We start from the raw sequence: 64,448 nt of genomic DNA on the forward strand, positions 1-64,448 counted from the left end.
CAGGAACATCTCTTTTGGCAAAACAAGCTTAAACTTCGCATTGAAATTTTCTTTACTAAACATTTGTTTTTTTTAAGGCCGGTCTGCCACAAAAATTTCAGTTTTAAACCGTTTCGCATTGCAAAAAAGGTTGCCGACCCCTGGTATAGGGGTTGCACAAACAATATGCATTCGGTAAATCACGCGTGTACGTTACAGAAACACATGGCGCGTCCTGGTAAGGCTTACCTAAATTAATCGGCCTAATCAAAATTTCCGTGCGAGCAATGCTAGGCTGGAAAACAAGCCTGCAAAGAGGTTTGAGCTAACGACCTCCGGATTGCTTATACGTAGGCTCAGTGGAAGCTGGTCGAGAAACCAACATAGCGCCTTTTCAAGCTGCATCCTATTCGTACATTTAACCTCATTTCAAGGAGATTAACAAACCGTATCAGCAAATTGAAAAAATCATACACACAGTGTGTGTAATCTGTGATCAAGCCCCTCTGGAGTCGTACTGACCAACGATAACGGCTCACATAATTTAGTACACATGATGCCTCCTGAAAAGGATTACCTAAATCACTCGCCGTAATAAGGATTTCCGTGCAAGCAATGCTAGGCTAGAAAAACAACTAGCCTGCGATGAGGTTCGAACCAACGACCTCCGGCAAGCTTATACGTAGGTCAGTTGTAGCTGGTAGAGAAACGACGTACATTTAACCCCGTTTGAAGGGAATTAACAGCTCGTATCAGAAACTGAAAAAATTACTTTTTTGCCCCTGCATGCTATTCGTACATGCATATAACCTCATTTGAAGGGGATGAATAACTATTAAAAAGTTACCCTTTATACATCCTAGTCCTACGGGGGATACACAACCTCACATGCTCTTGGATATGATGGTGGGAAAACGTTCCAATGCGGTGTGGCTGTTGCTCCACTAGCTGACTGGAGGTGGTATGGTAAGCAACTTGAATATTTTATATTTTAAAAGTAGTTATGTCAGCAAAAATCAATGTGTCAAAGTAAATCTCGTTGCAAGCTGTGAGATAACATTTACAATATGAAAACAATTATCCAGGACTTGCGATAGCAGGTCAAACAAATGCAGGAAATAAAGATAGAGGGAAGAACCAAAGTTTTGCGTCGAACTTTTCTGACTTTATAATAATAATTTTTAAACAAGTAAACATAAACAAAAATTTAACGAACAATCATAACAAATATTTAATGAAAGGTCGTTAAATTTATTTGTTGAGTTCCACCACGGATGTTTGGTTAAATCCTTATACCTTTTTATTCAGATGCGATGTATGCAGAAAGGTATATGACTTTGCCAGAAAAAAATTTGGATGGTTACAAGGTAATGCTTTCTGGTGGTTAGAGAACCGTTGACACTAAAGCCGATAGCTTTCGAATAACATGTTGTTAATATCACTTTTGCATATTTATGTTAATTTTTCTGGTAAAACTTATCACAGTTAGCTTCGATCATAGAAGGCCACGACCTGACCAATTTCAAGAACGTGCAGTATTCGCTAATTCACGGAACCGCCGACGATAATGTACATTTCCAGAGCGCCGCTGAGATGGAGAAAGCGCTTGTTGCTGCAGATGTAGACTTTGATGACTTCGTAAGTTTTGCAACTGCTGATAATAGTAGTGAGACAGTAGAGGTATGTCGAGATAACAGGAAATGTTTGGCACATATTGGTTTTGCTTGCAAACACAAGGCGATCGCAATTATAACACGCAATATGTAGACTTGACCCATAAATCTAAGTAAAATATATACTACTTAAAAATATCTCTAGTGAATAAGTATAATATTTAAAACAACCCACTGACACTGACAAATAACACATGCAAAACTAATCTAGAAATAAACTCTCTTATAAAATATGCAACAACCGTAGCTTGGGCAAGTACTGTTATGCAACCCGACGTTTGGAAAACGTTGGCTCGAACTAAATGTTTTCTTTTATATTTACAGTTCTACGCAGACCAAGATCATTCCATCAATGTGGGAAACGCCAACAAACACGTTTACCGTCAAATCGACCACAGACTATCCTATTGTCTTGGAAGAGTCAGCGCTCCCTACCCCTAATTGAAACGCCGCATTTGATGGTTTCACAGCTAATTCGTGATGGCACCCAAATGTTATTTCAATTTTTTAATTAACATGCTTGTGCAAATGTCGAAGCATACGTTTTATTGAGTGTTGCATTGGAAATGGATGCCATGGAGCGGTTTCGTTTAACTGCTGACGTATTATTCTTTGCACGAGACGTGATTTTACTGATTGTATTCTAAAAATCTTACAAAACATATCCAAACTAGCTTTTTTGCTGTCTTGGTAAATATGTGATGACAGAACCTTTTTCCAAAGTTTCCAAGAACTTAGTTAGAAGCTAACTCGAACCTCAAAATAGCATGATCTTTGTGGTTGTTTGAGTGTTGTAAAATGTAAACAAATCTTTTGAAATCAGGCTTAAGTACAGTTTTTTTCAAAAGTAGCAATTTAAATCCCAATCCAAGTCATGTTACTCAAGTTCTTTCTAAACGACAAAACTGTTTCGGCTTTAGGGTGTGAAAAACATTAGGAACCTCATTTAACCGAAAATTGAATTTAAACCTTTAATATCAAGTCGTGTTGTCAAGCGACATTGACTTTAGTGAGTGTTTATAATTTTTCCTCAACAAAAACTACAGTTTAACAAGATCTTACCCACACTTGAAATATCATAGTGCTGGCAAATATCTTAACAGAATTTATACTTTGGTTGGCCAAATAAAATGTCTAAAGAGGCAACATAAAAAAGAAAATAACACTATGTGCGTAAAAATATAACGTTTGTGGTCAGCAGTAATATGAAATTATGTTTAAAAAAAAATTATCGGGAAAAATGCGCTTTGTATACAATAGTAGTGAGGCGCCAACATAGTTTATTTTTGGAATGCGGGAAACTCAATTGGAGAGGTATTAATGTTACACTAAAGTTTCAGGATACCTACTTTACGGCCTGTCGTATGCCAAGCGCTACACGTGTCGTAAACTGTATTAATATAAGAAGACGTAAATAAAACAATATGACTGAAAACAATAATAGCGGCCAACGTCTGAAAAGGTGACGGAAACGTCAGTTATAAAGCTTTCCCAATGTTTTCCAAACTCGCCCAAAACCCGACTGCCCACATTGGTTTTTGGGTACGCGAATGACAACAATTAGGGAAAAAATGGTGTAAGTGTCAAATGTAACTAATTATTGGGTGCCAACGGAAAACGTGATAAGATAAGAAATAAACCGCGAAAGGTGAGGTGCAAAAGTAAAAAAGCGATGTAAGTGAGCGAGAAAGAAAGAGTGAAAAGAACAACAAGAATACGAACGATAAAGCAAAGAAACAATACCACACGCAAACAATAACATAAACGGTGCAACATCCCCCCTTCACAATTTCGATGCCTACCTGGACAACATTGTTAATGGAAGGTTTCAATAGGGGTAAAAGCGTGTCGTTTTTCTTGAGCGTCTCGGTTTGGTGGCAGGACTGGTGCCATTGGGCATCAGACCGGGGCTTATGTTGTTGTTCACGTTATTCGCAAGTTTGGTGAACGTGGTGTTGCAGTCATTCTGAGGCAAAATCCAATGTTGGTTGGGTGCTCCGTCGTTTGTTCTTCGGGGTTGTGTTCTTCGTCTTCTTCCTGTTGATTTTCCAATTTCCACGGCTGCGCTTCAAACAATTTCGACGGATGTTCTATTGTACTACGTCGACCGCTTCTATTAAATAATTAACCGGTGGTCGAACAGTGATGAGCCTGTACGGGCCTGAAAATGAAATTTTCGGTTTGAACCTGCATGGACTACGTTATTCCTTAGTAAAACCGAGTCGCCGACGTTAAATGTGGTGTCATCTGCGTTTCTGTTGAAATGCGCTTCCATTCGCTGGCGCTGCTTAACGATAGTAGTCCGAACAACGTCTTCGGCACGAACAAGTCGGTCGTGAAGGCTCTTGATGTTGTCGTTTATGAAATGCGACTCTTCTGAGCCTGCTCCGACCAAGTCCGCAGGTAGCCGCAATTGTCGACCTGTTAAAAAGAAATGTGGTTAAAATCCCGTACTTTCGTGCGTACTCGCATTGTACGACGCCACAACAGCAGACAGTGCTTCATCCCAGGAGCGCTCATCATTTTGAACATAATTTCGAATCATCGAAATTATTGTCCTGTTGTTCCGTTCAACACCTCCGTTGCTGGCGGGATGGTAACTAGTCGTGCGTGACTTAACACAACCCATCAGCTTAAGCAACTCTTTAAACACCTTGCTTACAAAATTCCCGCCGCGATCTGAATGGATGATGTCGGAAACTCCGTGAATAGTCATCCAGCGGTTGTACAATCTGTTTCGGCAATAGGGTGTGTCTTTATAGTGTTTCGGATGCTGTTTGCGTACGCAGGGGCCAAGCTCGGACATATTTGGCAAACACATCACAGGCTATACAAGGACATCTATTTGTACCCATGGCGTGTTAAATGTAGTAGCCCTATGAAGTCGAATTCTACCCTTTCTAAAGGGCCTTCTTCGCAAGATTATACCAAGGGGACTTTTGGTGTTTTTGAGGGTTTCTTATTCAATACGCAATCAAGACATTCCATGCAATACCGTTCGGTCTCTTTGCGTCAGCCTGGCCAGAAGTGTCGTTCCGCGACCTTAGCTTTTCATCGTGAAGTAAAGCAAGGATTTTGTGCCCTTGTTCATGCGGAGTACAAGTCTTAAAAGTGTTTTATCCTGGTCGTAGAAATGAATTAAACCGTCTCTAAGTTTCAATTGGCCAAAGTGACTCCATGTTATAGCCACTTAAGAACAGCGTGGTCAGTGCGCAAAGCAAAAGCTTGACCTTACGGAGGTAGCAGCGAAATAACTTGGTGGCATGAACGATCGCTAATAATTCTTTGCGAGTGGTGGAATAATTTTGATCTGTTTTAGTTAAAGTCCTGCTGCCATAGGCTATAACGTGTTCTTTTCCCTCCTGCCACTGCGCATCCAAAAGAAAAATCCGACGCGTTGGTGTCTAATCCAAAAGGCTTCAAATCAGGGTAGCGAAGGACGGGTGATCTTATCAAAGAAGATTTTAGTTTTGGAAAGCTTGTCTAACACTGGTCGGTCCGACCACGTGAAATGGCCTTATCGCTAAATATGACCCAATCATTGCCACATATTCATCCATTATCTTGGGTCTCCTTTTTTAAATCAACCGCCACTTATTCTACTTGGCCTACAATTAGATAGAAAATCAGTTAGCGTGCAGCCGTCTGGAAAGTCCATTGGAACAATCGCTGCTCCGGTCGTACCGCGCATAAATTTGTTTTTTGTCTTACTTCATGTATTTTATTTTCAGGGCCAACGGAAAATAAACATTATTTACTTACTTAATCTAGTAACAAAAATCAAGCGTGAAGAATACAAAGAGCCGAACCGGACCCAAACCAGTTTCGGGCCAATTTTTGTCAAACCGCAACCGAACCTGTTTTTTGCAAAATTAGAAGGAGCCGAATCGGAACTGAAGTGAATATTTTGAAAGAACCAAAACTCTAACCGAAACCGAAACTTTCAAACCAGCAGTTCACTCCCGGATGACGTCACGTACTTACATTATCGCATTTCATATTATATCTGAACCGGGTTTGAAAACAAATTTAGTCGAACTGGAACTTTTAATTGCCCCGAACCGAAACCAGAAATAAATCGGATTCAGAAAAAAATTGTTGAACCCGAACCGAACCTAAACCAGAAAAGACAAACGGTTCGACTCCCTGGAAAAATGTGCTTTATTTAAATTGGCAAACGCCTAAAAAGTTTGCCCTATATAGGACATTGTCTCAGTCGGGACATCGCGATTGCGTCGACCTATACCAGGGGCGGGCAACTTCTCCAGTCGGCAGGCCTGATATGGGAAACTGAAGTACTTGGCGGGCCGGATTCCTGATCGATATATTAATTGTACTGCCATGGCCTACATGTTTTGTCGCATAATGGCGGCTAATGTTCTGCTCTTTAAACACGGCAACACTTTCATTGCCATATAAATAACTGATTTTTTATTGCCGACTTGAAAAAGTACTTCGGCATCCATTCTTTGTTAAACTTTACATTTCTCGCCAAAATCCAAGGAATAATATAGATGAGAACTCTAAATCTAAATTTGGAACACACAATAAGATCTAAAAATCAACAATACCTAAAGCAGAAAAATCAATAATACCATGGTATTAAAATCAACGACATAATAAAGCCAAACACGTAGTAATATCTACGACAAAATAATAACTACATCGTCTAAATAAGACACCATATGTCGAAACAAGTCCTAAATTCTTTGGAATCAGGCCTCTATGACCAAAATCACGCCTGAAACTGTTGGAAGAAGGTATGGGACGATGGGGGCCATGGCATTGGCCGCTTTGGTTTTAAATTTTGGGCGCCCTGGTTTGAAGCCCCTGTTTTGGCCCCTGATTTTCTGGCCCTGTTTGGGGTTATTGGTGGCTGGTGGGTAATGAGTGGGGTTAGAAAATGGTTTAGGGTTGAAATTATTAGTGGAATTTTAGTGATGTACTTGGGGGCGAGGTTTGGGGTTAGGTAAAGTGTTTTATAGGCCTGATTCTGGTCATTTAGGTCTTATTCCGGCGGGTTTATGACTTATTCCGATTTAGACGGTTATACGACTCTTTGATATTAGTCCTAATTTGGTCTTATTCCGTACCGGTACTGTGTGTTAGTTTTATTTCCGAACTGTGTGATATTGATGTTGTTCTTATTTCGATGTTATGGCTGGAGTCCTCTAATTTCCAAAACAAAAACTAAAGAATAACTAACAAAACTGTTCCGGATCCGGCCCGCGGGCCGTATGTTGCCCGACCCTGACCTATAGGTAGCGCCAATTCCTAATTATTATTTGAAGCACCCCATAGACATGGTAGACATCATTTTAGCTCAACAACATTTTGGTACGCGGTCGGCATTTTTACAACATAACAATCTAAACAAAATAGGGAAGTTTTCTTGCTAGTTTTATCTTTATATCTATTTGTCGTATATGTTAAAGTGGTATAAAATTCATTTTTTTACTTATGAGTAATTTGCCAGGCTTACTTACAAGTACGTTTTGTGTATTATCTTGTACCTTAAACATCCAGTACATCTTCTTTACATGATGATGAAGGCTGCGTAAGATGGACAGGCAGTCTCCGTCTAAAGAACTATTTGTTGTAGCCTGCATTTTTGGCTATTGTGACGATTTAGGGATTAGCTTTTAGTTACACTTTTATTACTACTTCATTTGGTGTTAACACAACATATTGAAGCTGGTTTAATTTTCTGTAATAGGAGCTACATAGTTCATTGGAAAAATGTTGGAAACCCGGGTTATTGGGATAAAACCAAAATATTCAATTAAAGGGTTTTACAAAATAATGCTAAATGAAACAGATTACACAATATTAACAAGTAGGTAACTGGTGCAGACGAAAAGGGAAGAAGCTAACATTTTTTGTTATAGTTTACAAATTTTCAACTAGCAAACTTTAATATAGTTAGTTTAAACTTCAAAGTGTTTACGTATTACGTATAAGCTTTTTATTTTACCTAACCATCGAATAAGTTCAGATATACAGCCGGTTAAAATGGATCACAGTATCAACATTTTAGTAAGAAACATTTAGAATGCTCTTAAAACTTTACTAAACAAAAACACATATTCTAAATAAAACAAAATTAATGTTCAGTTGGAGTTAGAATTAGGGTTAGAGTTAAACTTAGAGTTAGAGTGAGCTGAACCCTAAAAAGTCTAACCCTAACTAACTCTAACCTAAAAATGTGCACACAATATTAAAGGTAGTTCAAAATGTGCGCACATTGTCAAAAAAAGTGCGCACATTTTTCAAAACAGTTCAAAATGTGCGCACATTTTTTGCACATTTTGGCGTGCACATTTTTGCGCAAAAAAATGTTCGCATCCCCGTCTCCCATCGGTTGAGAAACACTGGCATAGCAATTCAATTTAATTGCTTTGCAAAATTACTGTTAAACTGCCAAAAGAATAGTCAACTCATTTGATTGCAAATAATATTTTCGTAAAACCATGTCAAAAATAAACATAAAACAGAGAACGGTTCTGCAATTAGAGGGAAATCTGCCGTTATATTGAATTGTTAAAAACCTAAATGATTAAATCTTTTCCAATCGTTTAACCAAATGACCTGAGTCAAGTTATCCAAACGACCAGACGTAGTGGCACCAAGAGCGGCCAAAATATATATTTTTTAAATCTAAAAAACTTTAAATTAAAAATTAGACTTTTTGCGTTAAAAGAAAGGGCATATAGGTTACAATTAATTATGTGTATTTTACGTCATTTTAAAAATTAAAATATTGGCGATTATTCTAAAAAAAAATACAAAATTATATAGAACAAAGGCCAATATTAGTTCCATTTTATTCGTTAAAATGTTTATAATAGCTATTATTTCGCCATTCACTTAACTAACGCCATTTAAATTTTTTTTTTCAGTAACGAAGTCGAACTTTTTTTGGCACTTGTATTTTAAAATTTGTAATAAAAACACACAGGCCTCAAATGTTTTACAATCAGCTATATTGACTACAGTTTCTTTGATTTAGGCGCCCTTACAACAACAATTTTTGAATCAATAGTATTTCCGAATTCATAGTTTAGTGCATTTTGCTTATCTTATTTCAACAAAATGTAATTTGTTTTAGCATACAGTACTAACTTCCTGTGTTACGTCACAAGTGAAACTAAACAATGGGAGTTTGGCAATTAAACATTTATTGGAAATTTTGGTATTGTTTTAATGCTTCTTGTTTTTACACATATATTTGAAGAGAATTATAGCAGCGAAAAGATGAGATTTTGTTTTACGCTGGGCGACAATTCGTTCGCCCCGTTTAAGGTTTTCGGTTTACAAGGTCCACCTGAACCCAAAATCGAAAATAAGTTTAATGAGTTAAAAAAATGTCTCGTTGGCACAGTTCCGTTATCAGTGGAAGAATTCTTGGCCGATTTATCATTCAACGTAACGATGATGTTATTCATCGTGATAATGCTAGTCGCCCTTTGCAAAACTGGGCACACATTGGTAAACAGGTAAGCAAACTATTTTATTATTTGGTTCCTTTAATTTTTTAAACACCCTAATTTAAAAAGAAATATATGATTTATTTTTAATCATATTGTCAAAAAGATTTATTCTTCTTTTTAGTGTGTTGTTGATTCTTCCATGTACATCTAGTGTTTTCAGGGTCAGCAGAAAATTGAGCGTTGAGGTAATAGTTTGTTACGTTTTTTTTTAGATTATAGGGAATTCTAAGAAACGGTTTGACACCGAATAGTTTAAGGAATTTGTTATAATTGCAATCATTTGAATGCAGTTTGATGCAAGCTACTCCGAAAGCATTTACCATAATACTTGTTTTATAGGACTGAAAAAGATTAGCAAGATAATCCAAGATATGATGACTACCTACGAAGGCATACCACCTAATGCAGTTCAAAATCATGTAGGTTTTTCTCTTAATTAATTGTTCGACTTATTTAAAGGTATATCAAATCAAGTCGGCCGAATACAGGAAATTGCAGCCAAAGTTGCCAAAATGAGACCAACGTTGGAGAAATCGTCAGTTATAATAACGAGCTACCCAGGAGTTAAAGAACTGGGAGGAAAGCTGGCTCCCGAGCATGAGTATTATTTGGATTTGTGGTCGAAACAGAAGCGCACATTCGTGAAGATTCCCAAAGCTAACTGCAATGAAGTGACAGACCTCATAAATTCATTGCCGAGCGAAGAAATCGTCAGAGAATCACCATCAGAGGAAGATTGGCTTCGTTATTACGAAGAAGAAATGGCGGAGCGAGCAAAAACGGAAATCTGAGCCGACAAACATGAGAAAGAAGATCAACTGCCGCGTGAATTTGGTGGACGTATTTGAGGAAGTTGTAGAACCGATGAATGATTTACCATTCGTTTCTGGTGCTATTCTGGAAGCTGACAAACTGATGGTGAGAGTTTTGGTTTAAAGTTGCTGTTATTTTGGCTGTGCAGCTTTCAATCGCCTTGCTCTTCTAGAGCAAAATACTCAAACTTGTGGTATTGAGACAATGACAAAGACAAGGCGAATAAAAAGATTCGCCATAATTTCGCCGTTATTTGGACGCTCGAAAAATTTTATTTTATGCTTTTCTGTTATTTGAGTAAAAGTATATATTGATAATTGAAGCTTTTCAATTTTGTCGAAAATTTAATAGGAAATATTAATTCAGTATTCGAAATATTTATTTGATTGCATGATAAAAAAATGATAAAAAGTATTAAATAAATTTATCTTGCTGAACGTCAATGTAAATCTAATGTAGTGATTCTTATACACTTGGTCCCACCCCAACCATGAGTCATGGAACCTTCAAAAACTAACCACTTACAACGATTTTTTAACCATTTGTTATGTTAAAAAAGGTTAAGAAAATGCTATATGCATTGCATGATTCGAACTTGAGTGTAGAGAGTTATAGACGTTTTTTTACAAAACAGACAAGAAAACCGAGCTGTGCAAATATTGCTGTCTTGGTAACAGGTAATATTAAGTTTCGAACGCAATAAAAGGTTTTTCTTCATAATTTCAATAAAATATTAAAGACTTGTTCACACCTGCTTATCAATCCTCGAAAACACTAAAAAAAACTAAGTCATTATTTTTATTTCTGTTCTGTGAGGCCAACTTTGAAAAACTCATAAAACTAAATAGTGCAAAGACAATATTATTAAGGTTAGCAATGTTGTTTATACTCAGGGCCGGATTAACCAATAGGCTAATAAGGCTATAGCCTTAAAAGTTCGGCCCACAATTTTTGAAGAGAAAATTTTTGTAACGCTGCATGGTAGTGATACAGATCCAATACCGGTACAATACAGTTTTTGCTTCAAAACGAATGACTGAGTCGAGTCAATATGTGCCTTTTGTATGAGTAGATAAATAAATGGTTTCTTTTATGCTGCAAACGAGTTGAGAACTATTCACGTTCTGTGCTATCACTTTTTAGGCGAACACACAATAAAACCTAAAAAGCAACAATACCTAAAGCAGAAAAATCTATAAACCCATAGTATTAAGACTAATGGCATAACAAAGTCGAATACGCAGATTACTGCCCAGTACAGAATAAGATCAAAATCGTCTGAATAAGAGCTAAATCTGTCAAAATACGTCTTAAAATCATCGTGATATTGCTTAAATGGACAAAAAAGGGAGACGTTTGGACGCCCTATAGTTTGACCGGCGCCATTAGAGCGCCGCTGTTTTTGTATTGTATTTTTGGCCCTGTTTGGGGTTGTTGGTGGGTAATAGGTTTGGTTAGGGGTTAAAATAATTAGGGGAGTTAGTGATGTACTTAGGGGTGAGGTTTGGGTTAGGTAAAGTTTGTTTAGACCCTATTTCGGCCATTCAGGTCTTATTCTGACGGGTTTTAAACTTATTTCAATTTAGACGGTACAATACGACTATTAGGTATTGGTCCTAGTGTGTTTTATTGTGACGTTAATGTTGTTCTTATTAGTCTTATGGCTGGAGTCCCTTTTAAGCATAGTTAGTGATGTTGTTAGAGGTTTGAATGTCGATTAAAACATTTTAACTTTGACGCTTTTGGTTAGGAACGAGGAAATTTGCCCTTAACGCTGGCAACCCTTTAACCCTAGAGTTACCATACGGGTCAATTGACCCTTTTGGGATTTTCTTTTTAAATTTTACGAAAAGTTTTTTTGGCTAGCAAACTGATATTTTTTTACTTTTATTATTTCTGTGTTTTAAACACGACATCAACTTGACAAAATAATTTTATTTTAAAACATATATTTTGAAGTGGAAAACGGTGAATTACCCATACGGGTCAAATGACCCCTAACCAGGAATTATTGCGTTATTCAATTAGATTTTGCTTTATCCACTCAACTCTTAGTGGTATTGTAGTCTGGAATATTACTGGGCTTCCTCTTCTGCGCTTCATGACCTACCTCTGGCGATTTGTGAACTACACAACTTTATTCTTCTTCGCTATGTAACTAAGAAGCATAATTATCACATTTTTTGCAAGGCCTCCCTGAAGTTTTATTGTCAAAACGTATGTAACGAATCATTGATTGGAATTTGTTCCTAGCCATGGTTTCTGAAAAAATACGTCGTTTTGTTAACTGTTCATCTCTTCCTTACAAAACTCATCGAAGAAGAAACAGACCCAAAAAGCTTCCAACTCGTCTTTATGGAGAGAGAATTCGCTATCACCCTGTCGCCGAACTTCGGCTAACGTAACTCTGCCCTCACAACTCTTGAAACACATCTTTAGAATTGTCTACTCGTGTAAGAATAAACTGTTTAGCACCTGGCCATTGATATTTCCTTTAGGTTCCTGTCCATTCGAAGTGGAATGTCAGATACCCAATTGGTACCATCTCTATGGTTATATGCTCTCTGTTTTGCAAAGTACTGTATATACGTCATTGTCCGCGATGGCGAAAGTGGTTAGCGCCACTGACCAGCAATCCTCAGATCCGGGGCTCAACTCCCGGCTGAGCACTTTCCGCGCGGTGCTTGTGGGCTGAGCACCTGAAAACCGTAGCCCGAAGATCAAGCAGAGAGCGCAAGTTCGCGATCAAGTTAATAATCTCTGCAACAGCGCGTCTACCTTGTATACATGCTAGTGCAATGTATGGTGACGCGTGCATTGTATTGTGATGTATATGTAACGCGCACTCGAATATGTATGTATGTCATTGTCCAAACTACTCTCTTCTTGCACAAAATCTTGATATTCTATATCAAATCTTATCGTCGCCCTCGTTCATGTTTGGTTCTCGCTCATCAAATCTTCCTCATCTAAATCGTGATCAACTCGAAAAATTCGTAGCACTTCTCGTATACTGTACATTGTTGTATCAGCTTTTTCTAAAACTCACTAATCTGATTCCAGTAAAACGTTTATAGAACTAAAATAAGAGAGAACACAAACATTTCTATTCTAGATAAACAGCTCCTGGATATCTATGAAACAAAAAGCTATTTTCAAAATTTAACGCTCTTCTATATAGTTTCAAATACTTGCTGGCTGTGCCTATTGTAACACATTGGTACTGCGCAACGCTTAACAATTAAACACTGTAACATCATTACAGATAAAGGCTTACACAAATTAATTTCTAAAAAATAATTGCAAAAATAATAGTGCTGTGATCAAAAATTCTAGTTATATTAAACAGAAGGGTCAATTGACCCTCTTGGTAATTAACGTAGAAATTTCGGTAGTTAGTTCAATGGTTAAGTGTGAACTGGACGACGCTAGCGTTTTGCGCCAGACGCTAACGCTAGAAGCAAAACGCGTTTAGTGTGAACCAACCTATACGTTGCTAGCTGTAAGGCAAAGAAACGTAATTTTAGAGCTACATTGTAATAGGGGAGATGTGGGACCAGTGGATCATAGGGACCAGTAACTCGGAAGCTTTTTCCTATTTCCATTTAAAATAGATATTTAAAGATTTGAGACAAAAACGATTTTTGAGGTAAAAAAGTAAAATTATGTCATCTAATAAAATTTGTTTTTGTTCTAGAATCTAGAACAGGGTTTCTCAACCGTGGCCCAACTTAAATTTAAATCCTGTTAACTTAAATTTGTGTTTTAATTATGATCTTTCTTGTTATATTCTTTTATTACGTTTTATCGCGAAGTTTTACGCTTAATCGCACGTTTGCGAGTGGTATGATTGGATAAAGGCCTGTCGCTGTGGCGAAACAATTTCTGTGTGTTGCTTTATATATGTAGCCATGTGGTGCGGCGTCAGCGTTTTTTCGGGCAACCAATTACTTGACGATAACCTTCGCCTAATCTTTAAGTTTCCGTCAAATGCTTTTGGGCAAGCAACTAACTTGTAATGCCTGGTGCAGAGATTTCCCAAATTCCTTAACGAGTTTGCAAAAGATCATTCCATCGTAAAACGCGCAAGGTATGCTACGGGGTTACTCAAGGTCAACTTTTAGGCCAATATTCAGCTAGGTTATGCACAGCGTATTTGGTAAATAATAGTAACGCATTATTAAAATAAAAATCTAGGAATCATCTCAGCGAATGTAGTGATAAAACAGAGTCCAATACAAAAAATACCTCGGCAGAGTCCAAAAGCAAGCTTTGCAATGCCTAACTAAGTTAGTTTAATTTAAAATGACTTATTTGTTAAATAATTAGAAAGTAGGTGGATATATTTTTAGGCAAGCGTTACCTTTAACGAATAAACAAGGAACTAGTCACGTAACATATTAGAGCTTTAGTTGTAAAACATCGCTTTTAAGCCTCTGGGCTGCGCAGCTCTTTACACTTTTAACGAGCTATTTCAATTTTGGCTGGGGCAAATAAAAGATACATCCTGTTAAAAAACAAACTGATTCTAAGGTTAAAAACAAACTGATTCTAAAGCCAAGTCCGAATCCCGATTAATGTCTGACTCTAGACGAATTTGCCGATTCCGTCTGTCCCGAGTCCGGCGTCGACTCTATAGCCTGTATTAAACCCAATTCCCCGGTGTTCCACCCTCTCACAGGGGTGACATACAACGCATCCATTTATAATATGTGGTTGGAAATTGTGCCATCATATGCTATTCCACCATTACAATTTACAGTTTGCGACCTTTTCACATTCCGGGTCGCGACCCATCGGTTAAGAAACACTGGCACAGCAAATTAATCATTGTTAAAGTGTTATAATTCGTTCTGAGAAATATTTCGTAAATGAAATGTTAAAAACTAAACATAAAACAGAGCACGGTTGTCTGTGCAAGTTAAGGGAAATCTGCCGCTTTATTGAAATGTTAGAAACCTAAATGACTAAGTCTATTACCTGGGTCAAGTTATCCAAACGACCAGCCGTAGTCACAGCAAGAGTGGTCGAAATATATATTTTTTAAACCTCAGAAAACTTTAAATTAATGAAATAAACTTACTGCGTTAAAATTACATACAATTAATTTATTACCTTAACTTTTTGTCGAAATTAAAAATGTTTTTTATAACTTTTAAATACTTATATAATTACCTTGAATAACTAATATTATAATATTAGTTTCAGTATAACATTATAATGTGTTTTTCACGACGTTTTTTTTGGAATATTTTTTTTAGCAACAAAGTAGGATTTCGCAGATGAGGAAAATTTTCTAACAAAAACTGAAAGGCCTTGAAGGTTTTTAATCAGCTATAATAACTATAGTTAATTCGAATTAAGCGCCCTTAAAACAAAATTTTAAACCAAAGTTTTGTATAGTACATTTTGCCCTTGTGTAGTACATGTTTGAATTTATGCTGCATATCAGAATATTGCTCACTTTCTGTGTTACGTCACAAAAGACACTAAACAATGGAAGTTTGGCAAGTGAACATTTTTCGAAAAAATGTTGTATTGTTTCAATTCTTCTTGCTATACACGTGGATCTAGTGTTTTCAGGGTCAGCAGTAAATTAAGCGTTGAGGTAATAGTTTGTTACGTTTTTTTTTAGATTATAGTGTAATTCTAAGAAACAATTTGACACCGAATAGTTTAAGGAATTTGTTATAATTGCAACTAATTGTATGCAGTTTGATGCAAGCTAGAATACTTGATTTAAAGCAAAGAGATTACTTTTGGAATGCCAATTTTTTTGGCATCTCCAAGCTGGGTAGTGCCCCATTTTTCAGCTCCTTGCGGTTTCCTTCTGGTTAGAATATGTAGGGTATATAAATAGAAAAGGAATACTTGGATGTAACAAATATGATAAAGCAACTTACTTAATAAAATATCAGATTGCTTGAAATGTATTTCACATATTTTTGTAGCATCTCTAGATAACAAATCTTGGATATGCTTATCAGCTCGAATCACCAAAATTAAATTTTCAAAATTGCAGGCCCAATCAAAATTTGCTTTGGTTGCTTACTTCCGAGAAGGAACTTTAAACAGAGTAGTTGTTGTTGCTCGGTTATTGCAAAATGGTAGACAACACAGATTAGCCATTTGTGTTTCGAAGCCTACCAAAAATAAATTTAAAAAATTTACACATTTGATTAAACCACTCTTGTTATATACAATCATTTACTATTGAAACAAAACTTTGTCTAGAACATAAGATTAAATCCTGAAGCTGCAAAAGTTTTCCTTTTTATGCTTATGTAGCACATAACACAAGTAAAATTTAGACTGGGAGCCCAATCATTACCTACATTTTGACGAAATCACTTCTCAAACCTTGCAAAAATATGTAGTAGAAATCTAAAAAAGTGTTACGCAACTTCTGCTAGCCTTATTTGGTCTTCTAAGTCGAATTTGTATGAGGTAAACCGAATTAAAAAATAATTACAGGGTTTTAAACGAGAAATTACGCCAAAAGCGTACATTTTTATAACAGGGTTAAATGGGAAAGATGATGTTTTTCTTATTGTGAATCAGACCGTGACGGCTGTCGAAAGTAGAATGTATTGCTTAAAGGCAAAATAAAAAAGGCAAAAGTGAGAGTTTGTCCTCATGGTTATAATCTCTTTGATTTAAAGGAATGAAATAAACTAGCAAGATGATCCAAGATATGATGACTACCTACGGAGGTATTACCACCTAATGCAGTTCAAAATCATGTAGGTTTTTCTCTTAATTAATTTTTCGACTTATTTAAAGGTATATCAAATCAAGTCGGCCGAATACAGGAAATTGCAGCCAAAGTTGCCAAAAAGAGACCAACAGTGGAGAAATCGTCAGTTATAATAACGAGCTACCCAGGAGTTAAAGAACTGGGAGGAAAGCTGGCTCCCGAGCATGAGTATTATTTGGATTTGTGGTCGAAACAGAAGCGCACATTCGTGAAGATTCCCAAAGCTAATTGGAATGAAGTGACAGACCTCATAAATTCATTGCCGAACGAAGAAATCGTCATAGTATCCCCATCTGAGGAAGATTGGCTTCGTTATTACGAAGAGGAAATGGCGGAGCCTGCAAAACTGAAATCTGAGCCGACAAACACGAGGAAGAAGATCAACTGCCGCGTGAATTGGATGGACGCATTTGAGGAAGTACTAGAACCAATGAATGTGGTACCATTCGTATCTGGTGCTACTCTGGAAGCTGACAAACTGACGGTGAGAGTTTGGTTTAAAGTTGCTGTTATTTTGCATATTTTTTTCATATTTTAACAAATATTTATCTTTTAGACCGTGGCTTGATGTTACAGTTTCAATTTGTGTCCTGAAGTCGTGGATTTTTTTGATGAATTTCCCGACCATCTACCGCATCAACCGCCGTAGAAATGTGGCTGCGCAGCAATCAAGCGCCTTACTCTTTTAGAGCAAAATACCCAAACTTGTGGTATTGAGACAATGACAAAGACAATGCGAATAAAAAGATTCGCAACAATTGCGCCGTTAAAAAGACGCTCGAAAAACTTTATTTTGTACTTTGTTGTGTTTTTTTAATAAAAAAAGTACTTACAATGGATGCTTTGAGGTTTGTCTAAAAGTTGTGTGGGAATATTAATAAACAAAATCTGTCTGACAAGAATTGCAAATATTTTAATTGGCTGTACTGCAGAAGCAACCGATGATACTTTTGAAATAGAATTATTCCGCTAAACATTTATCAAACTAGTGGTTTGACTGGTGGCGACCCAAGCATACGCCACGGAGCCTTCAGAAATGGGTCGCGACCGGGTCCTGGCTTCGACAACAAACTTCGATATTTTTATACTTGTTCTCTAAGATAAAACACGCAAACTTATAAAACTATGAAAGCAAACAATATTTTTTTTAATTTTGGAAATCTTTGTAATACTTTTAACTGGTAATTTAGGATATATTAAATTATATTATTTCGATAATTTTAGACGATCCTATTTCCTATATTGCGAGTGTAACTTACGCTAAAGTTAGATTCGTTAATGCAACAACGATGTTCACCGAAACAGGAAATTTTAGCTTTTTTAACTAAAACTCGGCATGACATTAAATCGATTTGAATAAATCCAAGCCAGGAAATATTTCAAATACTGGAATAATTGTTTTAAAAGTAAAAACTTTAGTGTTTATAGTTGTAATTGAAGATATAATTTTGATGCGTAACGCAATATTTCACGCAGAACTTGATGTTTCGTTTTGTTATGCATGTCATGTGTAATCATTGCATAGTGTTAGGCAAGCTTTACTTAAACAATGAACTTGTGAAGCAAACAATTAGTGCTTTTAGTTTGAAACACCGCTTCAAAACCAGTGCGAAGTTCTTTTTGGTGGGTAGTAAACTTTTCAGGGTGCTATTTTAATTCGGATTAGGGCAAATAAAAAGCTACAATCTGTTGGACTAAACAAGTGTTTGTCAACCTTTTATCACAGTGACTGAAATAGTAGGCGTAAGAATAAAGGCGAAGCTTTGCCCATCCAATTCTCTTTGCAATACTTTTGCAATTTATATAAACACAAATAAAATAAACACAAATAAGACAATAGCATTAATACGAAAATTGGGCTTCGGAGAAGTTAAAAACAAACTGAGTCTAAAGCCAAGTCGGAATCCCGATTACCGAGTCTGACTCCTGCCGAATTTGCTAATTCTGTCTGTCCCGAGTCCGGCGTCGACTCTATAGCCTGTATTCCACCCAATTTCCCGGTGTTCCACCCTCTCACAGGGGTCACATCCATCTATAATACGTGGTTGGAAATTATGCCAGATTATGCTATTCCACCATTACAATTTACAGTTTGCGACCTTTTCGGTATTGAATTTAGTACTGCGCATGTGTACGTCGGACCCGGGACTCGGGTATAGTCTTCCGTATAGTCTTACTCGAGTCCCGAGTCTCTACTACAGTCGGCGACTCAACTAAATAAAGCGGCAACTAATTTCGGGACGCGACCCATCGGTTGAGAAATACTGGCATAGCAAGTCAATTTAATTGCTTTGCAAAGTTGTTGTCAAACTGGCAAAAAATTGTCAACTCATTTGATTACAAGAAATATTTCGTAAATCCAATGTCAAAAACTAAACATAAAACAGAGAACGGTTCTGCAATTAAAGATAAATCTGCCGTTTTATTAAATTGTTAGCCTAACAACCTAAATGACTAAATCTTTTCCAATCGTTTAACCAAATGACCTGATTCAAGTTATTCAAACCAGGGTGGTCCAAAGTTGACCGAATGAAGGGCCGCAAAAAAATTTGAGAAAGCCTTGCGGGCCGCAGTCGGGGAAACTCCAAAGTAGTCAATAAACTGCAAGTTTTACTCTATATTAAATAAGCGAGTTTACCGAACTAATTAGCCAAGAGCGGTGTTTTTTTGCATTAGGGAAATATAGATGAAGCACAAACAAAATAACAAAACAATTCATTGTTTCTTGCTTTTGATTACTGCTTCAATGTCAGCATTGATTTCAGTTGTCGACAATCGTAAGCAGGCATCCAGCGTTTCATCAGCTATTCTGTTTCGTACATCACTTTTTATCCGCTTCATAATTGAAAAAGCGCTTTCGCAAATGTAGGTACTACCAAACATGGAACACATCTTCAGTGCAAGTTCTCTTAAGCGTGGAAACTGCTCGTAGCTTACAAGTTTCCAAAAGGTGTCGTAACGCTCATTTTTTCTTGACAAAAGAAAAGGATCTGATTGCAGTTCACATAATTCTTGTTGGACATAAGACGGTTGAGACTCAGTATCTACTTCCAGTGGGTTGTTGAAAAGCTCCAATTCTGCTTTCAGTGAATCAAAGTCAGCGAATCTGCTGCTAAACTCGTCAATAATGTCACCTATTTTCTCGGAAAATGTGACGAAATCAATATTTTTAAAAAGTAATTCACAGCATGAAAGGAAAATGAGTAGCATCATTTCTTTGCAAAGAAGTCTTGAATAATAGAAGTTTCTTGCGAAAACCTTCAACGTATCCCACCAATTGAGATATGTTTTGTTTCTTACCTTGCAACTTCATGTTTAAGGTATTTAAGTGATTAGTAATATCAGTCAAGAATGCCAGTGAACCTATAAACTTATCATCATTCAATTGAATCACGTATTCAGGAAACCCTCCTATTTCATTCTGGATAAAAGTCAAAATTTCTTTTCTCAAAGAAAAAAAGCATTTCAGTGTTTTGCCTGCACTTAACCATCGGATGTGGGAGAATAGTGGAATATCTTCATATTCTGCATCCCCGTCTTTAAGGAATTGGGTGAACTTTGTATGTCGAAGAGCCTTATTCCCCCCTTTGATGATGTTTACTATATTTGAAACACTATGCATAATTTCACTCATGTTCAAAACTTTGGCACATAGTGCTTCTTGGTGAAGGATGCAATGAAATGTTAGGCAGTCCACACCATGATTTTTAAGAATGCCAACCAGGCCATTTCTCCTTCCTGTCATTGCCCTGGCACCATCTGTTGCAACACATGAACATTTCTCAAAACCTCCATATGCATCAATGACAGAGGCGAGGCTGTTATAAATGTCCAAGCCTTTTGTAGTCCCATGAAGTGGAACTGTCTTGAGCAGTTCTTCGCAAACAACAAAGTTTTCATCAATAATGCGGATGAAAATTAGGAGTTGACTAATGTCACTGATATCAGTACTTTCATCTAAGGCCAGAGAGAAGAACTTGCACTGCTGAACAACTTCTTTCAATTGTGAAGTAACATTGTCGCCTAAATCGACCACTCTTCTCGCAACGGTTTGATGGGATAAAGACACATTTTCAATTTTTTTGGCAATTTTTTTATCTCCAAATGCAAGAGCCATCTTAATTGCACATTCTTTTATGATTTCCCCGTCACGAATAGCCTTACCATGCTTAGCGAGCGTTAATGCAACTTCCTATGATGCTTTCATGTTTGCGGTTGAATCATTTTTGGCAAAATTGGAAATCATATTTTTTTGTTTATAGAAGTTACCCTTCAGTTCTTTTAAAATTGCTTCCCGAGAAGTCCCGTGGTAGTTTCCGTATTTTTCCTTATGTTTGGTGTTGTAATGTCGTTTCAAATTAAACTCTTTCGGAACAGATAATACTTGAAAGCACACCAAACACTGTGGTTTACCATTGTTGTCGCCAAATAAATACTTTTCCTCCCAGTTAGAATTAAACACTCTGTTTTCCTCTGTCACCTTTCTTTTAAGACTCATTTTATTAAGAATTTTTGTACTTGGCTAATTTTACAACTTTCAGCGTAAGTAGGCCTATTACTATCGTCAAACAACAACAAATCCTGCCTAAGTTGCGATTACGGCTGTCACACGTGCTTGTAGCTAACTGTGTTCAAGTACACTACCTTACCCAACTTCTAATGAAAACTAATTTTATACCACTGTTACGTCATAAATACCAAAAACAGCTGTTTACAGTACTGCATTATCATGATGTAACGAATCGTATCTCTAGAAAACATGGCGATCGTTCGGCAATTAATGAACAAAACTGAAATTTTTTTGTGTAAACTAAAATTATTCTGCGGGCCGCACGAAATGTGTCCGCGGGCCGCATGCGGCCCGCGTGCCAGGGTTTGGACCACCCTGATTCAAACGACCAGACGTGGTCGCACCAAGAGCGGCCAAAATATATATTTTTAAAATCTAAGAAAACTTTTAATTAACAAATAGACTTTCTTCGTTGCAAGAAAGGGCATACAATTAATTATGTGCATTTTAAGTCATTTTAAAAATTAAAATATTGGCGATTATTCTCATAAAAATAAAAATTTATATGGAATAAAGGCCAATATTAGTTCCATTTTAGACGTTAAAATGTTTATAATAGCTATTATTCCGCCATTGACTTAAATAACGCCATTTTTAAATATTTTTTTAATAACGAATTAGAATTTTTTTGAGCACTTGTATTTCAAAATTTGTAATAAAAACACACAGGCCTTAAAGGTTTTATAATCAGCTATATTGACTACAGTTTTTTTGATTTAGGCGGCATTACAACATCAATTTTTAAATCAATCGTATTTCCGAATTTATAGTTTTAGTGCATTTTGCTTATCGTATCTCTTCAAAATGTAATTTGTTTCAGCATGTAGTACTAACTTCCTGTGTTACGTCACAAGTGAAACTAAACAATGGGAGTTTGGCAATTAAACATTTATTGGAAATTTTGGTATTGCTTCAATGTTTCTTGTTTTACACTTTATATAAGTAAAGAGAATTTATAGCAGCGAAAAGATGAGATTTTATTTTACGCTGGGCGACAATTCGTTCGCCCCGTTTAAGTTTAATGAGTTAAAAAAGTGTCTCGTTGGTACAGTTTCGTTATCAGTGGAAGAATTCTTGGCCGATTTATCATTCAACGTAACGATGATGGTATTCGACGTGATACTGCTAGTCCCTTTGCAAAACTGGGCGCACATTGGTTAACAGGTAAGCAAACTATTTTATTATTTGGTTCGTGTAATTTTTTAAACACCCTAATTTAAAAAGAAATATAATATTTATGTTTAAGCATATTGTCAAAAAGATTTATTCTTTTTTTAGTGTGTTGTTGATTCTTCGATGGACATCTAGTGTTTTCAGGGTAAGCAGAAAATTGAGCGTTGAGGTAATAGTTTGTTACGTTTTGTTTTTGGAGATTATAGGGTAATTCTAAGAAACGGTTTGACACCGAATAGTTTAAGGAATTTGTTATAATTGCAATCATTTGAATGCAGTTTGATGCAAGCTACTCTGAAAGCATTTCCCAGAATACTTGCTTTAAAGGAATGAAAGAGAGTAGCAAGATGATCCAACATATGATGACTACCTACGAAGGTATTACCACCTAATGCAGTTCAAAATCATGTAGGTCTTTTTTCTCTTAATTAATTTTTCGACTTATTTAAAGGTATATCAAATCAAGTCGGCCGAATACAGGGAATCGCAGCCAAAGTTGCCAAAAAGACCAACAGTGGAGAGACCAACAGTGGAGAAATCGTCAGTTATAATAACGAGCTACGCAAGAGTTAAAGAACTGGGAGGAAAGCTGGCTCCCGAGCATGAGTATTATTTGGATTTGTGGTCGAAACAGAAGAACACATTCGTGAAGATTCCCAAAGCTAACTGAAATGAAGTGACAGACAGAGGCGTATCTAGGGGGTTGCAGGGGGTTACATATGTCCCCGGGCGCCAAGGTAGAGGGACGCCAAAATTAGGCCTACAATTTTTTCACAACAAGGGCAAAAAACGATCACAAGCGAGATCACACCAGCGGCTGTGGCAGACGTCTTCTGATACGCAACCCACAACTAGACTGATGTTGTTACCAGCCATCACAGCAGCCAAGATACTGATTCTGCGTGCAGCTGGTTTCGTCTAGCTTAGTGTTCTTAATCTTTATTAAACCGCGCCCCCCTTTAGTAATTGTCCTGCGCTTAGCGCCCCCCTACGTAAAGCAATTCGGTATTTTGGAATTACATATTAGTTAGACAACATAAAAAAGAGTAAAGTGTATCGTTGGTCGCACGTAGCGCGAAAAAGTTCTGTTCATTTGGTTAAATTAGCTAAAAAAAGGTTCGTGTCTCCGTGTTTCTAGCCTGTTATCATATATAAAATAGTTGGAAAAGGGATAACTTTTATCGTTTATCTATAAGTTAGCCAAACTTTAATTTACATAGGACCGTTTTTCTTCGAAAAACATGCAATGGTACTCACAGAGACTTTGTGCTAAATACAACTGTCAACAAAACAGGAAAAAAACAAGAAAATAAACGAGAACTTTTCAGAAGTTTCAATCGTTAAGTTGGGCAAAAAAATGTTTGTACAGTCGTAATAGTGGTGCCCAACTCAATTGCGCAACTATACCGTATAATTGGTCCGACTAAACATAGCCCTAATCGGTCGTAAAAGTAGGAATTATAGTCCAGCAACTGAAAAACTATTAAAAATTAGTAGCGAAGCTCGCAAATTGCAAATCCATGAACTATGTCTTCAGTCACCTAGATTTTAATGTAAAGTATAGGACATCACAAAAAACAGAATGAACATCAAACTAAACCATTAAAATCACTATAAAAGCCAAGACTCATTTCGTGATGGTTTGAGCCAAGAAGCTGTAAAACAGGCCAAAACAAATACTCGATCTGGTGATTGAGCTGGACAAAAGAATCAGGTGACGTAAGAGAATGCTTGGACAACTGGCAAGAGATGCAGGACTTTCATCAGAAGAAGAAATTGTGCGCGTTATGAAGAATGTATTTTATCGGCTTCAATATGAGAAGTCAACACGTTTTTTCACGACTAAAAGACCTGAACAATAAATTTGGATATTTGCTGGAGGTTAAAGACTCTTCTATCTGACACAGACGAGGATGCAACGCGTCGAAACTGTGCAGATTTTGCGAATTTCTACGACACGAACATCAATGGCAACGATCATTTCATTGAAATTGGTGATTGCCGAATGCTGCTCAGTAACCGAACTGAAGCTCTACCAGAAACTCCTTTAGAATTTGTTGGTTTTTATGTGTTTTATGATGATGACGTATTTCCAAATGTGCGATCTTCACTACAAATTCTGTTAACAGTAGCAGTTTCAATTGCAAGTTATGAGCGGTCGTTCAGCAAATTGAAACTTATTTTATCGTATCTGCGTGCAACGCCGTGTATCAAAGGGACAAGATCGTCTCAAAGATTTTGCTATTCTTAGAGTTGAAAGACAAAACATTGGAAACAACAGATTTCGATGACGTGATTGACCAGTTTGCGACAGTGAAAACAAGAAAAATAATCTATAGTTCTTAATCATTCATGTTTGACAATGACTAAGTTAGTCATACGTGTAGTTTGAATAACCAAAACGCTTCTTAACTTTTTTCCGTATAAAGTACGGTATATTATGTTAATTCCATCAAAAATGTGAATGGAGGAGGGGGCGCTAATTTTATAGTTTGCCCCCGGGCGCAAAATACCCTCGCTACGCCTCTGGTGACAGACCTCATAAATTCATTGCCGAGCGAAGAAATCGTCAGAGAATCCCCATCTGAGGAAGATTGGCTTCGTTATTACGAAGAGGAAAAGGCGAAGCAAGCAAAACTGAAATCTGAGCCGACAAACACGAGGAAGAAAGATTCGCAACAACTGCGCCGTTAGAAAGACGCTCGAAAAACTTTATTTTATACTTTTTTGTGCATTAAAAAAATACTTATAATGGATGCATTGGGTTTGTTTAACTATACAATTTACAATTTGCCACCTTTTCGGTTTCGAATTTTGTAATGCGCATGCACACGTCGAAATCGGGGCTCGGGTAGCCTTACTCGAGCCCGAGTCCCAACTACCGTCAGCAACTCAACGACCCATCGGTTAAGAAACACTGGCATAGCAAAGTAATCTATTTGTTTTACAAATCAATGTTAAACTGTTATCATTCGTTCTGAGAAATATTTCCTAAATCAAATGTTAAAAACTAAACATAAAACAGAGAACAGTTCTGCAAGTAAAGAGAAATCTGCCGTTTTATTGAAATGTTAAAAACCTAAATGACTAAATCTTTTTCAATCGTTTAATAGGGTATTTAGCGGTATGTTATGGATTCTACACTAAAAGCTAACATTGTATAACCTTGTGGCTCTAGTATGATTTAGCTCCTTTTAAGAAATCGTTGCGCAAATCTATGAGATTTACAAAATTCAACATTTTACCTCATGCGGCCCTTAGTAACAAATTTGCCCATTCTGGTTCAAATCAGAGGCGTATCCAGAATATCAAAAAGAGGGGTTCCGAATTTTCAACTTCGGGAATTTCCCTATTTTCCATCTGACGTTTGTGCATAATGACGTCATGATAATTTACGTCAGACGGAAAGCAAACACGTGCGTCAAAACTGCTCAGTGTGCGATCGTTAACTTCAGGCGAAAAACTAAACCAAGACGGTGAAGTATGTGTGATTGTGTGATTGATTTTGGTAGAATCGTGTTTCGACTATCAGCAGCGTAGTTTCATAAGTTCAATGTACAGGACTAGCGCTAAATTACAAGCACGTCTTTCGCCACCTGCAATACTAAACGAAATCGTTTTTCCCAGGTGTTATTATGCCACGATTAGCCAACATCTGCGCCGAGCTGTGTGACAAGTCAGCTAAAATACTAGCTGTTGTTGAGACAAAATAAGTTGTGTCAATTGCACACTAAATACGTGGTCTTTTATGTTTATAGATAATTTTGCGATAACTTTTATTACATAAAAAATGCGACTTTAAACAGTCAAAGTTAAAAAATGCAGTTGTTACACCAACATCGGATATTATAACGGCGATAGCGAACAGCGAGAAACATTGGAATAACTCGACGTTTTTAGCAAGATAGAAAAGAAAGAAGGCTTGACTTAGCGTTGTCGTTTGTCGAATACAGCATTGCTAATAAGCCAACCTGAACGAATAACGAAAGGCGAAACAGAAAAGCTACCTTGCGTTTACCGTCGACCAAACAAGAGACAAAAAACGGCGTTTTGCGTTTGATTTTGGTTTTGCAATAGCTCGAGACGCGTGACCCAATTACATTCAAAGGATTTTCAAATGTAAAATCATTTTTTCAAATGTAATATAAGCATAATTTGTCAATTGCGGTCTTGGGATTTTAAGAAAATAAATTTTAAAATAAAAATACAATTTATCAGCGTCGTTCATCCATTATGTCACAGTTGGGCGAACAAACGTTTGACTCTATACCGCAGCTGCAGTCTGGGGGAGTTTCTACTGCTCTGTTCCGGCATGAAATGATCTTTGGTTGGCTGCATACTGCATTATGTTAAAACTGATGCCTGGCCGCCCTAAACAGACACCGCGTAACGTAATCTGATTTCTGTTTATCGTCCCGTACAAACTGCAGTGATGTGGTTCTAATGATCTCCAATGCAGACAGGAGAGCGAAAATACGTAATGAATAGTGAAACATACTAAACGAAAGGAATTAGGCTACGCTTGATCGAACTCGGAACTTTTTACGCGCTTGCGATTACACAATAACGTTTATTTATACACTACCATGAAAATATAATTATTCGCAAGGATTAGGAAGAATTAAAATTTTGAATTTTGAATTTTAACTGGAAAAATTAATACACAAAAACTGCAAAACTTTTTGCTTGCAATGGTAGAATATAATGGGCAATTATAAAACAAATTCAGTCTTTGAATATAATACCACACATTTTTAGTGGTTTTGGGAATTTCGTTAAGCACCAACATGTTTAACGACGAAACCTGGTGGATATAAGCCCCTGTAATAAACAAGTCCTAACGAAACAGAACCTATCTAACGTGTTAAGCCTGTGTTCTTGCTTTAAAATAACTAAACGAGTTTGCCGCAATCTTACAAGTGGACCATACACTAAATGTTTTATATAAGTATACAAATATTTTCACGTTTAGCCATTGCATTACAATCTCCATTACCAGGATTAACATTTAAAACGCAAAGGTTTGACATAAGTTATGCCAAAAGACGAATATTGGACAAGATTAATTATAAGTGTATAGTACAACCTTAACATTGTGTACAGCTTTTTGGACTATAATTTCGATAGCCATAATATGTTAAAAGGAAAATATTGTGAAGGCTGTCTCGCGCTAATAAGTGACAAAGGGGCACTTTGATTGCAACGAAACAGATTTCGTCGAAACGTTGTATTTTGCTTATGCCAAAACAAATGCAAACAAAACCTAAACGTCTCCCTGGCCATCGGATGATATATGTAATTATGAAAACGGTTTAATATGTTTCCATAAGCCTTTATATTTCGCAGTATAACCAGTTCATCGGAATGTATCACGTCACCTTGAAATTGTGTGCGCAATCTAAATTTTTATCTGAATAAACAAATACGAAACACGGTAAGAAACAGTCTAATGTATTCTAGACTAAAATCTCACAGTTTTAAGAAGGAAATGTTATTATCGAAACTCCGCAAAATATTTTGACTATAATGGTAAAAGTAGTCATCTATTTATAATGAAGATGATAAAATGATTTTATATTCACAAGTAAACAAAACAAAATCTGTCGTGGAATATTATTTACTATAGGGTTACCATAATTTTTTACATAATCTCTGCTAAACAACATAATGGTTTAAGGGGGATAAAAAGGCCGGAAATGTCATAACGTTTTTAAATTCTTAAGAAACTTGCTGTTGTCAGGCGAAACAGTGCGCAAACAAGCAGCCTAAGTTAAGTATTTTTGCGCAAAGCGCGAAAATGTTTTTTGAATTGTTTATAGCAGTGCTCTTCAACCTTTTTTGGTTTGGTGAACCCTTTAAGTGGTTTTGACGAACTCATGCACCTTGTTTACTTGAATAGTAAACTGGGGTAAAAAGCAATATGAAAAGCATTATGTATATTAATATCATCATGTCAATTACACCGAGCGGAGCTGCCAAAGTTTTACACACTGTCGTCGGTGAGAGTTCGATTATGGCTGCAGGCTGCTTGCGAGTACTATTGCATGTCATAAAACAGCATTTACTGTCAAATAATAAAGGTTCATTAAAAGTTGGTGAAGCACCCTTGTATATCTTTTCGTACTGGTGCACCCCATGCATATGAAAAGCACTGGTTTATAGCATGTTCATTGTTCGTATTTAAAAACTTTTGTTAATTGCGCCTCAAATAGTTTTGAAGGTCTATATTCTGCTACTCATAAAGTTAAACTTTGAAACTCAACATATTCGGCTTTCATCTTTAAAATTTATGTTTATTATGCTAATTGGGTTTATAGGTTCAAAATTATGAGCAGGTCCTATTTTATCGCTATAAAATAGTGTGACGATAAGTTATTTTAAGCTCTCTACGCCTATCTAGCGACAGTAATATTTAGCAATATATCTCCCGTTTGTAGTGTTCGCCAATATGCTATTTATGTTAATCAAATCGCTAGTAAACCATTAAAATGATACTACGAATCCCTTGTTTGTTTTACAGGGGTGAACAATCCAACAATCGGGTGGTTTTGTGGCAAATTAATACAAAAAGTTGATTTATAAGAAAACTGTTGGTTGTACCTAATAAGAATTTAGACAAAAAAAATGATCAAGAAAGTTGTAGATTTTTTTGCTTTCGGCCCAAGGTTTAGGGGGGCATTTTTTAAGGGGATTTGAAAAAAATAAATTTTAAAAGTCTTGTATTGTTAATGAAATATTTACTTCCGGGTGGAGAATGTTTTTTTTGTTTATCGTTTATCTATGGTTTCGGGGGCATCAAACATATTTTTTTAATTGATTGTAGGTTTTTTTATTAATAGGGGGAAAATAAATTGTTTTTTGGTTTGAGGGGGAGGGGGAGAGGGGTTTAAAACAATAAGCGTTTTTTTGTGGAAAAATATTTGCATCTACGTCAGAAGTGAAGGCAGAAAAATTTCGGCCCATATCTGTTTTTGCTTGCAGAAACAAGTCAAGGAAAAGTTTTGGGATGTTTATATGTCCATCAAAAGTTCATTTGCATCTGTAAAGTCATAGGTGAAGGCAAGAAATTTTTCGGCCCATATCTGTTTTTGCTTGCAGAAACAAGTCAAGAGAAAGTACAACTTGATATAAACCGTAAATCGAATAAACCAAAGTGTAATATATAATATTATAAAAATTAACCTGGTAAATCACCCTATTTATAATGACCCAATTATTGTACCACCCATGAAAGTAAGGCCCTGAAAAAATACCCCCTGACAAAATATACAACAACCGCAACCCCGTCTAGTTTAACATTGTTTTTACTAAAAGTAACATACTTATCCCTAGTTTCACACTTAAAACGATTAGATTGCTTTGTTGTTGTTTCACTTGGCCTATTCGAGCGAGTTTACCAATTTTCAATAGTTTATCGTTTTATTTTGATCTGTGATCTGTCTTGCTCTAATATAATGACTTTCTGAAAATTAGACTCGGGCAACTAATGACTTGGGCTTGACTTGTTATCTTTTTTAAAAGACAACTGCTTTTAAAAATAAGGAATACCTTGTAAGGGTTGGTATGACTAATACTAGTACAGTACAGTACAGTAAAAGACGCTTTTGAAATTACGTTTGCAACGCGTTTATGTGTTTTTCAAAAATAAGTCCTAAACCTCTGATTACAGGATACCTTCTAACTTAGATACACAACAAATCAGAGCTAATCGTGACGTGTCGTTTAGTCCTAAGTAAATTACGCAATTTCAAATCGTATAATAACATACCGTAAAACCACTAGGTTATGTGTCTTGTTGCCAATGTGCCATTTTTATTAGTCTGACCAGCATAACAAGCATAAAAAGCTGCCAAATCGCCCCCAATATAATGTATTAAGATATCAGAAATATAAAAAAATATTCATTACACGCGTACAAAATAGTTGGCATCTTAGCTCTCTTGGGCGACTTGTCTTTATCCATTTCGTTACTTTTCGGTAAAAGAAATAAAACGGAAAATATAACTACGATGTCAAAGTACGAAACATTGCGGCGACAATCACTAGAAGAAGAACACATGATGATGCGTGCGCAAGGGGGTGAGGGTGCTTTGTGAACTGCCCCATTTCTTCCACATCTTCGCTTACAAACTCCTCGAAATAAGAGAAATCGCCGTGATGGAAGGATGGTGCAGGTGGATCGCGCTTTGTTCTGTGGATAGAAGAACACAATGAAGGTCATTTAGCGTGCGGCTTGGGTATTTAGATGGAAATTGCTATCATGATTCGAGTTTTGGAATAGTCAGAAATTCGTCGCTTATAGACAGCAAAGCAATTATACTAGAGTTAACCACAAGGACTTCTTTGTTAAAGGTACTAAAAATAACATTTTGACAATTTTATGTAGGTTTTTCAAGCTGAGGTCCATGGTTTGACAAGGAATCACAAAACGTATAGGGCGAGTAAGGAGCAGTTACAGTCATGTCGACATGTTGGTCTTCCTGGACATAACTTCTTTTAAATTTTGTTCAGGATTGGTCTAAATCCATTGCTCCGCAACCGGTGTGCCGCGAGATCATGCCAGGTGTGCCGCGGTAAAAAATTCATTACTTGGGCTTTTTTCAAAAGACACTGTCTAAAATTTAGTACTAATAATACAAAAACGTATCGTTTGGGCGGCCATTTTGATTGTAGGCCTATACAATAATTCTGGTAAACTTACTTTCCTTATATCTAAAACTCTTTTAAAACCAGATGTTCAATCGCAAAAGGTCGTAATTTTAAAATAATTTTAAAACAAACTCAACTAAGTTATTCACGAGCCTAAACTTTACAACAAAGGATTTGAACCCTTGTACAGATGTGAAACCCAGGAGACATTATCCCTTCGCTAGAAACCATTGCAACTTTCATATCCAATAAAGATAATAGGCATTTTGTTCTTATTATTCGCATTGTATTTTTCTTATCTTGATTGTTGTTAAACAAATTTATCTTGGTTCGTGTTCATGAAGACCATTTGAAAATACCAAATACAACGTATTCGTTTCATATTCCTAATGCAATTTTTGTTGATTTTATCGATGATTAAAGCCCTTAAATTCTCTGACCAGCCATCATGAGCGTAACCGACGCAAGATCGCGACTTTAGGCGGATTCTTTTTGCTTTAGCCTAAAAACTATGTATACCTGTCTTGTAAGGTGATGCTATTGTTCTTCACCAAGGCAAACGACCAATCAGAAAGATCGACGCTGCGAACGCTTCCGAAAAAGTCCGAGATAAGTGTGTTGGATGGCGATCGTGTAAAGAGGTCAGAAGACACGCCCGGAGTTGAAATACATTGCGATCGAGGACAAACTTTAAACTGAAAACATTAAAAAGGTGAAAAGTGAAACACGTTAGTCATTAAGTTTTTTATATATCTTTTTATATATCTAAGGAAAATATAAAATCTATGGCAATCATTATTCACATACTAGACATATTAGATTCAGGGTGTTAGTCGAACGATATAAGAGGGTGTAACAACCGAATTCGTAGGGTAATGTCCGCTTCGTAGCTTCCAGTACTGTTTAACATGTGTTAATCTAACATAGGGTTTCTTAAATTTTTTGGGCCGCGCACCTTTATCAAATGTAGATAATGTGTGTTATAGCCACAACGGTCACACTTGAACAGGTAGTGTTTTCAGATAAATAGAAACATCGCATAGACTTTTCACAGCACAACATATGCGACATTGTGCACGGTGCCTTTAGACTAAAAAAATTACTTCAAACGGATTCAGATTAGCAAAAGTACAGATTATTAGATTTGAAAAAGTAGGGTAGTAATGCATTTTAATATTTTGGCAGTTAAAACCCAAGATTCAACAGTTGTTCAAGTGTCTATGAACCAGTGAAAAAGAAACAGTGGAAAATTGGTCTAATGAGCGCATTTTTTTATCCTCGACTGGCAATCCTGGATTTCCAATTTATCGGGAAAGAATCTCGCCAGACCATATTCGTCTGCGAGTCATGTTTTGAAAGGAAAATTGTCGGGCCGCGAAACAAACAAGGAAAAAAGGGGAAGAGGCGCGACTCATGTTTGCGCACAATCACTGTGGGGTGGGCAGGTCACGTACGACGGTAAACACCTCGCTGGGATCTCCAGTAATACAAGAGAAACCACTGACACAAAGTCTAAACGCAAAATCAGTATCGTCTAAAAGAACAATAAACATGAACCTGACATATCTATGATTTAAAACCCATGACCACGAAATGTTTCGCTCAAACTAAGTTACCCAGCTTTATTTGGAAATCTAAAACAATTAGTTTCAGGGATATAGACGCAGCACATTAAAAACGAATATAATTTTTTTAGCAACAATTGAGTTACGTCACATTTGAGGTAGCGTTAGTTGCTTATTACTTTAGAAGAAAGTCGCCTGTAGCTCATATGTAACTGGGCGTTAAAAAGCTGAATGTAAAAAGCAAACGAAGCAAAATATGGCCATGTTTTTGTCAAGTCACTGCGTAGACGGAAAACCGTTCTTCGGGAATTTTTTCAAGCCCGAAAAAGCTCGTGAGTGAATATATACGGGAAGGAAATCAGTGGATATCGGTGTAGTCACGACAAGGTGTTTTCCACCAGTGCTAAATCTGGCCACAACGGTCCGTTAGCGGCTAAACGGGGCACGGTACATGTTATGCGAGCTTGCTTGTTATACAACACTTTCGGAACTGTTTAAATTAACGTAACAGAAAATCTAAGTTGCGATGCGGATGTCTTAGTATTTTCGGACGAAGAAAATGAAAAATCTTTCCCGCACAAATGTCAGTCAGTTCATCTCACCTTGGCTACACAAAAACATGTTTGCAAAACAGCCTCAGGAAAAACTCACCAACTCTGCCATGGTCTTTTTACTTCCGGGATTTACCCTCTCCAGAAATTCGAGAAGGTAGTATGTGTAGCGATCGATGATATAAACGCCAATGGCCGGGTCAAGGTGATGCTGAAACGTTAAAATACTTTAATTTAAGCCTAAAATTTCATAATATAAACAATTTTCTTATTGTTAAGTAAAATGAATAAGATCATAGATTTTCATTCGCAGCAATGGCAAAATGTTACAGTTTTATAACAAAAATGTTAGTTTATACTTGAGTTTAGTAAACTGATAAAGAGTTCAGAAGCGATTACGATAAGACAACAATTTATCTTTTCATATTTTACCAATCAACAAGACACTTTTCATTGACAAAGAGTCAAGAACGACTTTCACCACATTCGAAATTAAAAAGTGAAATAATTAATTGGATTTGCCTGATGTTAGTTGACCACGGATTCCATGTGGTTTGCAACAGTTTAACACGCGGGAGACAAATTCACTGGCACAGGTTTGACTGGCTAAAGAGGGTGGTGGTTGTTATTCACAAACCCAATAAGTTAACAAAAAATAACACAAGTCTGATGTGATTGAGAAAACGAGAACAATCGACCTCTAAAGCAACAGCACCGACCCTTTACTTACAAGTTTAAAATGCCTGAAGCATCACGCAATAACGCGAGAAGGCTCCAGAAGCCAAGGCAACGACCGCACGGTCGGCGCCTCGCCCACCACAAAAACCAACTTGAAATTACTTATCAATGACGTAACAGACATGTCCGTACAAACACCGCGCGGTGGCCCTGAACAATGCTGTGTCCGATCGCGCCGGATCCATTACATATTACACACGAATATTTGCCTGGTGTTGGCGGGTAGCGATCAGGAAGGCGACTCGGTTTAGGCAACATAGCTTGTGTACACACAAGACAAGATATTCGATTCTTCCCGTAAGCTCTTACGCAGTTGAGTGAGTGAGTGAGTGAGTGATAGATTGGTTGGTTGTTTCCGACAGGATATTGCGGCACATACAAACAAACTAACCGAGCGACTGATTGAAAAATTAAACGTCCCGACATACCTTGTTACACACAATGTACAAATATAATGGTTAGCCCTTAAATGCATATTTGAAAACTTCATTTGGATATAATCTGAATTTTCTTTGGAATAACAGAATCTGCCTGAATCCGAATGATGAAAACAAACGATTCTGGTTGCAAATCAATGATAAATGCAAATCAATGATAAACTAACTAAGTACAGAACTACGTAAACCGAAAATCATTTTGTATGGATGTTATAATATGATAAGTATATTTCAATGTAGATTTTCGGTTTGCTAAGTTCTATACTTAGTTTAACTCCAGGAGTTATAGATCGATAATACTGACCGATAAAGAATCTTCGCCAACCTGGCTGCTGCCGATTGCCATTATATTTGGAGAGTAGAATCGCTTGTACATCGAAACAGCCTGACAGGTGTCGATGATAAATAACAGTTCGTGGTATCTAAAACGTGTGACTGATGCTTTAAAATTTTGAGAATAGATCATGAAAAATGACGAAAATATGTTCACATTCAACAACAAAAAATGGTAAAAAACAGCAGTGTTCTGTGGCGTCATTTCGAAATTAATGAGGCCACCTGTGCCCTTCATAAAAAGGCTGCTTACCTCCCAGACTTGGACAACTAGATTTATTTTAGCTTTTTAAAATTAGATGAGAATTAAAATTAGAGCATTTCAGTTTTTCCAAATTAGATGAGAATTAAAATTAGAGCATTTCAGGTTTTCTGAATTAGATTAGAATTAGATCATTTTGAGTTTTCTTAAATTAGATTAGAATTCGAATTACCAAATTCTTAAAAAGACGAATTTGAATTAGAATCACATTTGAATATTCACAATCAATTTCAGTAAATTGAGAAGTATTCTAATAAGAATGTGAATGGTAAATATATGTCTGCTAATTGTGATGCCTTTTAGCATAGAATATGCTTTTCAGGCTGTAAAAATTACATTCCAACCAAATAGTTTGAATTCAAATTCTTCGTTTTGAATATGAGACTAAAAATGTCGTTGGACAAAGTAGCATTTTTGGTAAAATCCGAATTAGATTAGAACTAGAACTAGAGCTCACAAGCAATCCAATCCATAAATTAGATTAGAATTAGCCACATTTTGCTCTAATTCATTGAATTAGAAAACCAGAATTATCTCGTTGTCCAAGTCTGTTACCTCCTTCTTTGCCACATCTGTTCGAAAGCGTCCGCCAATTCCACGTTCGAGATCTCCTCAGCATCTTGAAACTTCAGGAAGTCCTCCCCGCCGTGACCTGCAAAACACGCAGATGTGTGAAGACTTTCCCATAAACAAATGGTCCAAAAATAGACATTCCATAAACAATTAAGCACATGATGAATTTAAAGTGACAGTCGTTAAAGTGAACGCAAATATTGTGTCGAAATCGTGTAGATTTCTTTTGTCAGTTGGTAATGTTGTTTTGTTGTTGGGCGAATGTCGTGCCACCTATGCCGAAAAGCGCAGACGGTTCTTATCGACACCACAGCGGCCGCAGTTGACAGAGTCTTATCAGCAATACTGATATTAAATTCCAATTTTTGCTAATCGACAAGTCAAAGGCGAGGACAAAATGCTGAGAAATAAAAACGTCACGAAATAAAAAAAATACGGTACACGAACGGTGGCATGGTTGGTATAGATGGCGGAAATTATGCGAGGTAGAGCTGGAATTTAGAAAATGCCGTCCTACTGTATTGGATAATCGTGACGCCTTTAAAACAATTGGTCGTGGCATATTAAGGATGGCTGTAAACGTATTTCTCGGTATGCTTTGCGAATCGTATCAAATATAAATATACAGTGGGGAGGCCTCAAAAAGGTATGGCGACAGGTTTCTGGTATTACGGATTACAAGGCAGTAGCAAGAAAACGTTTATGCGCTGACGAATGCAAACTTCTAGTAACCCAAATCGTGGCGGTTTCTGGGAAGAAGGGCGACTACAAAAGAGATCAGATGCTGCCCTACGACCGTTCCAGTTCGTGGAAGCCCCGGCTACAACACGATACAGGTTAAATTTTTACAAGCCAATGCCTAAAAATACTATAAATATGAAGGCATACTAGAGAAGGTAGGTTTCCACTGCGAGGCAACAACGGATGAAATAAGATTCACTGACAAGAACAAATAGACCACATAGATTTCCTTTGCACACAGGCCAGGATAGCTTTCAGCCTGAAATAAACTCTCGAGAGGAAATTGTGTAAAATCGAAGACTATATGAGGCTTATAGTGATGTGCCACACTCCGTCGGCTGTCATGGTCCGATATGAAAACAACAGATTCTTGTATCATCCAGCTAGTACGTTTTGTGTTCTGGTAACCTTACAAGATTGTGAAAGATGACAAAGCAGGTCGCCTAGAATTGGCCGTGCAGTATGGGTAAAACACGTCAGAGTAAACTGACAATTCGTAATATACCGCCCATGGAAAATAATAACTATATTATTATAAGATAACTAAATGACTTCCATGACTATTTTGTTTCAAAAGTTACATTCCTAGCAAGCGTTCATGTAAGCTTTGGCCATACAGAGAATTTTTGTAAACAAAATTACTTAATTTGCTCTAAAACCGTTGATGACACCAACTTAGCGGTGTATCACCTTAATCCAATGCGCTTGTTGTTGGTCACAATCACATTGGTGATTAAGGTGTTTATCGCCAGTGGTCAGTTTGGTCCTTTCTATTGCTCAATAGTATGATAAGCGTTTTTTTTCCAACCCAGTCGCTTTGGCGAAATGATAAAGCATAGACGCCCTTTCACCTTTCACCGATGCTGCTCGAGGTGAGTTGGTGGAACAACATTGGTGACCAAGGTGCAAGGAAGAATTGCTGCAAAGTTATACTTCGTATCTTATAAGCATGATTTAGTCCTAAACATATTACGGTTTATGAATGTAGCCATAATATCTCTCCGGGTTGGCCTCTTCGTATACTTGTCACAAAACAACGCTTCAAATAGACACAAAATGTAACGCATACTTTAAAAATGACATAATTCTGACGGCCTTTACCTGTCATATAAACGAGAACATTGCTTCGGTCATCTGTGCTGAGACGCTTGGATCTCGGTGCATCGTGCGGAAGTCGACCGGTGAGCACACGAATAAAGTTCTCAGCCGTGACCTTAAATTAACCACAGCTCGATAAGCGGGATATATTAGCTTGTGTGAGTACTTCCCTGTTGCCAGTTGGAAAGATCACATAGTATGTAAACGTTACCAGTTACCACATTATCTCTGACGTCAACAAAAGGCACTGTGCAGCACGTCAAATATGCAAATTGTGATTTAAACTCATTAAGATTTCGCATGTCATTTGATTGCAATACAGCCGACATTATGTCGGATTCTAAGTAACAATGAATCCCAGAAATAGGAAATGGTGAGACATCATAGCCTGGATTCGAAAATAGTTTTATCTACTTAAGTTGTACGTTGATGCATCATAAAATTTCGTTCAAACCAACAAATATTGATATATATTTTTTTAAATTTTAAACGAAGCTGAATTAACCTTGCTTAACAATGTTAATTAATTAGAAACAACCCCAATTATTAAACACCCACAGAGTTGTAATTTGCGGTAGGAAAGTAGAAAAAATGAGAAAACTTTACGCGGACATGTAAATTGTCACTTTGGCGACAAGGTTCCACTCAGAAAAAGTGTCACTTTGCCTCGTAGTGCCACTTGACCTTGCTCTGGCGGAAACGAGCGGATATACGATTTAACAGACGCTTTTAAATGCCATAGTCTCGACACAACGCGCAACGTTTAAAATCTGCCAACCCACCTTCCCGCTCTCTTACTTCCACGTTCCAAGGTGAGCCACGTACATTTGTACTAGGCCTAATCACAGAGAACGCCTGCAGGGCTCGAAACGCCCGGCCTATTAATGTCGACAAGTCGCCTACGGTTGCGGGCATGATACACAATAGCAAAAGTGACCAAACAGTCGGAGTAGAGCCACATACCTTACTAAGTTAACCGCAAAGAGCCGCACGTTATATGGAGAGAAATGCATATCGTCCTGTTTCCTACTAACTTACACAGCCTTTGATTAGGTAAATTTATTTTTTGCAAATTAACAATGAACTTTTTTATCAATAAAAGAGTCGAAATTTTTTGGTATCCAAGTAGTTAAAATGGTCATAAATTAGACACTGGACTTCCTAAAACACTGTCTGAACCTGGACGTAATAGGCGCATTACACTACTTAAAGAGTTGCATGCCCCTCGCGAGACGCGGTTTGCCACCACTGGGTTTATGAAAATGTCATATTGGAAAGAAATGGTATGCCTGTTCAGTGTCCGTGTACTGGATGAGCTGGATCTACGGGGGTAATGAAGCCTATGTGCAACCAATGGTCAGTCTTGGTAAATGCACTGGGTCTACCGTGTCGTAAGATCGGATTATTATTTAAAACAAGAAACTCTGGTAAAATGTATATACATTTATATGTAACATCTTACCTCATAACCCCTGTAGTCCACCTCTACATCGGAGCCATAGACATCTATTGCTTGGTCTTTGTTGTTGTACACTTTACCTGCATAAAGAAGTTCGATTATGATACGTACAATAGCGACATTTTCATATAAAAAATGTAAAAACGAATTTGGCATTTTTCACGAACGGGGATACAAAACACCCCAAGTATCCCGTTTATTTATTCTGCAACAATCGAATGAGTAAAGTGCGTCTAAAAGTGGCTCAATAACAATGGCAATATTGGGAGTGAAGGCGCTAAGCAGCAGTAAAAGTCCATAACGGAAACCAATACAAGCAGAATAGCACATCTTGTATGATGCACTCAGTTAAGCGTCATGTCACATTTATCTGGAAGTAGGAAGTGAACAACCGGCCATGTAGACTAAACTAGACAAATGCTAATAGAACCACCAACAAAGAACGGTGGACTAATGGCACACAACAATAATAATCCACCTAAGAAAATGACACCTTGTTCGGAAATACACATAACTGACATGTACAAAGCTCTAGAACCATACCTTCAATAAATAGCACAAAAACCTAACAGCAACGTGTAGCCACACACCGCATTTCGGTTAGTTCCAAGTTCCAACGAGTCTTTAAGGGGTAAATTAGCAGCAAATACTTCGAATGCTGAGCGGCACCACTTGGAGCACCCCGGGGCGATGGCGTTACAGGCGCGCCGCGTGCGCTCGACCTTGTGGCTGGGCTATGACGTACATGGCACGTTCGCTGCAGACAAGAGGGGCATATGTTTTGTGGCGGACTCGCAACACGCTTCCATGAAAACGGCCTCGAATCCACCGCCGGTAAGGCGAGGAGCCACGGAATGCCACATCACATAAATTAGTCTTCAGGCAACCGAAAAGACCAGTAAAATCCGTGAAGCATGCAATCACGGCCATCACGTGGTCTGCGCACGTCTACCCAGCACTGAAGGAATCGATATCTGGCCGGTTGACAGACGTTTTAGGTTTCAGTTAAGTGGCCACCAGTCTGGACCAAATTGACCGCAGTGACCGTTTGTTTGTTGAAAATTGTGTAGGACGTGGGCGTGAGACAAGCGGGCGTTCAGGTGCCCATTGTGTTTATACCAACAAAAACGCCAGTAGCATGCCTTCGAACCTAGATGCTTGTAGAAAAATGTATACAGATAATGGAAACGGTTTTCGCCATAAAAATAAAAACATTTTTTTACAGCACCAGTAAAAACGCAGGACTTGTGTTAGTTTTAGGTGTAAAACACACAAACCGTTTAGTGCCGTGCGATGTAAAACTGCGATTAACTGGAAACCGACTACCGCTAAGATATTTCGCAACATTTGGCGACAAGCGATCACGTGGCAGAGGGCTGACTGACTGCCGTCTTTGTTCCCGTCAAAGAAGCTCCAGAGAATATGAGGCCACGTGTTCGACACACGGCAATTCACATAATTCGCAATATAAGATGAGTCAGCGTCGCGAGGCGCTCCGCCGCCTGTTTAAGTTCTCTCGACTCAAAAGGGCGTTGATGATAACCAGAGGAAAACGTGATTCGGATCTTGTTATCGGAAGCTTAACAACGTCACAGTTAAACTCCGTACCACGCATTCATGACTCTAACGAAATTCATACATTTCCTTCGACAGGTTAACGCCCCAAAAGCCAGGTAAATCGTGGGCATGTCCACACTTTGATAACGACACAGGGGTATTCAGTTTAGCGTTTTTTTTTTAGTGGAGAAAAAAACGCGCGCTGCTGCAACGCATTTTCGACAAGCAAAACGGGCGTTGGGCCAATTGGGACTAAATAAACAATAGAAATGGCCATGAGCGGAAATCCTACAGAGGTGCGTCGCAGACAAAACAAACAGAAAAGTGTCAGCGAACCGAAAGCGACAAAAACGAATCAGGATTGGGTTGGGCCGTCTGGACCGATTACAAAGTTAACATTAAAAATGTTGGTTGTTACATTTGATGCGTGATTGTTACCGAAAGGGCAACAAAGAAGGAACTACTTGACGAATAAAAGTAGAGACACGTAAAAATAGTTCAAACAAAATACTCTACAGCATTTCATGTCAACATGGCTAATTCGCTTTAAAAATAGCAAAGCCTACCATACGAAATCCTCTCTTTGTTCTGATAGTGAGTACATAAAGAGATAAGCGATAAAGTACTCAGCTGTACGGCCGAGTGCGCACAATTTGTACGCGCGAGTTCTCCTCACATCGGTAAATGAGACTGTGCTCCAAGACCGCGCGACAGAGTCGACAGGTCACGTAGTACGGTCTGGGCCGCTATGAAAAAAATAGCGCAGAAATATTGGCACAAATTCTGCGCCTAGCGGCCTCGCTGTTTGTGCCGTCCTTATAAGGCTATTACTGGTGGCAACCACTTCTGCTTTTCAAACCCGGTTTACATACCATTGTATCACCTCTAGATTTGTTTACAAGACCGCTTGATGGACACATATCTAGAATTTCCTGCCGAATTTCGTGTCGAATTACATCCTCATTCAAATCAAAAAATTATACACCGTATGTGCTTAAAATTTTATTTTCAACGTTTTTTAACCATTTCTTTTTATTTAAAGGCAAACAAATTAACAAAAAAGCAATTGTTTTTCTAATCCGAACGCGGAATTCATCTTACACTACCAATACTTCTTATCTTCAAGAATTTGTAAAAAAAAAGGCATATTTCTTATATAATAATAAAAATGCCCACTTCAACTTATGTAACGGTTAGCTAAACGATCTTCAGCCAATTGAGTAGCTCTGGTCTAAATATTCATATTTTGGTCATTTTGACGCCGCGCCGGTTCACGTTGAAGCGTTTGGTCAAGAGCGAAGATGCTTCGACGCGTTTGTGCGCATACACAACAAAGAAAAAAAAGTCTATATTTTTTTGACTGGGAAACGCTTGGGGTGTGCTATCAAATCTACATTTTCCATCGTAAACTTAACTGTGCTGTCAGCCATACTCTTATTAGATTCATCTTACAGACAAAGTTATGAATATTGTTGGTATGTAATCAGCAGAAAAATTGTGCAACAAATAGGCAGGAATTAGATATCGATTTTATCGACATTTTAATTAAATCAAACAAGAATATAAGATATAAAAAACAGTAAGTGCAGTCCGTTAAAACTATCGTTCACTGTCCTTCTTTACCTTTGATTTAATATTTTAAAAACTTGTGCTTACCTTGGTGTCTATAAATTCTTGCAATATTCCATTACAAACACATGTGTGGGAGATAAGAATTTCGCAAAACCTTAATAAACTTGCTTGCACACTTCGCTCAAACTGCGACCTAAGCATAATGGCGTTAAAAATATTGCCCGCCTAGCTAAATCCAGAAAGCGGGAAAAGAAAAAGGCACGCGCCGGCCATAAAGAGAAAGAGGGAGAACGACATGACATCACTTCATCATTGAAAATTTGCGGAAAGTCCCGTTATACGCATTTCGCGACCAAACTACTTGCATCATGTTTAAGAAGTGATTCGTGACTTTATTTTTTTAAGACGAATTCCACAGACCTTTGCGCAGGCAACTGTTCGGGGCCAGGTCGCGACGACCTAATATATAAGCTAAAAACGTAGAAGGGGAAATGCGTCATTCAGTCGAACCGTCTGATCTCTTTCGTTATCATAACACATAGTAAATTTGCCTGCTAGTGACGTCATCAATAAAATTTATGACGCGCAAGAGCACGCGGAAAAGGATATTTGAGCGAGATCTAAAAAAAAACAAAATACCGAGGGCTATTCCAAGGAAATGACGACGTTAAACTTGCGCTGTTAAACAAAAACAAAACTTTTTGACATTTTGGGAACCAATGCAGTCCAATTCGATTTAAGTTTCAGCTTTCGTATGTTAGTAATTATCACCGCAACATGAATCACAAAAATACTACTTAAAAAGGAAACGGTTGGATCACACGGGGTCGATGATTTCAGACCTAATCTAAATATATACCCTTGGGCCTTGGCACGACGGTAAATAACGAACCACCCACATTGGCGTGACAAAGAAATTCGACGCGACAGAAAGCAATCAAACAAACGCATCATAAAAAAATTCACATGGCACTACTCTTGAGCCCACTGGAAAGGACTTATGTGTAATCTGCCCGTAGTGTACAAACAAAAATCAGTCGAAAAAATGTATTACAGCTTATTCAAGAAATTACTTTTTTTCTTAAACATTCATTTTTACGTTAGTTATGAAGCAACACAAATTCCACTCAACTAATAAGTATTGTTTTTTGTAAGCGTCATGAATTGAGCAAACTGGCGCTAGATCAGCAAAAGGACGATTATGCTTTGTTCAGGTGGCCGCGTCGCAGACTGTGAGTGACAGAGGGAGTCATTGAGTACAAACGGGTTTTAACAAGATGTCGTCCACATAGCAGTCAACTTGAAAACAGTAAGTCGCCTAACAATCACGAAACATTTCGTTTACTTAATACCCTATTTAAGAAAGTACTTTCATTAATAGAAACACGAAATATAACCATAAAAAATAATTATTTTGATATATAAAGGTACTGTATTGCTAACGTTTCATGGTGATGCACAAAACCTAACGTAGCAACCAGAACAGTTGCCTAACAAGTAAAAGTTTGCCTCGCTACACCAAACAAACTAACTAACTAACTAACCTAACCAACCCAAACTACTGGGAGAGAGAAGTTTCTCTAGAGGTAATGTAATCCGATTTCCCTCTCACCGGATATCACGATCGTACAAAAACAAAGCTAGGAATCCAAAACAACGGAAGTGGAAGCAAAGCGGTTGCCTGTTTTCTTATTGTGAGCAAAGCGAGCCAAAGGTATGCTTTTGTGTGCTTTACGTCACAATTAACACAATGCGAGTTTACGATCACATGAAAAAGGGAAGTACCGTCCGTTGTCATGGCATAATGTTAAGAACTACGTCAAATTCCGATGATAAGAAGCACAAACCAGATGACAACGGAAGAAACGATGATTTGTCTTGAACCTCCAGAGACCTGGAATAGAGCTACAAGTTACTTTGAAGTATTGCCTTGACGTAGCGGTAGGATGATGGTCATGTCCCAAACAGAGTATGGCGTCATATTCGATGTATAAAGATGAAGTTATGATGTTATCCTGCCAAATCGACCTACCGTCAAAACCAAAAGGGGTTTTACTTAATCACAAATTTTACTTTCAGCACAAAATAAGATTAACAGCAACAGGCATTGGACGTCATGTGTAACAAGTTGAAAATCATTACAGCACTCAAGGCAAGTGTGAAATCTAATAACCCCACAATGTGCTTCGAAAGTGGCTAAATTTAGCCTTCCCACTTAAATTGTGAAGAGCGGGAGTTAGGTTTCTATTTCACAAAGAGACACCCAAAACGGTTGGTATTCAGTGCTATCTGTTTGTTTTTTGACGAGTATTTTGGCTTTAGTCGAAGGCCATATTATGGCTGCGAAGGATTAAACGACCCGATCTAGTCTACACCTTAAAAATCTCTATAAAACAAGGAGAGGCGATGTGATTCACATAAAAAACAGGTTACTTAAATAAAAGTTTTGAGGAGCAAACAAAACGCAGTAAAACAAACTTAATTTGGATAACGCGGAGATATAAAAAAACAACTATTTTTTTCAGGAATGATGTGTCTTTATTACAAACTCGAGTATTTATTATTGCTAGATCTCAAGGCGTTTAATTGCAAGTAATCAAATGTAATCAATTTCGAATTTGAACCAGAGCCATACAACAGCAAATATCACGATTTAAGAGTATATACTTATGTTGTGGTTTTACACTCGCGCTATACAAGATATTTTAAAAATAAATTCCTAAAACAAAATGTCTAGGCATTTAACCAGTGCCTCAGAGGAAAAAAACCTACAGGTGTGCTAAGTTTTGTGTGGCAAAAATCGGAAGACAGACCGGGCTAACGGTTGGACAAGTCAACAGTTCACGATTATTCGAGAAGAACAAAAGACTAAGAGAGATGTTGCCTTTCTCCTTAGGGGAAAGCACGAGGTGTTGCGCGTCGCTCACGTGAAAGTGGAGTGGTCTAGGCAAGCCACGTGGCCTAATAGCTCGCGTTGCGCCACACTTGCTGAAGCGCAACGGCTTTACCGCAAGCCAACACACGGCACACGGTAAACGTTTGTCTCTCTCTGTCGTTTGAGTGCTGGGATACAGCAAGGCAACTCTCTTGACCCTTACGGTTTAAAACCTGCTGAAAGCGCTTTACGAGAAACGCCATCATCGGAATTGCACCAATTTAGAAATTGGAAGCAGCGACACATTGTTAGGCAGAGTAATGTAAAACAAACACCTTGTCATAAACATGACATAAGTAAACGACATATTTTCTTGAGATTTGAGAAAAGAGAATGCAGTCATGTTACTTGGCAGAACGCTAAACCCAAATAATCACCTTAGCGTTAAATACGTAATGGCTAACATGTTTCCTCATTGCTCAGTGCCATGAAAATACATTTTTTAACATGTTTGCTAGCTTTAACAACGGTAACAACAAAATACATTCTCAAACCGCATATTTAACTATCGCAGAGCTTAAAAGACAATAGTTTTGTCTTAAATATAGTTTACCCACAAATTAAACGTAATTTCCGCTATGTCTTACCACATTGCTATCATCAGAAATACTGTCATAAAGTAAAATGCATATTAGTAATTATTTGTTTATTGGTACGTAGGCCGCATACAACTATTTTAAAATCAAAATCGAAATTTAAAAGCTGATTCGAGTGTTCGTACATTTTCGACACCTTGTTGTCTGCATAAGGGCAACAAATAATTTCGTCCTAGGCGAAATTAATTGAATCACAATATGCCTGATTGAATAAAATGAGCTTGGAATAAAATACTTCCTGGATGATAAAATGCAGCCATTAATAGACAAATTCATGCACATATAACAATTAGTTTATGACTTTAAAACTGATAAAAACGCATTATAGCCCGCATATAAGTAGCTATAAGGTCGAATACACGATGCAAATCAGAACTTCCTTGCATGTTAGAAACACCAATCACGAAATACAATATCTAATGTAAATTTTCTTGATTGGAGGGAGATTACAAGAGTGTCCCAACGTATATTAAGATAAATGTAGCATGCAAATAATTGTAATCAAATTTTTCAGTTAAAAAACCTTTACGTTTTAAATGACAAATTCAGGAAATACTGTCAAGAATATTTAAACCGAACAACAAAATTAACGTTTATCTATGTTTTCAGGTTCTGTAAAATGCGGAGCAGCAGCGGTATATTGCATAAGACATTATTTAGTTATAAGCAAATAAAAATCCACACTTACCTCACAAAACACCACAATCCTAATTAGACTTGAAGTGATTTCGGTAATAGTCTATCAGAATGCACCTGGTATTATCTTTCGATGGTCGTGACTTATAATACGTAGGTCTAAATATCAGGTAACAACCGAAGATCACAGTAAAAAATACACCAAGTACGTGACGTGCGTCACCTACGTCGGTAATCCTAAATAGAAGCGCCACTGAATCGTCGGCGACATAGAAAACTAACGCTGTACGTCAGCGACTTTGCCGGCCCGGAGGCATTAATCAAATATCTAAAACTGTATCTACCTATACAGACGAAAATACTTAAAAGCATCAGATTTTAGTGCCTCATGACGGCAAAACCACATCTTCACGTAAATCATAAAACAATATTACGATAGAACATTGGTTTGGATGTGCGCCTAGGAAATGTAAACATTTTTTTAGGGCGGTCAAATTGTCTTTTAATATAAAAAAAGCCTAAAAGTTATTTTTGCCCTGACATTGTTTTATGATTCACTTGCGGATGTCGCGTTTTTAATGATATAACTGCAGTTGTAACAAAAAACAAAAGCGCCTAATCAGAGCCGTTGTTTTAACTAGACATTTTCATGTTTAAATCAAAAATTTCTATTTGTAACAATTAAAAGTTTCTTTTCTTATTGTTACATATAAGTGATCGCAAATTAAACATTTTGATTCGAGTCGAACCTCTTTAAAAGTTAAAACAAACCAATTTGATTTTAATATAAAGGAAGGTTAGTCACTAAAAATGTGAACTTTTCGAAAGAACAATAGATAGAAATCGTTCTTCTGGTGTAAATGAAGTATAAACCGACGTTTCGGCAGCAGATACCAGCTGACCTCATCAGGGTTAATAATTAAAACGAGAGTGCGTTAGCCATCTTATATACTGAGAAGTAAAAAATTGAAAAAACGTAGATTAAAATTACGAAGTCGTTTTTGCAAAGTGATTTTAGTTCTTGTACAATTTACAATTACATAAAAGGACATTAATAAAATCTAATTGAATTGCAACACAAAAATAGGTAGTCATTCCAATTGCTTAAAGTACAGGAGTTGTATATGCCCCAAAATGAGCTTAGGTTCGCATGTATTCATTGCACTTGGCGTAACTGTTGGGTAGCCATATGACGTAATGGGAAACCGAACTTCGCCGATTGACGAAAAATCGATTGAATAATCGACGTAAACACGTGTTTGATTTAAGTGTTTTGCATTTTGAGAAGCATGGATTGCGAACACCGATAAATGTACAGTTAACATTTTCAAAGCCATACACACGTCGAAAAACAGAGCGTTACAGGTTTTAAAGTAGTTACGAAACGAAGCATATTTGATGTTTAAAAAAATAGGTTTTACAATTAAGACTGAAAATAAAGTTTAAAACGTGGCGCTTTCCTATTATTCGCTTTGCCTGGAAGAAAGAAGCAGAGCACCAAAAATTGCGCAATTTTTCACGACGATGCGTGTGGTGTGGATTTCGTTTTCAAACTGCGACTGACAGGTAAAAAAACCTAAAAGTCGGGACGGACAAAAGATGGCACGCGGTTATTTATGTGAGTCAGAATCACGCGGTACAACTTAGGTGTGTCCGTCTAACCCGGAGGCACCTATAGGACAAAGAACATAGCGACCACTTGGCCCTATCAATTTACGTCAGAACGAACCACGTACCAGGAATGGCATTTCAACAGGCGGGCAGGCATTCGATTCGTACGCCGACAACGATGAACTTTGTTTGCGTTCAGGCCAAAAAAAAAATTAAGGATCAGCCAGCATTTTTTGTATATCCGTCGATGGGATACTTTCGAAGTATATCATACTTTCAGATTGTTTCATAAACACCCGAAATAGCGGACGAAGCTTAACACAACTAATCCTAATAAATAATACATTATAGTCTGTCATTGTAAAAAAAAACATATGTCGCTAATAAACATCAGGCAAAAACCTCCTGAAAAAGCCCCGCAACAGGATAGTACAAAACGTTCTGACACAAAAAGTATTTTATGGTAATGGGTTTTAAATGACAATCTTACATGATGGCAGTTTACAATGTTAGAAATCAATTCTAAACACCTCAAAGTCAAGAGTCTAGACAAAAGTATAGTACAGTGAAGAGGGGGAACCTTGGCCATTTCCGTTATTATTCGACACAGACTGTCGTTTTAAGTAAACGGATGATGTCGCTGTAGCGAAACGAGAAAAAGGGCGCCGGAACACGTGGTCTGTTGGACGTGCTCTGCCTGCCATGCGCCTACAAAGAATGCGAAGTACGCAGCTGAATGGCGCAATAGCTGACGGCGGTCATCGGCACACATTTGGAAACACAGGAGACGGTGCTGCTACTGGAAAGAATCTGGTGTGACCGCAGGATCAACAGAATACAACATAAAGAGTTTCGCTTCCAACAAAGAACTCTAAATGAACGAGTGGGTGACGTTTGGTAGAGATTGGGCCCAATATAACAGCGTATCCAGGGCTGAACTTTAGCCTCGTTGCCGAACTGAATTGGTTTACGTAAAGTTTCGCAACTGAGACAGAAATGTGAGTCACAACGGAAATAGAACACGCTCATCATATTTCGCTAAAATACAGAAAGGACTGTTTGTTTCAACGACACAGAAACCTGAAAAAAAATTCACACGACGACAAAAGTGTTAAATTCAGACTCTATGATCGCGCGAAATAATGACGCAAAAAACACCAAGTGAATTATAAATGACGCCACAAGCTGATAAATCACTTTCCAAATTGAGATAAAAGTTTTGCTTGAAGCTGAGACACAATGACATGCCAAAATTGGCTACAATGTACACCTTGAGGGCGAATGCCAGAGCCAACCTTATACGGTGATCGAGTTCTGGCGAAGCGTAGAGCGCTGACTAAGAAACGTCCAGACGATGGTTGTATGACCTCTCGAGATAAGTTGGTGGGGTGAGCGCAGAGACGGTCATTATCGCACATTCGTCAAAGCACATTTGTGTAGGGGCGTGTGCGAGGAGGAAGAAATGAAAAGTAAGCCTAGATGACACATCAAAGAAAATTTGACGGCTGATCAAACATCAAACATCAAACAAAGCGGGCGCGTGTGCACAAAAAATTAATACGAGTTTTTTTTTTTTAGGAACTTCGAATTTAGCCCCAAGCTAAACGCTGCGACTGGTAGCGAAACTACCCAGCGACTAACGTAGTTACATTTCGCAAGTTTTTTTTTAGCAAGATTGCTTCGAATTTGCGGAACAGAATTTAGCAAACACTGAAACAAAAAATGGCGCCACGAGCTGCACCGCATTTAGTTCCACGTGTGACCAAAAAAGTTAACGCGTTAATGTAATTTATACATCAAAACAATTTTAGCGCTTTGAAAAACCACGGACACTACTAGACTTCTATTTTTTTTCTTGTTTCTATTAACACCAGAAGCGAGTAATTTTCACATTTTTTCATGTAGCACAGCAATTTAAGATGCAGTTGCGAAGCTTTTCCTATGCGAAAAAAAAAACTGAGGGCTTCAGCATACGTTTCATTGTTAAATCACTCGTAAAAAATCCTCAAACAACGACGCTTAGCAGAGCGATTTTACTAGATAGAAAATCACCAAAGCATAAGTGTGAGAGGAGTTGACAGTTTACCCGAACCTAGGCATCTCAAAAACGATAATGGTGCGCCCACTCGCCATATTTAAACGATGAGTCACAAACTTCTCAATCTGTGCAGCTTGCGGTGGGTCATTGAGAGACTGAACAATCACATTGTTAATACGCCCTTCAAAGTAAACGGTTGGGCAAAACCTGAGATTTAACATTTGCTCAAAGAATATTTGTAAGTTAAATGAGTTTACTGCAAAACACTATTTCGAAGGCAAAGCTTTTGGTACGTACTGATGGTTTGGAAAAAAATAGAATATTTAGCTAAATTGGCAAACAGCAACCAGACTTCCTACAACGTGATTAAAAACGTGGTGGTGCGGAGAAACGGCAAATTTGTGAATGGGTAACCAGCCGAAAGGGCCATGGAGGATTTGCGTCACTGAAAAGGATGCCGCGACACGGCGTTCCTTCCAAAGCGGAAAAGTGTGTCGATTAGTCAAGAGGCAGAAAACAAAATTCCCGTGGTGCCGCCGAATGTTTACTGGGGAAACGGAATACACGGGCGTTGATGGAATATGACTGGGCAATATTTTTCCGAATAAAATAAGCGGAGGTGATTTGATTCGTTGCCTTCGTCATATATCCGACTTTACAGACAAATTGAGAATGACGTCACCATATGACTTGCAGTGACCCAACAAACACGGTTTAACTTTTTAACTTTTCCTAACCGAAATTCACTGCAGGGGTACTACTCATCCATGTTAAATAAGTCACTGTTTGGTCCCAACGACACGTTCACAAAGCTAATACATCAATAGAATTCGGCGTTCACTACTTTAACTTATTTCACATTGTAAAACATAATAAAGAGACCCACGATGCTTTGAGCACGAATTAATAGTAGCACATATAGACTTGCGTCTCAACCTAATACTGCTCCAAGAATCGAATATACACAAGTGTGCGAAAAAGAACAGATTGTTTGCTAAAGTAACTGTAATTTCACTTCAGCTTGGAATTTCTTTTCCGTGTTGCTGTAATAACTAAGCTTTGTGGCGGATTTAGAAACTTTTAAGGGAGCCCTGGCGTTTGTGGTAGATCAAAACCAGCAGAAAATCTTGTACTAAAATTTTGCACCATGAGCAAAAAAATGTTTTTTTAACTAGTTATTGCTGTTTCACCCTAATTACAATAATAATTGTTTTTCGCGTTCTTCGCAAGGCTAAAGAGGAATATCAACCACTCTTTAGGTGCACAATGTACGGATCTGTAATGTAGCTTAAAAATAAATGTCAAACCCAAAAGGGTCGAGTAAATCGACAATCGACATTATCTTAATGTAGACGTTTCGATACGCACGAAAAACTAGTTACGAAGCACTGCTTTAAAGCATTACACATTCTAAACACATAAACTGTTATAAATTACGTAATCGCCTGTTTTTTAGTTACGCAAGCAATGCCGAAATCGATTGATTCGAACGAAGACGAATGCGAGTTTGTTGCGCTTTTCTGTAAAGTTACCAGAAACAGCGGCGGCCATTTTGTATTCGACAGTGTTGGGCGACATTTTTCTGCTCGCAACCTTAACAGTAGAAATAACGCGCGGAATGTGAACGGCGGCCGGAAAGTCCCTTGACTCAGTGTCTGGCATATGCGTGCCGAAGGGGCAGTTGATGGGAGCGAGACGGGGCGGCGGCGTTCCTGGTGTGCAGCTGACGCGGTAGGGAGGCAGAAATGCATAAAAAATTAAACAAACGCGTCGGAAAACGCGCCGTAGGAAGTTATCGACTGGAATTCGAGTCGCCTGACTATAAGCAATGGCGAGGCTTGGTGGATGACACGGACTGGACGGCGAAAACCAATGTATATTGAATATTTAAATAGACAAAGTCGTAAGTAGGTAAAAAGCTCTATTGTTTGAAAAATAACTGAGATGCATTACCAATTGCTCAGGAGTGAAGAATACCCAAACAGTATTCTATAGAACGAGGCGAGAAATCTCAAAAAAATGTGTCTTTGACACGAGAAGAGCTATTTAGGAGAATAATCAAAACACCTTCGCATTTATGAACAACATTAATTATTAATTTGGTTCAATTCATACGTAAACACCAGCAGAGTGATGCTGATTAAATAAGTTCTTCCAAATACTCATCGAGGGAAAAGGGTGATATGCTGTTTACACTTTAAAACCCTTAAAGCAGGGGTGGGCAACGTGCGTCCTTTTCCATTTTTTGTGCGGCCCTTCACCTTCTTCCAGTTATTTTTCCCTACATACGGCTGTGAGTGTGCACCATGTTGAGACTTTTGCTCTATCAGTTTCCTATTTGAAGTGAGATGTAACCCATATGCTGCACCGCTACACTAATGCAGTTGAACTCGAATGGGAAGCATCTATTACAAAACAATCTTCATTCATAAAGTTTTACTTGTGTCACGTTGTTATGATAAAGCAGTGCTTTTCAATCCGTGGGATGGTACGCACTTGTGCGGATGAAAAAAGTTGTAATGAGGATGACTAACGTCGTGCGGATGAAAATGGTGCATGTTGTTAATTTTATTATGTGTAATACAGTAGTCAAATAAGCTGGTACGCCACAGCTACAGTAATATAACTCGTATAGTGGTTCATTGCAAGTTGCAACTTAAGCTATCTTTTTTATATCGGTCAAGGCTTAGACACACGGTTTTAATACACAAACCCTTTAATTCTTATTTCACAAATAAAACTAAAGGTTGCAAACTTACTGTGCTTGTTTCGTGCGGATGGAAATTTTCCGAAATAAAAAAGTGCGAATGGAAATTCGAAAGGTTGAAATGCACTGTGATAATTGATAAAGTATTGTTTTGCAACAATTGCACTGAGTTTAACAGCTGGTTTTGAATTAAGGCTGTTAATTAAATTGTACTGAACCGATCTGTACGAGAAAGGTGTCATTGGAATTGTAGGAAAAGTTATTTCCGAATCCACAAGTAGAAAGCACTGACAAACTGCCGTAGTTGCAGCCTAGTAGTTCATTAGTTTTTCTAGTAAAAGCTGAAAATATTATTTTTTGTTTTTTGATGTGCGGCGCCCTCCTGTAAGCATTACGTTTCCTAACTGGCCCTTGTGTTAAAAAGGTTGCCCGCCCCTGCCTTAAAGAGACCAAAAACTGCGAATTTAAGGTTCCCTAAGGAGCCACCAAATGTAATTTTCTATAACTCCACATTGTCAAACGTGGAGTAATATCACACAATGTTATGCATAAACCATGGGATAAAAACGATCATGATTCAGCGATAAAACTGCTGAAAAAACTTAGTAAGTTATGAAAACTTACTAAATATATTGGGGGAGTTATTATTGAGTATTTGCTTATTGATGGAAATAACTAATACCGATATAGCAACCACAGTTTGATAATAACCTAGCGTACCGGAAGCTATATGCCGTCAGAGCCCCACAATAAGCGGATGAGAGCAACCGCAAAACGAGGTGGAGCCGTTTAAGTAGCGCCTTAGCGGCGTGTCATCAAACCACAGCAGTAAACCGTTAAACGCGTGATTAGCGTTTTTGGTGTTTTCTCAGAAGGCGCGGCAACAAGGAAAATTTCCAAGAAGTTACGGCGAAGGCGGGACGCGAAATTTCCGCCAATGTTCCAAATCGCGTCGCGAGCGCTGAATAATCAGGAGGCTGGCAGTAGCACGGTCCACGGGTGTTTCGCAAGGGGATGTGACGTAATGCATCAAGTGGTTAGCAACGTTTGTTACGGTAAAATACACGACACGTGCCTATTGGTTTAAAGTCCTTGCGATTACAGTTTTCCTATTTAGTCATTTTCTCTGCCTTGATGAAAAAAGCTGCTTTCAAAAAATTTACGTGAACTGAAACATATACATTCAATATGTTTTGTACGGGTTTGCCTTAGCCAGAAGAGATTGGGCTACTTTGATTAAAACGGATCAATGCATCGATTAATTAAAATATGGAAGAGATATCAGGTGACTAACACCTTTTTGAATATAAACAAATGAACGTCTTCAGGAGAAGAAAAATAATTTCTTTGATTTTTCGGTTAGGACAATAGCGTAGACGACGACGAGCAGATATTGAATTAATATTTTGGTAACAAATCCATTTTGACACTGGTCATCCCTAGGAACACTCGCCCTTTTGTTCAATGTGTAACAAAAACTTCAACGTTTCTTAAGTTGATTTAAGCCGCAAAATCACCCAACGTTTACTTATCCTAATGGCGTAAATGCGTAATGTCTATCGCCGGGCCACAATGTCGTCATCGCAAGGCAAAACCTGACGTAATACTCAATCGATATTTTTTAAAAAAAGCTTTCCACGATGGATGACCGAATTCTGTGGGAACAACATTTGACAATTATGAATTATTATAGTTTTTTGCTTGTCCAAGGCACAGTATGACTGTTTGACCAACCTCGATCACCGCAATATAGGCATGTTGTACGTGTAGATCGCAATAAAATACTAGCAATGTGACATATATAATAATGCTTATGTCAGGGCCTTTGTTAATCAACAACTCCGTCTACACTAAAATGTCATAATCATAACTTTGGGGATTTACGTCAGACGACAAACGACAGGCAATAAGCAGGGTACTTTACGTGTTGCGTGAATAATTCAGCAAGGGCATTAGATTTGGAACTTCAATTCGCCGACAGCATTTACGCCTAGATGACTAATTGAAATAAAACACTCTCATTTATTAAGTGCGCCGGTTGTTTCCGAAGTTGTTTTGGCAAAACGCCGACTCGGTTATGTACGACAGCTTGACTTCGCGAAACAGGAAACGAAAGGGCAATCAAAACACCTTACTACTGATTGTTATTACAAAAAGAAACACGTAAGTTCGCGGTGTAGACATATAAGGACTTTTGTTTTCAGCTACACCCCAAACAGCACTTTTTAAAGCAGTCATAGAAACAACAAAACGATAGTTCGCGAGAATCCCCATTTTAATAAAATGGTTTTTAAACACGACCCGCTTACAAATTAGTACAATTTTCTTTGTGTAGCGATTTTTGGACAACGAAAGAGAAAATGTCCACGCAACGCGGGTTAAAAATAGACTAGGACAAAGGAATGGCGGAAGAAGTACGAAGGTGGTGATTTGCATTCAAAGGTTGAGATTGGAAGGATGTGGTTGCAAAAGGCGGTTGGCGCTGGCTGAGATGAAACTGTGGTTGCGGCTGCGTAGCCCTAGCGTTAAACCATACACATTTACAATTTTGGCGGTGGGCGGTTTTCTTTTCAATGCACGAATTTCGCCGCTGTACTTTTTGAATATATGGACAGCACAAATCCAACGATTAATTAACATAGTGTTACAGTTAGGTTATATTAATCAAAGTAGAATCGTGTCATAAGTTTAACTTAAACTTTAAGACTTTAGGTCACAAAAGTAAACGTACTTCCAACACAGAAGATGATATTTTTTTATTTAAACGTATGAGTTTTCAAAACTTCGCAAAAAGTTAACAGATGACGTAATAAGGAAGGTTTTGTTTAAGTGTATCTGGCATTAAAAGGCAACTATCAAATTAGCGGGTGTACACCTGCCGCGCTGTTGCGACACCATGTGGTATCAGGTTATGTACTTACAAAACTAATATGAAAAAAAGTTTTAAATGGACAACTTGCAATTTATTTTTGGTGAGAAATTGTAATAGGAAATTACTCCTTGTTGACTATTTATTGTTAAAATAAAATTTGAAAGCTCAAAGCATCCATTCAAGAAAATAACTCCCGAAACACCATGGTATATTAATACACACAGACGATCTGTAAAGCAATTTTAACCACAAAATAGGGCGAATATTTATTGCAGGAAACTCCAAAGAGGTTTATGGCGGCGGCGTGTGGTGTGCACCAAATACTGGAGATATGAATATTACATAAAAAGCCGTGTTGGCCTCCCTCCTATTACGCGAACGGGTTGGATTTTGCCAACGCTTCCCGATAAGCCTTGGAAAGATGAAAACGGAACTTGTTGGATGATAGCGGCAACGAAAGCCGAAGGGAAACCGAAGTCTTAATAGGTCCCCGACTGGTCGGACGGCTTTTATGAAGCCATCTGCGGAGCGTGGAGTTGTGGGATGAATCATTTTAAACAAACGAGCGAGGTTTCGACATCACACGACGACGGACCTCGCTCGACTGAGTCAAAACCGCGGCGCAGACCAGCCTTAGAGCCGTCCTTACGACGACCTTAACTTGTTGTTGTCGATCACTGCCTGGAGCGCTGGTGCCACCCCTACAACTACCTGCTGTTAGCGTGATTCACTTATCGTGTCGAGACTGGAAAACAGTTGACTCAGCGCCCGAACAAGCAAACCAGGAGTTTTGAAGCGAGTGAAACGACATGGGCGTCTAAGTAGTATGGGAGTAGTGAGCGGCGCTTCGACCTGGCGTTGGAATAACCACTCGACAGACCAACGCTATGAGGGAGTGAAAGTAAATATACTGGTCGGCTGCACCACATTGGGTAAAACGTGAAAACGTTACCTGTAATTGGCAAATACAGCGCGCCACAATAACTTGTTTCTTAAAACGAATATTTAATTCGCTTCCCTAAAATGAAGCATTGTTATTTTACAATGCAAATACATCAAGGATTATCGATGTCGATACAACTCAATTAAATAACATCAATCGGTGGACTTTTTACAAGAAATCGAGCTAAATAAGGAATACCTTCAGAAAACAGTTCAGATTATCAAACAAATTCACTTAGCTAAGCCAAATGCGCAACAAAGTTTTGTATACATCTCGTACAAAAACATTTTTTAAAGTTATTATTAGAGGACAATTAGCTGTCTTAACATTGCTATTTAGCATTGATGATGGTCGTTCGAGGAATCAAATGTTAACAATTAGTAAACACCTAGTAAACATGTCAAATTTATACATTTTTTATAAAGGCAACGGTGACTGTGTTAAAAAAGTGCTAAAATGCAAAACAAGAAACCCAATATTTTTCACGTCGCATTAACTTTATAAAGCAAAATTAACCAACCCCCCATAAACAGTTAGGCTTATTATTAAACGTTAGCGAAGAATAGCAGATTTCATCCCTGACGTAGCTAGAAACAGAAATGATTTGGGAAACTAAGTTATTTTCAAACAACGTATGCGCTCGTATTTAATAATAACTATACAGCTCAGGCCCACAAAGTATAAAAAAAACAATTACATCGTCGTTTTAGGGTCAATTCAAAAGCAACTACTTGATATGCATTAAAAATCCTTAAAATATACAATCGATGCTTGCTTTCTTAAAATAATAATAGTTCTGTTTGCAAAATAGAAAAATAACATTCGAGTGGTGATATGCTTGTAGGGTAAAATTTAAGGTATATATATCTAATTTTCAAACAGTTGTTTTTCTATTTTTGGTGATAAAAATAGTCTCTGGGTGTGAAATATTATCTTATCCGGCTGCCCCATAATCCTCGATACAGAAAGTGGGGGAAAGAAGAACAAAATGGCGGATGGTTGTTTGGTAAACTATATATATGGCCTCAAGCAAAAAGACTGAAATTATACTGACTTAAATGTCGAATAAAATGAAGGTTGGAATAAGCCTCATAATCACAAAAATATCTAGATCGGAATAAAACCTAAACCGTTAGATATAAGACTTGAGTGAACAAGAACAAAATAAACACAACCTCCTAGATCTAAAATACATTGCCGCCTCGAAGAGTGGGTTATGTTTTTTTCGCTATGCAGTCAACACGGCAATCCACTATCAAATTCAGTCTGTTGATAAAGACATTTAATTCCATGTAAAACTGATCCGGAGGTAAAAAGGACTATTCAGTTATTGTTAGAATTAATTTCACTTTATATATCGACCAGGGCAATATTTCTTATTTGGAAAATGGGCTGAAGGTCGTACAAGACAGGTTTACAGCACATGGTGCTGGGCCGCGAACTGTTTTATAAACAAAATTTAGGCCACAGAATAAAAAAGTTTGAGAAACACTGAACTAGGGGGCTCCCAAGCGTCGATATCAAACGGCCAACGCCAGACCGGTGGCGGCCAATCGCCCCTTCACCCAATCCGTTAGAAATTAGTGCATTTCTAAGCAAAAAGGTCTACGACAATTAGGGCGTCCAATGGCAGACAAGTCTAGACTTTTAGACCTTGAGGTACTGGCAATGCACTAATTTGGACCTTTAGGTAAACTCCCGGTCCCTTACACTTTTACTACGGTTTAACGTTTTATTTAGGTCTTATTCCGACGAGTTAAGGACCAAATCTGACAGGTTAAGGCAGTGGTTCCCAAACTTTTTTGGCTCGCGGCACTCTAAAAATATCTTAATTATTTCGCGGCACACTTTTAACAGAACAACAACAGAGTAGTTTGACAATCGCCCTTAACACACTACAAATATATGTAAATGTCTCACAATTATTAATTTGTAATGAATGTGCGTATTTAAGTCTAAAATGCTTGTATGTATGCCATTGGTAAAACAAATGCTCTCTTTTCCGAAATTACAAAAAGTTTCGCGGCACACTTCACAATCTCTAAGGCAGGGATGTCCAACCTTTTAGCAAAAATGTGGCCGCACTGCCACTTTAAAAAATTCGATAGGCCGCAAAACCTCTCAAATTATATGGGTGACGTCATAATTTATGTCATATCGTGACGTCATAAAACAACTTAACTTAAACACCCGCTCCTCTAGAGTAAACTCGTGCGGAAATATGCAAGTAATCTCGACCTTATTTTTTTTATTATGGCGACGCGCGAAAAATTGAGTTTACATGTTTGGGCTGATATATTTCCTTAGAACGGTCCGCAAAAATTATAGTCTCAGAAAAAATACAAGATTAGGCCTATATCAAATACTACGCGTTCTATACGTTTTGATGATAGTCGGAACAATTGTTTTTAATAAAGGCTACTGAAAGTGAGAATAAGTGAGTGGGCCGCACGTAAATACCAGGCGGGCCGCAAGTTGGACATCCCTGCTCTAGAGGCACACTAGTGTGCCACGGCACACTGTTTGGGAATCACTGAGTTAAGGTTTTATTCCGTCGTAAATATTGTTGTGTATTTGGCTTTAATATATTTTGGCTTTATTATAATACTGTGGCATTCAATATATTTTTTTCTTTTTGTTGCGTTTTGTGTTTCCAACTGTATTGATGATCTTTAAAATGGTAAAAAATTAAGAGAAAAAATTACTAAATGCGGAAAAAACGCGGTAAATAGTGACAGAAAAGGCCTTTACAAGACTTAGATCTTAGATTTTAGGAATGCATTGCTTATCTATGATTTATGGTAAACATTTATTTGTTTAAATTTTAGGCACACTCGTGGGCAACTGAGATGGTAAGGAAATAATATTTGGATTTATTATTTCTTCGTAAGCCATTTTCTTACAACACTTTACAATGTGCACACACTTAATGACGATAACTCTCTGATGCATACGAAGGAAAAAATAAAGATTTGGCATGCCGAAAACCAACAACGCGAAAGTCAGCTTTATGAAAGGGCCGGAGGCAAAAATATCGGGATGAACGAATGTTTTATTATTAATACAGTAGAGACACTATATGAACCGTCGATATATTCAACCCAGACGTCGACTAAACGTACGAACACAAGCGACGCGCACGGCCAACTTATATCCAAAAGAATGTTACTAGCGCCCACTACCGAATAAATATTATAAATCTATAAATAAAGCGGTGCCACATATCCTAAAAGAGTAATAAAATTTTACCAAAACACAAAATAAAACTAAACTATTAAAATTTAAATTAGTACGTTATTCAACACCACTTCATGATTTTTTTTTGATTTTTTTAATTTTTTTTACAATTGAGGTCTAGCACATTAATAAAGATGAAAATCACAGATTCTGTAATTACACATTCATCACTTTTTTAATATAAAAAAGAGGACTGAAGTGTTATGAAAGTCCACTTGTAAAAGCAGCCTAAAGATAAAAGTGAGTAAACAAACCTGGTCTTGGGTTTCTTGGATTACATGCCATATCATCAGCCAGCATTAGAATTATCTGACTAAAAACATTTATATAGATTTAAAAGAAAGCTTACTAACCACCACATTATATTTGCCTTAACTTGTACATTAACTAACAAATTATACCATAGAATAGAAATCTAATGTTTTTTTAGAATCTAATGTTGGAAAGGGGCAAAAAGCCATATTTTCCTTCAACTCTTTTGATATGCCTAAAAAAATAATAACACTCAAATCTTGTCACAAGTAAGCCAATGCTTTCAAACACTAAAATTAGTTTTAACCCACCTGTCAGGTATTCCAAGTCGCTTGACACTGCGATAAACAGACAAAGCATTAGCAACATGTCGATAGTTGAACCAAAACCTTGAAGTGCAAACCTTAAAGATAAAATTGGTATTATTGTGTAATTATTGTTTTGCCTTTTTTTGTACAGACAATGTTGCAAATAACATTTTGTAATCAATTGGATAAAACATAATTGTCCTATATATAGGTTTAATTGAACAACTCACCAGTACTGCCCAATTGTTTGTGTGCGAACTTCCACTAAAATGCTTGTTTATCTGCAAAATAAATTTTGCAAGTTTTAATTTTTTATAAACACCGAAAATAAAGTCTTGCGTTTAAATATAGTTTTGATAACTTAGAAATTTTGGTAATATTCTACCTCATGCTTGGTTTGTGTTGCTGAACCATTTTCATACATCAACTGAAGCAGCAACAAAATGACAATATTAATAAAATTCATGTGTATCACAGTGAAATTAACCTACTTACAATAACTTACAACAAGTAAGATACATTTTTAAGACTATAAGTATAAATATCCTAATATTTAATGCAAATATTCTGTTAAAATAGCTGTTCAATCCGATTATTTGTAGATACATCAAGTTTTTGAAGCACATTATGTCCATTGTCCAACGAAACCGCTAATGTTCTATTTAATTTTAATGTAAAAATACACCAAGCTAGAAATAACACATAGTTGCAACTGCCACATGTGTTTTAGGCAGTTAAAATAGTATAGGAATTAATTTGGTACTAAATGATTTTTTAAAAAGACACATTTTAACAGTGCCTAGTTAGTAGAAAGTTAAAAAATGAATAAAATCTGACCATCACTCAACTTGTACAACCAATAAAAAAATTACAAAAGTTTTATTTTTAAAAGGCCTGAAAAATATCTTCTAATACAATTAGGACAGGACACTTTATCTGTCAAGTCAAAATTATGTCCACACCTACAGGTTATCTCTTTACTAATGCATGGTTTGTTGTTATTCACATCACGGAGTGCCACATATAATAAAGCATATTAAGTTGAATAAATTTTTGTCGTTACAACAAACATGTTTTTTTAGAGAGTGTTATCTTTCGATGGAGTATTTCTGCAAAATGATTAGATTCCTAGATTCTATTGTTACTCAGCTCAAATATACAAAAATAGTCCTAATTATAACAGTAAACATTTGATGTCAACTTTGGAGTTGTAATTTGCTTTTACTAGCGGAGATTAGTTTCTTTTTAGTATTACACCTAATTAGAGTCTCTAGATAACTCTTAGCAGACATAAATGGCGATGGTCTAGAATCCTATAACTTTTGTTTTACAATAACGAAACAAGTTGTCACAAATGAAATTACAAGAAAAAAAGAAATTTGGGAGAAATAATTTCCCAATAATACATGATGACCCACCCTAACCGAAATAATGTTAGCAATATAATCCCCCAGACGAAAATATGGTAGGATTCTAAACCAGCACCAACATAACTTGCTGTATAGAAAGGCTACCTTGCCAACTGTATCAAAACCATGTTTACCCAGAACTACCAATGATGAGAGATATAATATTTTTTGTGGAATATACAGACAAACAATTTTACAATTTAGATAAATCCAATAAACAATTTTTTTTCAAAGGCAGTTGTGTCACGTAAATAATTGCATGTTCGCAACCATGACCTTTCAAATATTAACATGCCAGTGGTTAAAATTTGAAAAGTACACATCACATTGGCATAGATTCTGCGTATAGTATGTATAAGGTTTTTAGCCAGTCTGCATTTTATGGCACTTCATGCCGACATCTTGGATGTGCAGGTGTGCAATTATGTTTATTGAACACTTTAAGTTAGAAATCCCACCACAAATTAGCTTCTTTAGAGAAGTCAAGTGTAATATACCAATTCAGGTGTGCACACAAATTTATTGTGGTAAAATTATTAGGTTTGTACCTGCCACAGAATGCAGACTGGTTTTTAGAACCCCAAAAGCTTTGTTTACATCCTAACTGCATTCTATAATTTGTGGCCGTCAAAGATTTACGCCAAAATTTGCTTTGGCTGAAATCCTATGCCAAAATAGGACAATATATACGCAAAAACGGCTATTTTTCTTAGTTAATTCACCAGGTCGGCGATATTTCACGCCACATGACGTCACTGGCGTAGTTTTGGGCAAGCATTCCACGCCAAAGATCTCTGGCGGAAAGGCAGTGGAATGCAATCAGGGTTTACATAAGGTTTTATATGGCGTCGACAAGAATTACTGAATGAGGTACTTAATATATTATAACTATACAACTATTCTGTGTATTATTTCACTACTCTCTACTTATTGCAGTAAGACCATAAGCCAGTGGTCAGTAAACGAGGCCCAAATGTAGGCGGCAAAGCCATTTTTAGTGGGCTACGAGTTGCTTTTGAATAGTTTAGTGTTACCATGTAGTTGTGATGCGCCGTGTAATATTTCTCCTAAAAAACAAATATCCTGAATCCAAAACTGTTTTTGTAGTGGTTTTATGTAGTGAGCCTTCAATAGCTCTGAAAAGAACTTGGGCTGCAAAAAAAAGTTTCCAACCGCTGCCATAAGCAGTTGTTTAGTTATGGTTTGGTGCATAACTATATCTAAGAGGCTATTTGCCCAGCAACATGTTACTGAACTTTGAAGCAAACAATGTTCGTTGTGGTAGGATCCTAGACGAGTGTCGAAGTTTTTCCATCGTTCACCCCACTTCACCGACCTTCGAAATTAGCACTACTACCCGAATCTGCAAAATTACAATACGATTTGTTGCTAAAGCCGGTTACCGAAATTTGCACTACTGTAAACAACTTTAGCAATAAATCGTATTGCAATTTTGCAGATCCAGTTACATTAGTACGAATTTCAAAGTTCGGCAAACGGGCGAGCCAGGCAAACAAACAGCCTTTTTTATCCAAGCATGCGGCAATTCGAACTTCTTTGTGATTATAATATCTTAAATGAAGTACTTTTTAAATCACTATTTAAGTAGAAAACACACTTGTTAAAAGGAAAGTTAGTATGTGTGTTTATAATATTTTTAAGTTTTAGAAAGCGGCAACTAATGGTCAAGAATTAAGGAATTGCCGACCCCTGGGCTATACAGCTGCTTTTTCAATATTTTGCTGTTATGATCTCACGTGTGCGCAGTGAACCGAAAAATCGTGTCGTGTTATTACAGAAATGGGGCTGGAAGAAAAATTGTGTTCATTGCAGCTGCACTTATAACCAGGGAGCATGGGCGCCGGGGTAAGGGGGGGGGGATACTTGACCCCACCTGGAATTTCGAAATGCGATTATTAGTATTATTTGTAAGTGTATTATGTATTACCGTACCAATGAAGGTTACCAATATTATACATTATCCATTGCCCCCCGTGGCGTATTCAGAGGGGGTTTTAGGGGTTCTTATCCCTCTTTTTGTAAGTGATTATCGTTTTTTGTTCGTTTTTGTCACGGTTTAACAAACTGTTCGAAGTGGCGTGCTTTTTAAGTAATTGTGTCACGCGTCTTAAGCTATTGCGAAACCAAAATCGAGCGCAAAACACTGTTTTTCGTCTTTTGTTTGGTCGACCATAAATGCCGGATAGTTTTTCTCTTTCGGTATTGATTTAGGTCAGGGGTTCCCAACCTGTGGTACGCGTACCACTAGTGGTACGCGAAGGTTTTTCAGGTGGTACCCGAGTAGCTTCCGTTTTTTCACAAAAACCTGGATTCACAACTTTATATTTTGTTGATCTGTTTTTTTACAAAAAAAATTCCCTAAAGCCTTTTCATTGTTACGTAACTATCCCTGTTGTTTCGTACCATTACGATCTTTAAAAGACAGGTCATATCAATTGTCGACAAGAAGCGCAGTTGATTTGTAAAGCGTACAACGCTGTTGAACAGTCGGCGTTAATTATGTTAAACGACTGCTCTTGATAGATATTATCTACTGATTTATAGCTTAATTTACAAATAGCATTGAATAATACTAGTTGTAAGGTAAAATTAGGCAAAAATATGATTCGATCAAAATAGTTGTTCTACAACAGTGGTTCTTAACCGGGGCGCCAAGCAAACTTAGGGGGGGGGGGCGCAAGCTCTATTCCTATATTTAACTTTTTATAATGTTTTATCAGTTCCATGTTGCTTTGAAAAAGTAACTGAAGAAAATATCATAATTTAGCGATTTATTCAGAACAGTATGATATGGTTGAAAAAGATCTTGTGAAGTTGTGCAGCATGCCACCCTCTCCACAAACTGTGCTTTGCCAATTTTAACAACAAAACTCCAAAAGAATTTGCGCTTTGC

The 64,448-nt window shown here is 37.4% G+C and overlaps 4 protein-coding genes across 4 annotated transcripts in view; 1 reads left to right on the forward strand and 3 right to left on the reverse strand.

Annotated features, from left to right (window-relative positions):
- Nucleotides 1–2,093, forward strand: part of LOC146132932 (dipeptidyl peptidase 4-like) — a 12,807-nt gene extending 10,714 nt beyond the window's left edge. The window contains exons 16-19 of the mRNA XM_083397599.1: nt 843–945; nt 1,288–1,346; nt 1,465–1,617; nt 1,977–2,093. Of these exons, the coding sequence (XP_083253725.1) occupies nt 843–945; nt 1,288–1,346; nt 1,465–1,617; nt 1,977–2,093 (432 nt within the window). The remainder of the gene's footprint in view (nt 1–842; nt 946–1,287; nt 1,347–1,464; nt 1,618–1,976) is intronic.
- Nucleotides 2,094–3,575: 1,482 nt separating this feature from the next.
- Nucleotides 3,576–4,458, reverse strand: LOC146132933 (uncharacterized). Its single transcript, XM_083397600.1, has 3 exons — nt 4,119–4,458; nt 3,871–4,073; nt 3,576–3,713 (listed from the first exon to the last, which is right to left on the reverse strand). Exons 1-3 carry the CDS (start codon nt 4,456–4,458, stop codon nt 3,576–3,578), a joined length of 681 nt encoding a protein of 226 aa, XP_083253726.1.
- A 14,969-nt stretch (nt 4,459–19,427) lies between these two features.
- LOC146132934 (general transcription factor II-I repeat domain-containing protein 2A-like) lies at nt 19,428–20,829 on the reverse strand. The gene is made up of 2 exons (XM_083397601.1): nt 20,190–20,829; nt 19,428–19,927 (listed from the first exon to the last, which is right to left on the reverse strand). Exons 1-2 carry the CDS (start codon nt 20,827–20,829, stop codon nt 19,428–19,430), a joined length of 1,140 nt encoding a protein of 379 aa, XP_083253727.1.
- A 9,480-nt stretch (nt 20,830–30,309) lies between these two features.
- On the reverse strand, nt 30,310–60,686 carry LOC146132935 (GPI-anchor transamidase-like). Its single transcript, XM_083397481.1, has 11 exons — nt 60,511–60,686; nt 60,356–60,406; nt 60,129–60,220; nt 59,820–59,878; nt 38,865–38,941; nt 37,406–37,517; nt 35,546–35,642; nt 34,700–34,817; nt 33,321–33,431; nt 31,624–31,799; nt 30,310–30,646 (listed from the first exon to the last, which is right to left on the reverse strand). The coding sequence occupies exons 1-11, from the start codon at nt 60,589–60,591 to the stop codon at nt 30,460–30,462; spliced, it is 1,161 nt and encodes a 386-aa protein (XP_083253607.1). The 5' UTR covers nt 60,592–60,686; the 3' UTR covers nt 30,310–30,459.
- Between the last annotated feature and the right edge of the window lie 3,762 nt (nt 60,687–64,448).

The sequence above is a fragment of the Ascidiella aspersa genome, chromosome 9, assembly GCF_963924565.1.
Source record: "Ascidiella aspersa chromosome 9, kaAscAspe10.2, whole genome shotgun sequence".
Lineage (NCBI taxonomy): Eukaryota > Metazoa > Chordata > Ascidiacea > Phlebobranchia > Ascidiidae > Ascidiella > Ascidiella aspersa.

What these genes read in the sequence shown, in the direction of transcription:
- LOC146132935 (XM_083397481.1), bottom strand. Translation starts at nt 60,591, where the DNA reads ATGAATTTTATTAATATTGTCATTTTGTTGCTGCTTCAGTTGATGTAT. An exon ending in TGGACTACAGGGGTTATGAG is followed by an intron (nt 37,518 to 38,864) that starts GTAAGATGTTAC and finishes GGTTAATTTAAG; the next exon opens with GTCACGGCTGAGAACTTTAT. An exon ending in AGCATCACCTTACAAGACAG is followed by an intron (nt 30,647 to 31,623) that starts GTATACATAGTT and finishes TTCTATCCACAG; the next exon opens with AACAAAGCGCGATCCACCTG.
- LOC146132933 (XM_083397600.1), bottom strand. Translation starts at nt 4,458, where the DNA reads ATGTCCGAGCTTGGCCCCTGCGTACGCAAACAGCATCCGAAACACTAT. An exon ending in TGTGGCGTCGTACAATGCGA is followed by an intron (nt 4,074 to 4,118) that starts GTACGCACGAAA and finishes TCTTTTTAACAG; the next exon opens with GTCGACAATTGCGGCTACCT. An exon ending in CATTTAACGTCGGCGACTCG is followed by an intron (nt 3,714 to 3,870) that starts GTTTTACTAAGG and finishes TTTGAAGCGCAG; the next exon opens with CCGTGGAAATTGGAAAATCA.
- LOC146132934 (XM_083397601.1), bottom strand. Translation starts at nt 20,829, where the DNA reads ATGGCTCTTGCATTTGGAGATAAAAAAATTGCCAAAAAAATTGAAAAT. An exon ending in CATCCGATGGTTAAGTGCAG is followed by an intron (nt 19,928 to 20,189) that starts GCAAAACACTGA and finishes TTCTTTGCAAAG; the next exon opens with AAATGATGCTACTCATTTTC.